This window comes from Arvicanthis niloticus, chromosome 2, assembly GCF_011762505.2.
Source record: "Arvicanthis niloticus isolate mArvNil1 chromosome 2, mArvNil1.pat.X, whole genome shotgun sequence".
Classification (NCBI taxonomy): Eukaryota; Metazoa; Chordata; class Mammalia; order Rodentia; family Muridae; genus Arvicanthis; species Arvicanthis niloticus.
Genome location: NC_047659.1, coordinates 100,486,777 through 100,558,865, shown reverse-complemented (window position 1 = coordinate 100,558,865; position 72,089 = coordinate 100,486,777). Strand labels below are relative to the sequence as shown.

Sequence of the window (72,089 nt, the reverse complement as noted above, 5' to 3'; positions counted from 1 at the left end):
CTCCTCACTCTGCATGGTATCTAATGTATACACTCTAGTTTATAAGACTTTAAATATAAAGAAGTTCTGCACCTCTGACTATCTCCCTAATATCCATTGCAGGGTTATGAGGGACACTGGCATCAAGCAGACTTGGATTCTAGAACAAGCTAACTCTCTGCCTTCAACATGATTTCTTTTCTCAAACTATGGCTAATTTTAAGAAATGTTCCACCCTGGCTATGTAACCTTTTCTAAGGTCACCTGAGTATCTCCTTGGGCTGTATCCTGTATTGACTCCTAGTCACAGATAAAGTAATAGGCCTTCCCCCTGCCTTGTGAAGTTCAATCAAAGGCCCCGACTCCGCCTGAGTAGTGGTGGCATTGTGTGTCTAGAGGCGTATCTTTTTCTTTTTTTTGAACACATCCCTGCATTTTGCCCCCTTTCACTAACCTAGTTATGAGATATTTTATAGCAGGGACAATTTTCTGACCTTCATGTCTGCTGCCATGTTCTCACCCTGTGTCTCCCCTGAGCAATTTTCTATCACTGCTGTACACCAGCGTCACACTGGTCTGTCAAGGACAGAGACAATAAGATGACTGATTGTCACCGAGTAGTTACTGTGTGCGTTTTGTCTCACCTCAGTCTTACTTCCATACCACGAGGTAACTCCATTTTTACCCTCAATTTACAGACAAGGGCACTGAAGCTTTAAAATGGATAGTCACTGGCCTGAGGTTATAAAGCTGCTGATTGGCAGAGCCATGACTGAATGCAAGTAGTCTGACGTCAGAACCAAGCTTCTCTCAGTGGCACCCTGCCCACCTTCTCTGCCATCAGAGAGACGGATAGGACTATATTTGTCCTACTTGCGTCAAAGGATGGTCTGAGCACAATGAAATAAAATAACTGGAGAGGATTTTAGAAATAATAAAAAAGAAGTTAGAGATTCAAAGGGAAAGCATTGTCATTAAACCTTGGGGATTTCCAGACATCGTTTTGTAGTTCCGGTTCTCTGACATTATTATCTGCTGCCATCTGCCCCCTATTAAAGGTTTCCCAAAGGGATGGTGCTGATGAGAACCCAGTGGTACTTAGGAGGAAATTACTCCCCTAAGTGCTTCTGGGTGACCCTTAAACTTCTGCCCTTGCAATCAAAGCAAGTTCTGAGACATTCAGTTTTGGTGTTTTATTCAAAAGGATGACAAAGAAGTGGGGGGAAAATCATTGATTTCCTGGAGAAACTTCTAAAATCTTGTTCTGGATGTTGTCTGTCTCCCTTTTTCTAAGGCTCCCCTGGGGCCAGGATGGTACTCATTTCTGTATTTGTGGCTCACAGTTGATCTGGGGAGGATGCTGTCTAAGGTGATGTTTGAACATTCAGTAACTCCTATGGGAGTTGTGAGTGTCTTACCAGGCAAGGGAACTTGCTGCCAAGCCTGATGACCAGAGTCATGCGATGACACATTTGAGTCCTGCAAGTTGTTCTTTGACTTCCACACATGTGCCTTGGGACATACACAGACACACACAGACACAGACACACACACACACAGACACACACACACACACAGAGACACACACACACACAGAGACACACACATAGACACACACAGACACACACACACACACACACACACACACACACACACACGCATGCACAATATAATAAATAGCTTAAAACCAGAATTAGGAAGAACAGAACAGAAACCTTGTCTTGGTCCAGGAAAGGGGTCACCTATGTGGTGGTGGAGGAGTCTACTGAGTGACAGGAGACTAAGCACAGATGCCACTGGTCACATTCCCTTGTCATAGTCAGGTTCTCATCCTGCTCCAACCAATAGGAGAGAACACAAGCAAGCACTACTCATTTTTGCATCGACCAAAATAATCGCAGAGCCAGGAGCTAGAGTGTTGGCTTGGAGGTTAAGAGCACCTGCTGCTCTTGCAGAGATCCTGGGTTCAGCTCCCAGCATGCACCTCGCAGTGGTGGCCATGTGTAACTCCGGTTCTAGGTGATTTGACACTTTGCTAGCTCACATCCATACATTCATGCAGGCGAAAACACTCATAGCCATAAAATAAAAATAAACAATTCTTTAAAAAGTTACGGAGCTCACTGCTGACAAATCAAGAGAAACTCAAGACAATGTAACTCTGTATCCATTAGAAAGGATGCTGTGGATGACACTGACAGCCCCCATTTACCGTGACAGGAATGAGGACTTCTGCTTCCTAAGCCTCATCTCACTTAACAGCCTCATCAGGTAGGTTCTATTATTATCCCACCTCAACAGAGGAAGACAAGGTGCTTGGGGCGGTTGAGTCACCTGCCCAAGTGTTCAGGTGGATCACACTCTCCTAGCTTCTTACTGTGAAAAATGTCAAATCAATAGAAACCTTGTAAAATAAAAATCTGAAAAGTTACAGCAGCAACCACATGCTTCACTGGTTATGTTTAATCCTGAACCTATACTTTCTATAGTTCTATTTGATTTCAGTTTTCAACATGAACCTGTAGTTGGTGAAACGCTAAAATATAATACAAATTCTGTCTTGCGTTTAGAGACACCACATCTACAAGGAGTTACTATGTAAAGGGTTGAGTCCAAGTGAGAGAAAGCTATCTTGGACTGGTTGAAAGGAGAGATGTCCTGCAACAGTTGCAACCAGAGAGAAGCCTTGGGAATTCCAGATGCCTCTTGGGAGTTATCTTTTTCTCCATCTTTGAGTATCTGCTTTTTATCCTTTCTGTTCGTTTGTTGCTTTTGCTGTGATTTTGTTGTTGCTGCAGGGTTTTTTTTTTTTTTTTTTTTTGTGTGTGTGTGTGTGTTGCTCTCCACCTGCACATTTATAACTGACAAGAGGGTGTGAGGAAGAATGAATGATGGGAAGTGCTAAAAGTTAATGCACTCAGCAAACAGAGAAATCCTAACCAGTAATAAGCATAATTACTCTTCAAAATTCACCCAAAGCCCTCGCCCCCAACAGTAGGCAACAAAAAGGTAGAACATGTTCATATCAGACACCTCCTTAGCTGGGAGGGTGGGAGAGTGTCAGAGGAATGAGTCAGTTGTCAGCTTCGCTGCAGGCTCAACTCTGTCTGAGCCTCAGGTAGCTGGGCTCCGATCCAGACTTGATCTGTGTCTCCTTGTTCTTGGCTGAACACAGGGGTGCTGTAAAGGTCTCAAGGTCATACCTGCCTTAGACTTCACGTTGGCATGGCCATGCTCCCATGAATCTGTAGTTTATGAAACACTAAAATACAGTAAAAATGCTGTGTTGTGTTTAGAGATGCCTTGTCCACAAGGTGTTAACCATGTGTAGCCTTCTGACTTCAAGTAAGAGAAAGCTATCTCCAACTGCTTAAAAAGAGAAATCTCACTAGTTTTGTTTCCTAAGTAGAAGTTAGGGGCATGGTCTATTTGTACAGCAGACACTGGGATGATAGAAGACTGTAGCCTACTAACATATTAAAAGATGCAAGTCAAAGCAGGAGAAGGAAGATGTAAGAAGGAAAATGAGATATAAAAAAAGTAAGTGCTTTTCGTTCTGTTTTGTTTTTTTTGTGCTTCATTTGATTGGCACAGGTCCAGGCTGGTCTCACTCAGCAATCCTCTACTTTAGCTCTCAAAGGCTCAGCTGGCAAGAATGTCCCCACCCAGTGGACAGATACATAGCCCCTGCTCAGATAAATGAATGGGTTTTGTTGCTAGGACAATAATGTTGAGAGTTTCTTGGGTTGTATAGACAAAAGACTTTGGGAAAATTATCTTTTAGGCATCACTTTTCTCATCTACAAATGAAATAGCTTAGTCACTTATGTATTAATAGTAAAAGCCAAAGGGAACATCTTTTTTTCTGTTGTTCGGGAAAAAGAATTTGATGGACTTGTAGAGGATGAGAGAGAGATACCCACTCTTATCCACTCTTCCCAGACACCAGATGTGATTATGTACTACTGCAGGGCCAGAGAAGATGGACCGTGATCCCGAGTGAGAGGGGCTATAAGAAACTGATCATCAGTGTGGAATGAGCTTCTCTTTTCCTTCCTGAAACTTCCTCCCGTGTCTTTATGCAGGTTGACAAACTCATCAGCTGTTCAGTGTGAGCTGAGTTGTCAGGTAGATAAATGAAAATGCTGAGCAGATCCAGGGATGTAACAGGGACAATCCTGATAGGTCTCCTGTCAGTAAGTGACCCTGCCCCAGCCTGTGGCAATCATAAAGGCAGGATCACAAAGCTAGAGTCTGTAGGAACAAAACTCTTGGTCGACAGTGATGTGTTTAATTTTCACTTAGCTACTATTCTCAGATGCCAGAAGCAAAACTGTCTAAGAGAGCTCTTTGTTGTGGACCAGGTGCTTCAGTTTTGAAGAAATAAAGAATCTTAAATTGTGTAGGCAGGAAAATGAATTACTATAACTTTTCTTGACCATTTAACCAAAAATTCATCAAATGCATTAAAAATATGCATATTCTTTGACTCAGTAGGTGGGTGTTTGCAAAGATTTAGCTCAAGACATACTGTAGGCTTAAATTTTTCAAAACCTACTTTATTTAGGGTTCTTAAACTCTTCAACCTCCCTTCTAGCTCACAGACCAGAGGTAGGGGAGAAAGAAGGTTAATGGGAAAAGGGGGTTGTGGACCTGTTTAGAAGTAGTTCCTTGAGGGAAATTCCACTCTTTGCTGTCAAGATACCAGCAGTCCAGTTCAATAGCAAACACCAAACACGAATCTGTAGTGATGGCTCTATCAAGCAGAAATAGCAAGGCTTCACTGAAGCCCCCTGAGTCAGGGGAAGCGACCAGAATCACCTGGCACACTTCGAAAAGTTCTTTGGGGCATTTCTCTCTAGGAAGTGAAGGCCAATGAAGACCAGTGAAGACCACTGAAGCATTGTGTGGCATAGCAATGCAAGAGTGTCCTCTCACTGTTTGTGGGGTTCCATTTATATTCTTTTAAAACATCATTCACCCTCCCAGGTATCTGTTTTCAGCAAAACATCACAGTTCCTCTCACAAGACAGCTTCCAGAAAGACATCACGTGACACAACTGAGTTGTTAAAGAAACCAGAAATTTCCACATCAGTATACTGTGCTGGCCATTATACTGAAAATCAGAGAGCAATAAACAGTTGAGCAACCTAGATTTCATGTGATGAAATAATGACCTAACACCTCACAGGACTGTAAAGTGGGCTGATGACGCTGGCAATGCACTGGTTGTTTTCATAGAGAGCTAACTGAAAAGAGCAAAGAGCAAAACAGTGAGGGCTGTGATCCTGTGAACAAGTCTCTCGTGACATTAGAACACTGGGCTCACACAAGTCAAGCTGAGCCAACAGAGGCCAACCCAGAATGGTGATAGACTTTGCTGGAGACAGACATGAGTACTAAAGACCACACATACTTCAAATCGTCATGTCCTTCTTGTGACCATGTGAAGAGCCTGCTTGTCATGGAGAAAGACTACCAATAGTGAAAGGAGCCTTCTTAGAACAGAACTTTCTCTCTGCTCTATGAGCTCCTCCAAGAGGGGGGTGGGGTAGGACATGTGGTTAACTTCATTTTTTATATCTCAGTGTGGGGCCAGGGTAAGTCAATCTCTTAGCATCTTTGTGACATCCAATATGCAGAATCACTGAATTCTTAGGAACAGCTGTCATATCAGGTTAATTTTTTTCCTTAATTGCAAATGTTGGCAAGTCTTTTAAAAAACAATTTGGCAGCATGTAGTATGTGACATAGGATGCTTATGTTTGAAAGTAAAAACTCAAATGTAAGTGGTTTAAAAAAGAAATGGAATTTATTATTTATCAGGATTTTTAAATATTAATTCTTTAAATCCCAGCCTCACTTGCTGGGAAAAAACCATAACCAGGACATACTACCAAAGGAAACTTGTGTAAAGTTCTTTTGCCTTCCGAGAAACAGAAGACTTGGATAGAGGGTGTATCCCTAAATACCGGGTAAACAGAGAAATTGCAACTTCAATCTTGCTTGAATTAATCTCATCCTGACACTTTAATAACTCTGATGAAAAAGAAAAGTTGTCATGAAACAAAAAGACAGGAGTTAATATACATCTTTTATTAATAACACTGAATATTAATGGTCTCTATTCCCCTAATAGGAAGACAGACTAACATATTGGAGTAGAAAACAGGATCCACCTCTTTGTTGTCTCAGAGGAACACATATCACCAACAAAGACAACTATCTCCTTAGGGTGAATGGGTAGAAAAATGTATTCTAAGCAAATGGAACTAAGAAACAAGCAAGTATAGATATTCAAATATCTGACAAATCAACTGCAAATCAAAACTAGTCAGAAGACACATGATGTAAACACAGAGACCCCCAATTTCATAAAAGAAACGCTGTTGAATCTAAATCACATTGTATCCCAGCAGGGTGGTCGTGAATGATTTTAATATCCATTTCTTACAAATTGGTCATCTGAAGATAAGCTAAAAGAGAAACTATAGGAGTAAATGACATCATAAATCAAATGAGCCTAACAGATATCATTCAACCTACAGAACATTCAACCTGAACAGTAAAGAGCATGCTTTCCTCGGCAACCTATGAAATGCTCTCCAAAGTTGATTAAACAAAGCAATATTCAACAAATATGGAAAAATTAAAATAATAGCCTGAATTTTATCTAACTACAATGAAATAAAGCTGGATATCAACAGTAATAAAAACAACAGAAAATACATGAATTTGTAAAAATTAAAGACACATAAATACTAATTGGGTCAAAAATTAAACCAAGAAGAAAATTCAGAAATTCCTAGAATTGAATGAAGATGAAAATACAACACATTAAAACCTATGGGACATAATGAAGGCAGTTGTAAGAGAGATGTTTATAGAACTAAGTACCTACATTAAAAAATTAGAGAAATCTAAAATTAATAAATTAATGAGAATTCATGATGTAGAAAAAGGAGCAGTTAAAAAGCAAATATAATAGATATACTATTTAATGAAACTATAGCAGAAAACTTCATAAACTTAGAAAAGAAGTAGACAGCTAGACACAAGAGGTATAAAGTATTCCGAACAGATATTACTAGAGAAGAAAGTCTCCATGACATATCCTAGTCAGGATGTCAACAATGCAAAGTAGGAGCTGTGGAGATGACATGATGGCTGTGGAGATGACTTGGTGGCTGCAGAGATGACTTGGTGGCTGTGGAGATGACTTGGTGGCTGTGAAGATGACTTGGTGGCTGTGAAGATGACTTGGTGGCTGTGGAGATGACTTGGTGATTGAGAACACTGGCTGATATTCCAGGTTCTATTCCCAGCTGCTAAATGATGACTCCCAACCATTTGTAATTCCAGTTTCAGGGACCTGATACCCTCTTCTAGCCTCCAAGAGCACCAGAAGTACATGTAGCACACAGACAAACATGTAGGCACTCAGTACATCAATAAGATACATTTTTTAAAAAAATCCCAAAAATTGAGATAATTCCTTAAATGCTATCAAACCACAATGAAATAGGACTAGGAATCAACAATTAAAGAAACTATAGACACCATAAAATACTTGTAGACTAAACAATACATTTTAAATTGATTGCCCAAGAAATTGGGAAGAAAAATTTTAAAAATTCCTAAAGACAAATGATAGTGGGAACACAACCTATCATATCCTTTGGGATGCAGCCAAGGCGGTCCTTAGAGGAACAGTTACAGTGATAAGCACTCACATTAAAGAAATAGGAAAACTATCAAATAAACGACCCAATGATGCAACTCAGTGCTCTCACAGAGCAACAAGCAGCCAATCCAAAATGAAAGTAATAAGAATTAGGAAAGAAATCAATGAAATAGAGACAATCAACAACAACAACAAAACAATACACAAAATCAATTGAAGAGTTAGTTCTTTTTAAAAAGTTAGTAAAATAGACAAATTCTTAACTAATCTGAAAAAAGAAATACAAAGAAGGCATAAATTAACAAAAGTTAGTGGTCAAAAGCATGACATTCCAACTGACTCCATTATAATACAGAATGTTCTGAGTGATTACTGTGAAGATTTATGCTCTAAAGGACTTGAAAACCTAAAAGAAGTAGAAGATTTTCTAAATGTATATCATCTACCAAAATAAAATCCAAAAATATAAATAATTTAATCAGACTCATTATAAGTAATGAGATCAAAGCTGAAATCCAAAGCCTCCTCAAAGAAACAACAACAACAACAACAACAACAACAACAACAACCAAAGCAGGCCCTGGAACCAGACAGGTTCACTGCTGAGTTCTAGCAGACATTAGAGGAGGATCTCATACCAGTTCTTTTTATTTTTCTCCAAAAAATAGAAAGTGAAGGGACACTTCCAAACTTGCTCCATGACACCAGTGTTATTTTGATACAAAAAAAAAAAAAAAAAAAAAAAAAAAAAAAACCCAACCAGTTACCACACAACAATAATACAAAAAACTACAGGTCAATTTTTTGATGAACATAGAAGCAAAAATTCTCAATAAAACAGTGTAAGCTGAATTCAGTAACACACAAAAAAGATTATATATTATGACTGGGTGGGCTTCAATCAAGAAAGGCAAAGTTGGTTCAACATGAATAAACCAACAAATATATTGTATAGCCATAAGGACAGACAGCACATAACCATCTTGATTGATGCTGAAAGGCATTTGACAAACTCCAGTGTGTCTTCATGATTACAAAGTCCGGGAGATATTAACCCTAGATGGAACATACCTCAAAACAATAAAGGCTATATACAGTAAGCCTACAGTTAACACTATACACAGCAAACCTATAGTTGACAGTATATACAGCAAACCTATAGTTGACACTATATCCAACAAATCTATAGTTATCAGTATATCCAACAAACCTTTAGTTAACACTATATCTAGCAAACCTATAGCTAACACTATATAGAGCAAACCTATAATTAATACTATATACAGCAAACCTATAGTTAACTCTATATCTAGCAAACCTATAGTCAACATGATCCAACAAACCTATAGTTAACATTATATCCAATAAATCTATAATTAATGCTATATCTAACAAACCTTTAGTTAACAATATATCTAGCAAACCTATAGTTAACACTATATACAACAAACTGATAGTTAACACTATATACAGCAAAACTGTAGTTAACACTATATACAGCAAACCTATAGGTAACACTATATACAGCAAACCTATAGGTAATACTATATACAGCAAACCTATAGGTAACACTATATACAGCAAACCTATAGGTAACACTATATACAGCAAACTTATAGTTAAGTTTATATTAAACAGAGACAAGCAGAACATTTTCTCTAAAATCAGGAATGAGATGAGAATGCTCACTTTCCCTTTTTTTTTTTTTTTTTTTTTTTTTTTTTTTTTTTTTTTTTTTTTTTTTTTTTTTTTTTTTTTGGTTTTTCAAGACAGGGTTTCTCTGTGTAGCCCTGGTTGTCCTGGAACTCACTCTGTAGACCAGGCTGGCCCCGAACTCAGAATGGGCCACCACGGCCTAGCTATCCTCTATTATTTGATTTCATGCCTGAAGTCTCAGCTATAATAGTTAGACAAGACAAAGATATAAAATGAATAAAAATCAGAGGAGAAGCCCAGCTATCCCCATGTGTTCTCTGCATGCGTGAGTCTTTAGTTAAAATGTCCCATAGGATCCACTAGAAAACTCTTAGATTTAATAAGAGTTAAATTAACTTTACCCAGAAAAGTTTCAGGACACAAAACCAATATGAAAACTAGCAGATTTTGTATATCCCTTTAATGTACTCTTGGAGTAGGAAATTAGGGAAAATATCCCACTCAAAATAACTCCAAGATAATAAGTGTCTTGGACTATATCTAACCGAAAAAGAGAAAGACTCCCTATAAAACAACTTTTAAGACATTGGAAAAAGGTAATGAAGAAGATACTAAATGAACGAAGAGCTTCCACGCTCCTGGGTTAGAAGAATTAATACTGTAAACGTGGCTACATTCCCTAAATGAATGTACAGATTTAATGCAATACCTACCAAGATACCAATGCCATATTCCAGAGATTAAAAAAAAAAAAACAATCTAAGAATTCATATGGAACCCAAAAAGGCCATAAATATCTGATTTTGGGGAGTAAGAACACAGCTGGTGTTATCACAATTTCAAAACTCAAATTATACTACAGAGGTATGTGATAAAGACAGCTTGGTATTGGTGTAAAAATGGACATGTAGGGTAGTGCAATAGAATAGAGTTTCTGGAAATTAACCAACAAACATATGACCACATAATTTCTGACAGAGGATGCAAAAACACACGAAATTATGCTCACCTAAATTTTGATAAAAATGGGCTATTCAACTAATGATGCTGGAAAAACTGGGTCTCCACCATCACACAAACAAAGATTAGATTTGCATCTCTTCCCTTGTATAAAAATCAATTCAAAATGGGTTAAAGATCTTAGTTTAAGGCCCGAAATAATAAACTGCTAGAAGAAGACATGGAAATTACTTTGTAAGACCCTGGGGTACGCACAAACTTTCTGAACAGAACTCTGACAGCATAGGAACCAGTCTCAAGTGTCAACAGATGGGGCTTGGTGAAATTTCAAAGTTTCTACACAGCAAAGGAAACTGTCAGTGGAGCACAGGCAGCCCACAGAGTGGGAGAAAATCTGCCAGCTACACATCAAATGGGCACACAATGTGGAATTTATAAAGAATTGTAGAAATTAAATACCAACAAAATAAAACTGCCAAACAGCAAATGGATTAATGACTGAAAAGACAGTTTTAAAAAAACCCTACATGGCCAATAATGTTTTTTAAAAGTGTTCAACATCTTAAGCTATCACAGAAATTCAAATTAAACTAATTTGAGATACCATCACACCCTATTCAGAGTGGCTGTTATTAAGAGATCTGACAATAAATTCTGGAGAGGATGTGGAGAAAGAGGAGCCCTTGTTCACTGTTGGTGGGGTAAAAATACAGTTATGGAAATCAGTTTGGAGATTCCTCCAAAAACTGAAAATAGAATCATCATAGGAGCCAGCTATTTTGCTCCTGGGTGTACACCCAGAAAATCTTACACCCTACCAGAGAAATATTTGCACCCCTATGTTTACTGATGCTCTATTCACCGTAGCAAAGGAATGAAATCAACCTGCTGCCTATCAACAGTTGAATGGACAATAAGAATCTGGACCATATATTAAAAGGAATTCTATTCAGCTCTAAAGAAAAAAAGTCACAAAATCTATAGGAAAATGGATGGACTTAGAATGTATTATACTGAGGGCACCCATATCAGAAAGAAAAAAGGCACATGTTTCTCCTCATAAGTATACTTTGCACTATAATGCATACAGTGTATATGTAAACACATGTGGTTACAGTCTATCATGTAGAAAGGAGAAAAATCGATAATATTAGGTGATGAGGAAGGACCAAATGTAGGCAAAGGGTACATGAGTTACAAAAAAGAATGAAGGGGCTGGAGAGATGGCTCAGTGGTGAAGAACACTGACTGTTCTTCCAAAGGTCCTGAGTTGAATTCCCAGCAACCACATGGTAGCTCATAACCATCTGCAAAGTGATCTGATGCCCTCTTCTGGTGTGTCTGAAGACAACTACAGTGTACTCATATACAATAAATAAATAAATAAATAAATAAATAATACCAAAAAAACCAAAAAAGAATGAAAGTATTTTAATAGTTTTAACTCTGTAATGAATTATTCTTTTTGTGTATGGTACATAAGTGCATACAAATGTAATTGATAGTGAGGGCACAAAACCCACAAAGAAGCTCCGTGGCTCAGAAGGGTCATTCTAAGTGTCTGGAAGTTCTTGAGATGTGTTGACTTGTTTGAGTTGCGACTGGCTGTGTGAGGCTTTTCATTTGCAAGTTCTAAAACTACAATAATGTGATTTTATTTTAAAAGTATGCATGTGTGTGTGTGCATCTGTTGTATGAATACTTGCACATGTGCAGGCTCTGTGGAGGGCAAAGTTGTCAGATCCCCTGGAGTTTTGGTTATAGGTGGTTGTGAGTGGCCAGACATGGATCCCAGGAACCAAACTCAAGTCTTCTGCAAAAGCAGTACATGATCCTGAATGCTGAGCCTTCTCGCCAGCCCCCATGGCTCTATTTTATAATCTTCAGTTCCTAATTGTTCATTGGTAGTATACAGAGATATGATTAATTTTCATACAGAGATCTTGGGTCCTGTAACTTTGCCAAACTCATCAATAGTTCCAGGAACTTTTTCTTTTGTAGATACCCTGAGATTTCTTATATTATCTGTGACATATAGTCTACAGACATATTATCATCTGTAAATATGAACAGTTTGCTTCATACTTTCCAGTGCAGGCCCTATATTTCTTTGATGTGCCTTATTGCAGTGGCTAGAGCTGATTGTAGAACATTGAAATGACACATGGGTGTGGACCTCATTCCCAGTCTTTTGCAGAATGATGTCAGCATGGCATTCTTACAGACATACTTTTCAGGCTATGGAAACTCTCTTCTAATCCCAGTTTGTTGAAAGGTTTATAAAGACAAAGTATGACAGGATACTGAGTATAACTGAATACTTTTCTGAATTAATTAATATGACCTTTGTGTTTTTTTTTCTTTTATAGTGTTAATGTGGTGACTTGAGTTGCTTTTTATATATTGAGATAATTTTGTGCTTTTAAGATAAATCTCACTAGGTCCAGTCTCTCTCTCTCTCTCTCTCTCTCTCTCTCTCTCTCTCTCTCTCTCTCTCTCTGTATGTGTGTATGAGAGAAAGGAAGAGCAGAAGAGAGGAAGAGAGGGGAAAGAGAAAGGGAAGAGGGGAGAAGAGGAGCATAGAGGAGAGAGAGGAAAGAAAGAATTACATATGTAATAAATATTTGCTAAGATTTTCTTGAAATCATATGCATGGACATGTAGTTATATTTGTTAGAAATGTTCTTAACTACTGATTTTATTTTTGTATTTAAAAATGTTCATACTGGTTATGCATATTCTCCTTGATACTAGTTTGATTTTTTTAGTAGACTTGGAAATATTTAAGTCATTATTATCTGAGTTTTGGTAATTTGTAACTTTCAAGAAATTGACTGTTTTCCAGTCAGTTGTAGATTTAAGCCACAAACTATCAGAACACAGTCCAGAAATGGAGTCTTGTGAGGAGAATTCTGAGTGCCCATGAGGAGATTCCAAGAAAACAAGACAAGAGTCTTGCAATCTCTATTTCTTCAAAACATGGAGTTGTTCTTGGAGTATGTTTTCATGCTCCTCCCTGGGGCAGTGAATAGGAGTGAGTTTGCTTCAGATCACTCATTGTTGCTTGCTGGGTTTATTCAATTAAATGTTTATATGCCTCTATGGTAAAACATGTTTTTGCCACATGAGACCCGTTCTTGTGATTGTCACAGCTTGAACTCATGAGAACTTTACTCACATGGCCTTCATAACCCTCGGAGTATAAATTGTCCGAGGTTCTAAATAAAGCTGTTTATTGTGTGAGACTTTAGTCTGCCTCACTTATTGGTTCTGTTCTCCCAGGTCCCACTGCCTATAAAGCAATGACAGTAAACCTATTCATTGTATTTTCTATTTAAAAATTTTAAAAAGTATTTGTCTATCTTATTTTATTATTGGAGTGTTTTGTGTGTATGTATGCATGTGCACATGTGTGTCTGGTGCTCACAGAGGTCTGAAGAACCCATCGGATTCCCCCCCCAACCCTTCTGGAACTGGAGTTACAGATGGATGTGAGACGCTGTGTCTGTTCTATGTACCAAAGCCAGGTCCTCTGAAAGAGCTGCCCAGGCATTTCTCCAGACACCAGGGCATTTTCTTTCTGGTTTGTCGCTGAAGACTGCAGCATTCTGCTTTTCACCCTGGATATCGGGAATCTGAGTCTCCTATCTTTGTAATTCTAGCTGGAGACTCATCAACTGTATTGGCCTTGTTCCAACAGCAACCTTGGTCTTGATTTTTGCCATTTTTCTATTATAAATTTCATTAATTTCTGGGCTTTATTATTTTCTTATTTCTGATTGCCTTGAATTTTTCCAGTTTCTTAAGATACATCTTAGACTGATCACAATGTTTTTTTCTTCTTTCTCTTTTTGACTTTTTATTTGTTTTGATTTTCAAACATAAGCATTTAATTACATGCACTTTTCTTTTGAACACCCTGTTAATTGTATCCTGCTAAGTTTGATACACGTTTTCAAATTCCTTCAGTTTAAAAGTTCTTGTTTGTGCCCATTCTGAAGTTTCTTTAATGAAACCAAGCACTTCAAACAGGGAACTCCAGTTTAGAAGGTTTCATATGATGGCTGTTGGAACTCTTCTTTCCTGTCTTTGAATATAATTGACATAGAAGATGAACAGATTCATGTACCCCTCAATGACACCAAAACATGTTCATTTCCTGGGCTTTTCAATTGCATGAACCAATACTTTCCACGTGTTTTAAACTAGGTTTAGCCCCTGAGTATCCTAAACTTGGTTTGTAGGTTATAGGTGATGGTTTGAATGAGAAATGCCCCCCGTATGCTCATGTATTTGAACACTTGGTTCCCAGTTGATGGTGCTGTTTAGGAAGGTTATGGAACATTGTTATATGACAAAGTTTTCCCAGAACGATGCAACACAACACACACATCACACACACACACACACACACACACACACACACACACACACACACACACACCTACCTATTCAACGCACAAACGTAATCCATGATAGATCGAAGTAACAATTGCACTAATGTTCAACTTGGTGAATCAAGAAGTTTTTATTGGAGTTGTTAGCAGGAGTATGTGTAGGAGATGACTTACAGGGAACAGGGATAACTCTGAAAACAGCCCAATTAATAAAACTTCTCACCCCAGCACAAGTGAGAACCAAAAACCAAAAAATAAAAATAAATAAAATAAAAAACCTAGAAACCCCCAACAAACAGCAACAAAACCCCCACAAAAATAAAAATAAAAAACAACCAAAAAATGTAAAAAATGTAAAACCAAACAAAAACAGAAAGCTTCATTTCAGAGTCCTCAGCATGGCTCACAGGCAGCTTGACCGTGTGGCAATCCCTTCTCTCTGCAGGTCAGTCAGTCAGTCAGTCAGTCAGTCAGTCAGGACCATCTCCCAAGCAGCTGCTGTCTCCTTTCTACATTGTTGTGGAGGAGTTCTTAAAATCTTTTCAAGTCTCTGTTTTCCTAAACATGTGAAGTTTTGTCTCTCCCCTGAGTATCACGAGTATTCCCCTCCCTCCTGGAGGGGAATTGCCTCCTTCCAATTAGGAGGCAAACACAGACAACAGACCTTTCATATTTGCTGCAGAAAGTTTGCCATCAGGGATGGGATTTGGGGATTTACAGCCCCACCTGGCTTCTAGTTCTCCTTTGCCACTTCCTGGGTGTGGATTAAAATGGGATCAGTCAGCTTCCTGTTCCTCCTGCCTACTGCCAGGACTTCCCTAACCTGATGGACTCTATCCCTCTGAAACCGCTAGCCAAAATAAAACCATTGTTTCCTAAAGTTTCTTTATGTCAGGGTATTTTAGTTGCAGGAAAGAAATTTCTAGTGAAAGGGTTCTAAATGATATCTGAGCATGAAGGGAGTGTGGCACTCACAGTGGTGGATAGAAGTTCAGTATATAAATGTGTCATAGTAAGAAGAGGGACCCCCTCCAAATAAATGACAAGTGGAGAAGGAGCCATGAGACATGAGAGGCATGCTCAGAGACAGGAAGTTGTGTTTGAAGAACCAGAAAATGAATGAGTCAAAAACAAACCAAACAAAACCAAAACAAACCAGATAGTAATGGACAGTGTTATACTTATGAGTGGCCAGTCAAGTTAGGCCCTCTGAATCTATCAACAACAGGAGGCAGGCTCTTGTGTCTGCCGAGCTAGAAGATTCCTCGGCACCCATTGCTCTGCACCCTTTTCTGCAGAGAAAGAAATAGAAGCAGTGAGATACTGAATCCTTTGTTCATTTTATTGTTTTGATTTGATTTGGAGGTGGCAGATACAAGATTACAGCTCATGGAGACCTGAAGACCTTCGACACTAAGTCCCTCTTCCTGCCTCGTACCCGAGTACCCGAGTCTTTTCTTTCTTTTTTAAGTCTGTCTGAAGTCTGCACATGCTCTGTTCTGTCTTTGCTGCTGTTTGTTCTTTGAAATCATCGATTCAGTGACTCACAGTGAATTTGAGCACCATCAGCAAATCTTACCAAACAAAACTCAAACACACATTGGATCCATTTTGACAACTACAGTCCCCAAGGAGCTCCAGAAACCACCTCATTAGCTAGGTATATGAAGGGAAAATCCCATGTTTTAAACACATCTACTGAGAGAACATCCCTCTTCCCTGGCCAATGAGAACATCAGTTTATGAATCAGTTTATAACTTCCTCTTAACTATATTTTGTATATTCCAAACAGCAGAACCAGGCTAGAAACTGTAAACATCTTAAGTCGACCCTTGGGAAAAGTGGATTTGAGAAAGATGTAGAAGACTAAGTCAGAAAAATAATTTTATGGAGTTCCTTGGCCATAGCAGAGCCATCTATTCATGAATACATCTACCTACTTAGAAAAGCCACGTCCTTTTGTAGTAAGCACAAGGGCTGGGATTTGATCCTTGCCTGTCATAAACTGATGGTACACACCAATAATCTCAGTACTTGGCGGGTAGAGCAGAGGTTCACAAGTTCAAGCTTGTCCTTGGCTACTTAACAAGTCTGGTGGTTTTGGTATTTTTGTTAGTTTGATTTTGTTTTTTTGGGGGGGGTTGTTTTGGTTTTTTGTTTGTTTGTTTGTTTTTTGTTTTTCAAGACAGGGTTTCTCTGTGTAGCCCTGGCTGTCCTGGAACTCACTCTGTAGACCAGGCTGGCCTCGAACTCAGAAATCTGCCTGCCTCTGCCTCCCAAGTGCTGGGGTTAAAGGCGCGCGCCACCACTGCCTGGCAAAGGTACACTCTGGTGTTGTTCTTGACAAACAAAACACAGCATAACAATAAAACGTGGCTTATATATTTCCTTACCACACATAGGTAAGATATATGCCCCTTGCTCTTAATCTGGGTGGCCTGTGATGGATCTGACTCACCTCACAAGTGACGTGATGCTGTATGACAGTGAAATCCTAAGAAGTCATATAGTTTCAGCTTGTTTTCCAGAACACTAACTTTTAAGAATCTTGAGCCCTGTGCTAGGGAGGCTACAGGTAAATGCTCCAGTCATTTCCTACTGAGCCCAGCCCTTGAGTCACCCCTACCTGGAACTATGTGAATGAAGCCTCAGGCTATTTTAACTCTTAGTCATTTGGGTTTGTCCAGTTGAGACCTCAGATATGCGTAGCAGAGACAAGCCACACCAATTATGTGATGTTTGCATTTCTGGTCAAGCACTGGAGCATAATGAAATGATTGTTTTGATGTCCTTTGTTGTGCAATAATAGATAAGCTGAGGAGTAGATACTCTTAGCTGTGTCTCATTTTAAGATGAAGGAACTGAGCTGGGTTTCAGAAAGATTAAACAACTTGACCCAGGGCCCACAGCTGGTCAGTAGAGAGCCAGAGCTGAACAAAGGTCTGCGTTATTACGGGTCCTCTCTCCCTGTCATCCTAAGTGTGTCTTACTGGGTTAGGTTTCTGACATATCCCAAGCTGCTCATTACTGTTCTTCAGTCTGGGGACTGTCTGTGGTCTATGCAGAATGCAGTGATTGGGGCTGTGTTAGATAAACAATCTTAGTGACACATTTGGTTTGCATTCTCTCTCGATAATTGAAGGACATTTGCCCCACAATTAGGTCCTTTCTGATTTCCTCTCCACACCTACTGCCTGTGGGAGCCAGACACTTCTGTCAAACCTGACAGATCTACTCCTCTCCCCACACCACCCTCAGCGTACCAATAGCCACCGGTTCCCATTAAATTCTAATCACACTTGTAAGAGGGCTGATTCAGCCTCCCCTCTTATGGCCAGGAAGTGCTAGAGATGAGCAAATCTCTTATTGGAGTAATTCTGGGAGCTGAGGCAAAGCCATGGCAGGAAGCCACCCACTAACTAGAAACCCAGGACATCAATCAGCCAAACGGATTTCTCTGCGTTCACCGCCATTTGAACAGTTATCATTGCTCCAGGCTTTGTTCAAAGTTACTCGACAAGTAGGTTCCTGGATGATAAGTCACCAGAGCCTCACTGCACTGTCTCTGTGTCCTGGGGCTCTCTTTACTCATTTCTCAAAATGGGCTGATGTTCATTTGCTGCGCTCTGAGAAGAACAGAGCCCGTACTTCTTGTGCTCACATCCTGATTGTAGCAGGAAGATGAAAAAGGAACCGGAGGTTGGCTAGGATATCAATATGCTTCTCATTCGATACCCTAGAGAGACAAGGGGATGATGCTTAAATTCGCTGCACTGTGCCCCTACTATCATTCTTTCTCAGTAGCAACAGAGGCATGATCCAGCTCTGGGAAGTGACTCATAGCCAGAGGTAGCAGTGTGTGGCTCACAGTCAGAAAACTGTGAAACCTCATTTCCTCATTTCTAAATAGAGTAAACTGAGGCCAGAAAGAAAAAAAAAAAAAAAAACCCACGATTTAATCGAATGTCAGCTAGTAAGAAATGTTTAAGATGTGAACCAACCTCTTCCAGGCTAGCATTTCTTTCAGGTTTCAGGAGTGCCACAGTAAGCACATAGTGGCCATGATTGGCAGAACCACATGAACCCAAGGGACTGAATTTGCACCAGCATTCTCTCACTTATAACTGTTGTGAGAAGGCATTCCACATAGCCTCTGTTTCTCTTCTGGAAAAAAAAAAACACACACACACACACACAAGACTTAGGAGGATTTGTTTGTGTGTGCATCCATTAAAAATACCATTGAGGATTAACTATGTGCCAGGCATTGTGGGATATCTCACACTACAGTAAGGATTATGCTGCTGCTGCTGGCTTCAGGGTGGTGGTCTAGTTAGTAAAGTGGGTGACTTGCACACACCACAGAAATTCAACAACGTAAGAAAGGAAACCACGTTCCCTGGGTCTTCCTTTTTTTTTTTTTTTTTTTTTTAATTATCAGAGGCATGGGATCCCAATCCAGCTTTGTCAGTCTAAGAATGTTGATGACTTGAAGAGATTAAGTTTTCGAAAGTCAAGGCAACATAAATCTGTGTTCTCTAGCATGCCTGGCCCTACGAGGTACTCAATAAATATTTGTTTGGATACACAAAGCTCCCCTGTCCAGTTACAAATGATTCTGCCTCAGGTTCACCTTACTCCCTTTATTTATTCTGGTTCCATTTTGTGACTCATCCTCTCCTTTGCCCAAAAGCTGGACCCGAGATTTGCACTAGACACGGTCCTTGGGTACATAATATATGCCAACATTTTTGACTGAGTAAATACTTGTATAGTTCCCATTGGTCCCCACTGGTTAGATTTGGGGACATGGAGAGCTCTAGAAAGGTGGAAGATTCTATCTACCTTTGTACCCTGTTGGAATATGACATCGCAGCTAACGCATTACAGGCACTCTAGTCACTTTCTTGTTTGCCCCAGTCACTCCGCTTTGTCTTCCTTGGGAACATCAGCATTCTCTTTGGTACACATGCTCTTAAAGCAGCCTCCTTGCTGTTCCTTAGACATGTCACCTTGTTCCTACTCTGGGGACTAGCTATTGTTGTCGGCAACTGTGTGCCCACCGTATGTGCTTATATCCTTCTCTTGATTCCCCTGCACCTGTTCTCAAATGTCACCTCTCCAGGAGGATCACTTTATCCATGAGAGCGCTCTCTACCATCATATGCCACCCCCACCTGAAGTTATGTGAGAGCTCAGTTGTGTAGCTTGTGGTTTGTTTTGGTTGCAGGAACATAAGCTTCAGGGAGCCAGAGACCTTGATGCTATTGTACCCACTTGTATTTATAAGTCCTATAATATGCCAAGATGTACTAGGCACTCAGTAAATGTTTTAGAGAATCAATGAGTGGATAAAAATAGTATCACATTATATCGTGGTCAAAATAAATCCATAGCCAGTTGCAACACTCATATAGCTGCAACTGATAACCCAAGGCTCTGCCTGTCTCTGTGCTGTCATGCTCAGTTTTGACTGAGAGCTGTTTACATTCTTAGACAACAGATATGGGTGAAATCTCTTGACAAGGCATCAGGGAGTTTTGCATTTTTGTTGTCCAAAAAACAGGCAGAGAGAAGACTCCCTCACTTTTACAGAACACTTTCAAATAATGATTTATACAGATATATGCTAACTGTGGACACCCCCACCCCCCATCATGCATGGTTATTAAGGACACAGATCTTCTCCATGTTTCCAACCAAGAAGAAAAAATGCCAAGTGGAGACATCTGGAGAAAAAGAAATATCAAGTTTAGATTTCAAGTGGTGGTGAAATGAAGTCGTCGCTAATGCCCAGTGGAAAGACGGCTTGTTATTCCCCTCTCCACTCTCTTCCCCTGGGCCCTATTTTCTGCCTCTGCACCTGAGACTCATGGCAAATAGTGAGAATTTACTTTGCAGCACCATGGACAGCGCTGGAAAGCCGCCTAGACGCCAGAGGGAGCCAGACGAGGCATGCACACAGCTAGACAAATATTGACTAACTACATCCTGAGGCTAATCGTGCTAGGGAATACAGAGATTCATATTGTCTTGACCTTCAGATTTTTCTTCAAGTCTTCAGTGTCCTTAGATTGATAAAGCTGCAGCAGGGCCCCATGCCTTCTGATACTTAAAAACAAAACAAAACAGGGAGACCAGGGAAAGTGGATTCCCTTTCCACGTTGTTGAATTTCTGTGGTGTGTGCAAGTCACCCACTTTACTAACTAGACCACCGCCCTCACAGCCACAGGCAACAGCATAATCAGTCACGGCTACATCCCAAGAACCAAATAGATAAAATAGGCTAAATCTTAAGAAACAAGTGAGATAGTGCAAATCTTGTTAAACTTTTTCCACTTGCAAACTCTTTTGGAGCAAGACATTTAAATGCAAGCCCAGGTATGTGGCTATATAAAAGAGGTAGAGAAGCCAATCATTTTCTGATATCGAGCCATAAAGAAATATGCTTTTTGAATTATAAAATTAATATATTTTGTTAAACAGATTTAGAAACTTTTATCAATCTCAAGAGTCAGCATGGCATTGTTTCTTTGTGAAATAAACTAAACTCATTTTTTTTCAAAATATGATTTGTATTTATTCCTTGGGAATTTTACACATAGACACACACACACACACACACACACACACACACACACACTATTTTAATTATATCTACTCACATTCTTGTTCCCCTCACCCCTCCCAGGGACCTGCCACCTCGACCCTCCCATCTTTCTGTTCTCTTTTGTAACCCCTGAGACCAATTCCAATTAGTTCTGTCTATGTGTGCACAGGATAGGGCCATTCGCTGAAGCATGGAAACGCACTAAGGACCACATCCCTGGAGAAATTAGATTATCCCATCCCCAGCAGCCATCAATTGCTGGTGGCTTATCAGCTAGTGGAAGCAATATATTTGTAAATTAATTAATTTGGGATATAGATACAATTTTTTTATTTATTAAAAACAAGAGCAAACTGCATACTTAGATGGATATGTTTGTCTACTCTCTCTCTCTTTCTCTTTCTCTCTCTCTGTCTCTCTCTCTCTGTCTCTCTCTTTCTTCTCTCTCTCTCTCTCTTTGGTTTTTCGAGACAGGGTTTTTCTGTGTAGCCCTGGCTGTCCTGGAGCTCACTCTGTAGACCAGGCTGGCCTCGAACTCAGAAATCCACTTGTCTATTCTCAAGTTAAAAAAAAAAAACTTAGCTGAATATTTGGTACTGAAGAATGTAGAGCATCTTTGGTGTTTATCAAAGTTGATTGATACTTTATTTTATAATCATAATTCTGAGAATGCCACTTTGTGCAAATACATGTATGCAGAAGTATGCTTAGGGCAATTTAATAAATTGTTTAAAATTCTGTCCTAATTTCAGGCCAAATTTTTAAATAATTTTTATGGAAATTAAGTCAGGAACTCAAATGGCAATTTAAAAAAAAACAAACATTTTAATGCAGTGCAATCTCAAGGTACATGAATTTGATACATGCTGAGGAACAATGTTAGTGAAAAAAATTAAAATGCTTTTTACTATAATTAAGCCACAATTTTTCTATAAGAACAGAAAAGGTAGTATGTGTATAAAAACACTTCAATCCACAACACAGAATAGTCTCAAATCTGAGCCACACTGTTTTAGACAGCGCGTGTTGATGTTGTATACCATGTGACTGTACTGCGTGTACAGAACCAAGACTGTGGTGAGGTTGCACAATGTGGTGTGGGAAAATGTTGCTAGAAGCACCTTAGATTTTCACTTAGTTGTTGGTCATTGTGTTTTCAGAGTTTTTTTATGCTTGCCCCCAAATTTCAAAGCGTCACATTCTGTTACACAACACCATACGTGTGTATCATGTGTGTGCATACCACTACACCATACATGCCAACATTAACCCTAGTTAAGACAAGCCATAATTTTCTTTTGGTTATCAAACATTCAAGTCATTACTTTGACTTAGGCAGGGGAAGTGACTGGAGCCAGAGAGAGAGGGGTCAGCAGTCAAAAGCATCCACTGCTCTTGCAGAGACTCTCTGGGTTTGACTCCCAGAATCCACATCGGGTGCTTTACAACCAACTGTAATTCCTGCTTCTGGAAATCTGGCACCCTCTTTTGGCCTCCACGGATACTGCACACATATGGTGCATATACATACATGCAGACACACATGTGCACATAAAAATAAAAGACTAACCTACTTGTGAAAAACCAGCTCTGACACTGGAAGCACCTGTTGTCTCTGTTCTTCATACTTAACTTACTTCACCTCAATGCTGGAAGGGGGCAATGAGGCAAAAAATAACAGCTGGCATTTGTGGATGCTAAAGGGTTGGAAACACCATCCATATATTAATTCCATGTATGCAACAATTCTATAAGTGCCAGTTTTGGTTGTTTCTGATTTACAGAAACAATAACTGAAGCAGAGAAATCCAAAGTAGCTTGCCAGAGATCACACAGCAGCCGAGGGGCAGAAATAGGCAGTCTGTGTGCCTGTGGAGCCCTTTCTCGCTCTCAATTGCTATACTATGTGCTAAATTATATACAATCCCACCAGAAATAGATTTGATTGAACTTCAAATCAAACCCCAACTTACCCACACTGCACCATGTGTCTTTCTTTCTGGCAATGCAGAAAAGAAAAAAAAAAAAAGACGAGAAGTGAGTCTATTATGTGACATCTTCGTAGAGGCACAGAACAATTTTAACTATGCCCATGAGGATTTTATTTAAGTGGTGATTGGTTCCTTGCAGTTGTCTGATGTTCCCTCCCACTTCCTTTTCTCAGATGAGGAAATCACACTGCTCTGCGCACCCTCTCCCAGCACATAAATGCTTTACCAAGGAAGCTGAACCTTTTGTAAAGGATTTAGGTGTTCAGAAAGTTCCTTTTTTAAAATGCCACTATTACAAGAAACTTGTAAAGATGACTCAGAGAGGCAGAAGCTATAATGGGAAATTAATTGTTCTATCAGAGATGGAATCCAGCTGAAGACTCAGCTTTAGACTGACAATAGCCTTACCCTGAGGAGTTCTGAAACTGAGTAACAGCTAAAGGCCAGTCAAGAACAGGAATCCAGCAGCTCCCATCCCTGCAAGAAGATTCCTCAGCGTGTCAGAGGCTGTGAAAGGATGAGGGGAACTCATCATGGGGTGTGTTTGCACGAGCACATTGAGGTTGCTGTGAGCACATGTTCCCATACAGTCACACTTATAGGACTTTGTATGTGACAATCCTAGTAAGGGTCTATACAGTAATCATTTTGTGTGTATCTGCACATATTGGTGCATATATGAATGAGAATGCATTTGTTATGGGTCTTATGTATAGGTTTTGGGTACCTGTGGGTCTCTGAGGTATATTTTAGAATCCCAGTAAGGAGAAATACCTTAAGTGGGTGATGGTAAGTATCTCAGTGGAAAGAATGATTGCGGTATAATCAAGAGGGCATAAGCTTGAATTCCCAACACTCACCTAAAAACCTGGGCATGATGATGCCTGTAACCTCAGTGTCATGGGGCAGAGACAGGAAGATTCATGGGGGTTACTGGCCAGCCTGTCTAGCTGAAACAATGAGTTCTAGGCTCAAAAATTACAATGCAGAGCTAGAGGAAGACAAAGTCAACTTTATGCCTTATGTATGCACACACAGGCAAGTCTACACACACACACACACACACACACACACACACACGCACACGCACACACACAAGTGCACACATATACCACACGCACATCCTCACAAACTTTTAAACAAAACATTAAAACAACCCTTAAGTGTTTTCACACTGAAGCAGATTATCTGCTGCTAACTAACTAGCAGCTTGTAAGTTACAAAAACATTGTAGAACTATCATACTCACGTGCAAGCCCCTAGCCTCCACACTCAGTTTTATCGTCTTGCCAGGATGCCATTTCAACTGGAGTTCAAGGAAGGATAACTGGGCCAAAGTCACATAGACAGGAAGAGTGGGACCCAGAAGATTCAGGCCTATCTCCAGAGCCTGGGCATCTCTACCCTTCCAAGACGCAATGCTTCACCTGCACTGGCCTCCATCTGGAGAAGAGAAGCTCCAGATAGAGATAACTGGGAGAAATCAGGTTCTAGACTCAGCTTGTCTTCAGTTATGCTGCCTTAAGACATCAGAGAGGGGACACAGTATTGCTGTGACAGAAATGAGACACTGGATTTTTAAACCCAATAGGGCCCTCCTGCTCTAGCTCCGTGGGCTACATAGGAAGGAGGTCCTTGTGGGTGGCCTTCCTATCACAGAGGCAGTGATGAGTTTGGAACACTTGATGCTGGGATACCAAAGAGTAAATTCAAGACTTTTCTGCCTGTCCTATACACATGCTATTATATACCTGTTATATATTTGAGATTTGCCCTTTATAAATCTGGTCAAAAGCATTCCACACCACTGTTTACCAAGTCTAGATCTGGCACAATCACTATCTCTTTCCTATTGTCTGACCATCAACAAAAGTTAGGAACATGTTCTAAGATGTGAGGTCATGAATATTAATGAAGCTTTTAAGTCCAGGACCCAGGTAAGTGCTCAGTAAACAGGTTGTTCTTGCTGGCCATGTGCTGACCCTGCATCTTCTCTGATAGCTGGAAAGGGAGAAGGGAATTATGGGTAGATGAGATTTGGACTACAGACCAAGCAGACTATGCCACAAGTGTGGTTCCACACAAGCCAAATGCATAACTTGGGAAGTCATCCCTCCCCAACCCAGAGTTTCATTTTCTTCATCTGCAAAAAGAAACTTCCCATAAAGAACATTGGTCCCTGTTCGTATCACTGTGCCCAATGCACAGTGACTCCCTCTGAGTCACAGTATTCATGCATGGGCCACTTTTGGGTTCTGGTTGTCTCTGTAGTTGGAAGTTGGATAAACCTCGAGTTTCTCAGCTGTGTGACCTCAGGCAAATGACTCCTTTCCAAGTTCAGTTTCTTACTTTTACGGATGAAGGGGAAAATACCACCCACTTTGTTGTGATGGTGAAATGATACAGTACATAGAGATCACTTAGCTCCAATAGAAGGAAAATAACCACAAAGAAGGGCTGAGTGCTGACATGTTGCCAGCTGAGACAAAATCTGACGTCAAGTTTTGCCGGTCGGGAATGGGACCCTTTCCAGTTCCAGTTCCTCCTTTGTGCTCCTGGTATCAGTTGAATTCTTGGGTAGGAGAAGCAAACATTGCTGCCTGAGAGCCTCTGTCTTCTAGGAAATGAAATGTTTATGAACTCAAGCCAGGAGCACATGTGTGCCATGTCTAGCTTGGTGTCTGGGTGATTAGGTCCTCCAGGCTTAGAGTGAATGAGGCACTGCCAGGATTGAGAGCTTCCTGCCAGCTCTCGGCCTGGTGAGAGGATGTCTCTCTCTCTCTCTGAGGACATCCCTGGCTCATCCTGCTTCCTCAGCGATGGCCCTGAGCATCCCAGGGCTGTAGCAAGCTTTGAACGATAAAGACCATGCTTTACCACCTGCTAATTTATAACCAAGTTCTTGTTGCCATCCTGAAGCTCTGTACACAAAGCTCCTCTCTTGTGTAGATGCTGTTGCTCCTGGCCTTCCCAAGCCTATGTCTTAGTCAAGATACCTATTATGGTTGGTTGAATGTCAACTTGTCACAAATTACTATCACCAGAGTAGAGAGTCTCACCAGAAGTATTTAATTGCCTGACTCTTTCAGGAAGACCCACTGAGACTTGGGCTAGCATCTTCTGGTAGCAGCCAAAATTTAAAAAAAAAAAAAAAAAAAAACATGGCAGAAGAGAATCCATCTTGCCTTTTGTATACCTGACCTTCTCTCTTCTCACTGAGTTGATTTGCCCTGTTTCTTTCTGATAATGCCTGTTTCTTTGCCGATGTAAGAACTAGTCTTTCCTGGCTTTCATCAAGGACTAGGTATCAGCACCTTTCCATACACCTTCAGAGTTTGCTTGAGGAAAGCTCCCTCTTTATCCAGAAAAGGCACATCCTATGATCTTTTCAAGTCCATCCTTGTTTCAGAAATTGAAGAAGATACCAGAAGAAGGAAAGATCTCCCATGCTCATGGGTCAGTAGAATAAACATAGTAAGAGTGGCCATTCTACCAAAAGCAATCTACAGATCCAATGCAATTCCCATCAAAATTCCAACATAATTCTTCACAGACCTTGAAAGAACAACTCTCAACTTCATGTGGAAAAAGAAAAACAAACAAACCCAGGATAGCTAAAATGATCCTGAACAATAGAAGAGCTTCTGGAAGTATCACCATCCCTGACTTCAAGCTGGACTATAGAGCAATAGTAATAAAAACTGTATGGTGTTGGTATGGAAAACAAGCAATTGATCAACAGAATCAAATCAAAGACCTAAAAATAAATCCACATACCTAAGAACACTTGATTTTTGACAAGGAACTATGATTTTTGTGCTGGTCTAACTGGATATGTGCATGTAGAAGACTGCAAATAGATCCAAACTTATCACCCTTCACAAAACTCAAGTCCAAATAGATCAAAGACCCCATGTAAAACTGGATACACTAAATCTAACAGAAGAGAGAACGGGGAGTATCCTTGAATGCATTTGTACAGGAGACAATCTCCTGAACAGAACACCAATGGCTCAGGCTCTAAGAGCAACAATTAATAAATGGGACCCCATAAAACTGAAAATTTTCTGTGTGGCAAAGGACACTGTCAATAGGACAAAACAGAAGCCTACAGAATGGAAAAAGATCTTCACCAACCCTACATCTGACAGAGGGATAATATCCAAAATATATAAAGAACTCAAGAAGTCAGACATCAACAAACCAAATAATACAATTAAAAAGTGGGATACAGGCTAAACAGAGGAATAGAGGAATGTCTAGTGGATGAGAAACAAAGAAATGTTCAACGTCCTTAGTCATTGTTGCATCAAATGCAAATCAAAAAGACTCTTAGATTCCACCTTAAACCCATCAGAATGGCTAAGATAAAAAACTCAACTGACAGCTCCTGCTGGCAAGGATGTGGAGCATCGGGAACACCCCTTCACTTTTGGTGGGAGTGCAAACTTGTACAACCACTTTGGAAATCAATTTGGTGGTTTCTCAGAAAATCGAGACTAGTTCTATCTATCCCAAGAAACAGCTATACCACTCCTGGGCATATACCCAAAAGATGCTCCATCATACCACAAGGACACTTGCTCAGATTCCAAGTTACTACATGAATGAGTGTGAACCTGGGAGCATATCGGGTGGGAAGACATGGGGTTGAAGCTATTGTCTTCTCTCCAATAAAGGATAAGGAGCCCTTGGCTCCTTCAAACAAACCACTATCAGGTTCTTGTTTCTTTTTCTTAACTTTGTGATAATGACGTAGCCATCATGCTGTGGAGATTTAGTTTGTGTGTGTGTTGTGTGTGTGTGTGTGTGTGTGTGTGTGTGTATTACCATGAGTTGAATGTTTACCCAATCATGATGTTCTATGGCCATCATCCACATTAGTGACTTTTTCTTCATTCTAGAAACTTAGGCAATAACCTGTATGTACCTGATGAGCTAATTCCACCATACTATTGTCTTCCAAATATGCCTGCCCAGAGTCATAGGGCTGCTGCCGTGTGACATTGCCTTCTGGATTTGTCTCACTGTGTTGCTAAGCCTCATCTGCCCTAGCATACACCAGAACTTTGCTCCTTCTCAGAGCCAAATGGTATGGTATTCTGTATGCAGATAGTTTGTCTGACATAGTCACGGGTTGGAATTATTTTTTTTAAGCCTGGATATGTGTATCCTTTTAAATTCCCAGTTCCAACCTTTTGGGGGTTTTATTCCTAAAAGTAAAATTGCTGGGCCATATGGCAATTGTATGTTTATATTTTGAGGAACTACTGAGATTCTTACCATAGTAATTATGCCATGCATGATTTCTTTACTTTCACAACCTTGGTTCTTTAGGTGTTCTAGGAAACCCATCTTGGTTTCTTTGGCAAGATCCTAGTTCTTCTTCACAGCCCACTGGGCAGAGAATCCTTCCTGAGATGCCTGCAAAGAGATGAGCTCTGCGGTCTCTCCTTCTCCTTTGCAGCTGTTTCATATTCTTATGCTTACACGTTTCTCTCACAGGATTATGAGCTTGATAAGGGTAGGAATCATCTGCATTTGAATTTGAATAACTAGTATCAAAACACTGAGAAATGCTTCTTGTTCAAGGGCTGAGTAAGTTGTTTCTGGATCTCTGGGTTCTTTGTTGACAGGAAGAACCATTTTCAATCTTTGGCAGCTTCCGAAATCTTTTCTGAAAACTGTGTTTCTATCCCGAGACCTGGGATCCTACATGGCCTCTTCTCTCCCTGTGATTCATCTTCCTCTCTGCTCCTGTCACTTAAACCACTTGAGATTCTTTTGGTCATTAGCTCAACAAATGTTTACTAAGCACCTACCAGGTTTTTGGCAAGACAATAAATTTGCCTTTGCCGAGTTTACATTGGGGGTGGGGGAGAGCTGGCAACCGTCATAGAAACTAACAGTCATCATACATTTAAGAGACAAATGTGAAGATGGACATTTGGTTGAGGGACAGTGACTTGCATGAGGTAGTAGGGTTGTTCTGCTAGAGGGAGTAACACTCTATATAAGCAATAAAAGGAATCTGGAGAGAAAGGTAGCCCTGTTGGACTACAGGAGAGTTGAAGCTGTCCAGGGATAGATGGACACTTCATTGAAAGAAGGTCCCAAGTGATCTCTCTGCCTCCAGTCACCTTTCCAGTGTGGCTTGTGTGTAGAGACACACCATGAACTGTATCTTATTTTTTATTTTCATTACGTATATTCATCAGACATGATACTGTGTTGCACAAGGTCCTTTTTATATAAGTCTATATTGACCTTTGGGGACACGCCTTCACACACGTTCCCTTCCCTTGTCACATCCACAGCCTGCATTTGTCCTTTTGCTCTTCCAGAGGATTCAGCTTCCACTTTCATGTCATACATGAATTTATGAATCTGTATCAAAATCCAGGAGCCACACATGAGAGAAAAATTATGATATTTGTTTCTCGGAGACTGGCTTAATGCACATAATATAATCATCCTTGGTTGCATCCCTTTCCTGAAAACATAATTTTATTATTATTTATTATTCATGACTGAAAAATTCAATTGTGCATATACACCATTTTCTTTATCCACTCCTTTGTCCACTGGACATATAGGTTGACTCCACAATTCAGCCTTTGTGAATCGTGCTGTGACAACATCACTGTGCAAGTGTCTCTGTCATTTTGACTTGAGAAGCCTTCGGGTAAGTAGGAGGGGTACAGCTGGGTCACGTGGAAGAACTATTTAGCTCTTTGAAGACTCCCATGTAGACTTCTGTAGCAGCTGTGCTAGTTCACATTCTGATGATCAGTGCATGGGGGTCCCTTTGTTTACATCCTCTCTAGTGTTGTTATTGACCGACTTGTGAGAGAATCTCAATATAGCTTTAACTTGTCTTTCTCTGGCTGCTTGTGAGGTTAAACAATTTTCATGTTTAGTGACTATATGTCATTGGTTGCAGAATCTGTTCATTTCATTAGCCTAATAAATTGAGTTGTTTTCTTGTTTAGCTTTTTGAGTTCTTTGTATATTTTAAATATTAATCTTCTGTCAGAGGTATACCTGTCATTTTTTCCTATACTGTAGGCTATGTCTTCACTTGATTAAACTCTCCTTTGCTATACAGAAGCTTTTTAATCCCGTGAGGTCTCATTGTCTATTATCAGCATTATTTCCTTATTGATCAGATGAAGTCTATTCATATGTCTATATCATAAAGCATTGTTTTTTGTTCTGGTTATTCTTCTTCAACTTGACACAAGTATTTCCATCTAGGAAGAAAGAGCCTCAATCGAGAAAATGCCCTCATCAGATTGACTTGTAGTCAAGTCTGTGGGGAATTTTCTTGATTAACTTGATATAGAAGAGAACAACATACTGTGGGTGGTGCCGTCCCTGGGCATGTGGTCCTGGGAGATAGAAGAAAAGTATGGGAGCAGGCAAGATGGCTAGAGAGATGCCTTGGTTGTTAAAGGCAATTGAATTTGGTTCCTAGAACCCAACAAAGTGGCTCACAACCATCTTTAACTCCAGTCCCAGGGGAACCAGCTTCTTCTGTCACCCAACAGCATCAGGTATGATGGTAGTACACATACATGATGACATGCAGGCAAAACACTCATGCATGTAAAATAAAAGCATGACCCTTTCACTCCTGCATCCCTCACGTCTCTGAAAACACCCTTTGAACCATATTAGTTCTCTTTCCCAAGTGGGAAGCTTAGCAACAAACAAAAGCTGTACGACTACAATCGAAAGTGTCCACCCCAAGTCGGCAGTTAACTTGGTAGTGTCATCCTGTGATGCTGGTTCTATAGGTGTAAAGGATATAAGGATGAGGGGTCTTGGGTTCTTCGTCCATGGCTACAGAGAGATATTGTGTCCAGGCAGTGGCAGGGGAGTCGCTGCATGAAGGCCTCGAGAGGGGAAAAGGTTGTAAGAAGCCATCGTGCAAAACTGTGAATATAAAGCCTGGGTTTTGGTGGAAACCCCAAGATATTGGAGATGCCAGAGCCATGGACACCCTGCCAAGGAGATCAGTGTACAGGGAGTGGAATCACCCCAAGAGAGAGATGTATATTGCAGTCAGTGAACCTGGAGGGCCAGTGCCATCTAAGCACCTTTAAAACTAATGTTTAGACATCAGATGTGGAGCCACAGGGTTTGGTGTTTGCCCTGCTGGGTTTAGGTTTTTCTGTGGGGCAGTGTTCCCTCTCCATGATCCCATTCCTCTGTTCAGAATGTATGGTCCATGCCATTATATGGAGGAAATACATAATTTGCATTTTTACTATTACAATTTAAGAGATTGTTTTGAGTCTCAGAAAAGACTTTGGGCTTTGTTATTTGTAAACAGTGTTGGAGACTGTATAAAAGACTACGGGGACCTTTGAAATTACAGTAAATGCAATTTAATCGCTATGAGCCTATGGGGGCAAATAGGAGAATGATGGTTTGAATGAGAAATCTCCTTCATAAGCTGGAGTATTTAAAAACTTGTTCCTCAGCTTATGGTGTTGTTGGGGGGGGGATAGGAGGTGTGGCCATGCTGGAAGAAGTAAATCACTGGGTGTGGGCCTTTGAATTATATAGTCTTACCTATTTCCAATTTGCTTCTCCCTATACCCTGCTTTCTGCCTACATTCATTGATGTGATCTCTCAACTTCTGGCTTCTGCTGCATCCCTGCTGATTGCTCCTATGTCTCCTTCCTGTGATGGACTCTGAAACCAAAGGCCCAAATAAACTCTATATTCTTTAAGCATCCTTGGTCTTGGTATTTGTGGTGGTTTGAATATGCTTGGCCCAGGGAGGTGTGGCCTTGTTGGAGAAAGTGTGTCACTGTAGGCGTGGCCTTTAAGACCCTCATCCTAGCTGCCTGAAAGTGAATCTTTTCCTGTTTGCCTTTGGAACATGTTGAGCTTTCAGCTCCTCCTGTGACATGCCTGTCTTGGTGCTACCGTGTTCTGGCCTTGATGATAACAGAGTGAACCTCTAAACCTGTAAGCCAGCCCCAATTAAATGTTGTCCTTATAAGAGTTGCAATGGTCATAGCGTCTGCTCATAGCAGTAAAACCCTAACGAAGACAGTATTTTATCACTGTAACCAAAAGGAACTAATACATTTTAACAAAAAGGAACTAATACATTTTAACAAAAAGGAACTAATACATTTTCTTACTTTTTCTGTAAGTTTCAGAATTGCAGGCCTTATGTTTAGGTCTTTGATCCATTCGAAGTTGATTTTTGCACAGGGTAAAAGGTAAGACTCTTTCATTCTCTTGTGTGTGGTTATCCATTTTTTCCATTACCGTTTGTTCAAAGTGTTATCTTTTCTCCAATGTATAAATTTTTTGCATCTTTGTCAAAGATTAGGTAGCTGTAGCTACATGAATTTGTATCTGTGTTGGATTTCACTGGTTTACTTGTTGGCTTTGTGCCAATACCATGTACATATGGAAGTCAGGAATAGTGATTCTGACAAGCAATATTCTTTTCATGTAGGACTGCGTTGACTATCAGTGTCTTTTGTGCTTTTATAAGGATTTTAACATGTTTTGTGTTCTGTGAAGCATTGGGTTCTAATGAGCATTGCGTTTGGTGAGATAGCTATTTCCACATATAATTCATCCAATCCACGGTCACGGGAAGTCTTTTTTATCTTCAAGTGATTTTTTCTATTTTTTCCTTCAGTGTTTTAAAGTTTTCATCATTTTTTCACATCTTTAGATTGCTTTATTCTAACGTGGTTGTGTGCCTTCTCTCAGCCTGTTTCTTAGTCTGCACGCAGAAGGTAAGGGACACAGCTAATCACAGGACTATTGAAAGATGAGGGGACTTTACCACAGTGGAGAGCATAAGAGCTGGCTTTAATTCTCTTTACTATTTCCTTTAAAATATAAATATATATATTATAGCTGTCTTTAGACAGACCAGAAGAGGGCATCAGATCCCATTACAGATGGTTGTGAGCCACCATGTGGTTGCTGGGAGTTGAACTCAGGACCTCTGGAAGAGTAGTCAGTGCTCTTAACCGCTGAGCCATTTCTCCAGCCCCTACTTTCTATTTCCTAACATGATCTTCCTGAAACCTTCCTAACAACAAGATTTGGGGGCTCCAATTGTTTCAAGTATTTCCTTCCCTTTACTCTTTGATTTTTGTCCACTTTAAGTTCTGAAACAAAGGTCATCATTCACCGAGGACAGGCTGGCAAGGAGCATAAGAGAACTCAGGAATTAGTCCTGACAGCTAGACAAAACTGGTCCTATATTCCTGTCTTCTGAGAATGACTTGGACATCTGTGCATCTAAATGAGGTACCTACCCGTCAGTTGTGATGACTACAGTAAGCACACACGGCAGTCTAGTGGGCCCTGCTTCCTATTATCATTTGATGATGCTCAGACACCTGCATTAGGACCCCAAGTGGGAGGGGTGTCCTAGCCTAAGGGAAGGAGAAACTTTGTGTTAGGGTTTTCCAGGGATAAGGAGAGTCTTTTTCTAGCCTTCTCCTGCATGTGTGGGCAGCAATTCTGTTTTTGTGCACAATATTTGTGTGTTTGCATGCATGAGTGTGTGCACGCGTGTGTGTTCATGCATCTGTGTGTGTGTATATCTCTGTGTGTATAGTGCTTAAAGGTATGTGTGTGTTTAGAGGTATGTGTGTGTGGTGTTTAAAAGTGTGTGTGTGTTTAGAGGACATTACAAATAGAGACAAAAAATAAATGCCTGAAGTATTTGCGTTCAAGGCTCCAGTAGACTCAGGTGAAGGCTACTCAACACTGCACATCTCTGCCTCACTGCACTCTCCTTATAATGTGTTTTCACTTCTCTCCCATTGCCTGCTGACTTCCAGCTCTGGGAGTGACTCCACCTCGTCTCTTACAGCATCTGTCTATCCTAAGGTTATTGCCGAGAGCTTATGGAGGTAGAAATTAGGAGGCAGAGACAGGGAAGTAAGGAAATTGGGAGCGAATGGCATGAGGATGAACAGTCCATTTTTGATGCGAGATCCCTGGGTGACAGTGACTAGAGAGATGCTCAGGAGCTCCTCCAGCTTGGCAAGTAGGAAGACAGCCTGAGACCCAGCCACCAGATGCCGTACAAGCGCCTGGAAGCTATTTCTGCTTGTCAGCGTCAGCACGCATTTACCTTGGGCTAGGAATCCTGCAGAAGGAGAGCTTAGGGTAGAGATGAGAAGGCAGGGCCCTGGAGTCAAGGCCAGAGGGACATGGCTAGCTGGGACTGTCCCACTCGCCCTGCATGGCTGGTACTACACCACACTCTGCAGCTTAATCATGCAAAGCTGCAGGCTGACAAACCCACCACAGTGAAACAAGTGGCAATGTCTGTGATGTATCAGGAACTCATTAAATTGCCCCATCTGTCATCCTAGTTGTATGAGAGCATGCAATGACCCAGCAGCAGGAAGAGGATGATGCTCCAGAGAAAGGCAAAGTGTGGCTGGTGCATCAGAACATGATGACTTAATCACCATTACCTCAAGGACAGCTGCAGGCAAGTTCCAGCCATGTGCTGGCTGTGGCAAATGCTCTTGGCATTTCCTCCTTTTGCTAGGCCAAGAGCCCAGTGGGGCTCTCTCCCCCACTCTACAGATTGAGCAAACTGAGGCCAAACCCACTAACTTGGCTTAGGGCTCTGCACTGATGAGTGGCAGAGGCAGAGATCAAGCTGACATATCCAGCGTTATTAGCTATAGCTTTCGTCTACCTTGTTCAGGCAAGCAGACCAAGTCTCAGAAATGGATACTGTAGAGTCAAGTCCTCAGGGTGGGCATTTATCCAGTAGATGGTTAGAACCAGATCCATCTGGGCCTGGATGATGACTTGCTGGGTTCTGTGGCCAGTTTCTCAGCTCTCCAGCCTCGGCTGCTGCACCTGGCCAGGACATGAGGATTAAAGTTGACATCTTTGCTCACTGCCTGGTTGCAACCCAGGTGTTCATGACACGGACTGCCCAGCCAGCCTCTGACACTCTCCCAGCCAAGGTGAAAGGCTCTGCTGCTGACTACAGAGAGAAGCATGCTTTCTTCCAAACTCAGAGACAGGGGCATTCTGGGAGGTGTTTGCAGCCATCCAGAACCTTCAGGCTGCTCACAGCTCGGTGGAGGGTTCACCCAAGGCAGATGTGCTCCCACCCAGAGCCACACAAAGGCATGTCAGAGCCGCTGTTCTGAGGAAAATCTCATGCTCTTTAGTCCATGTTGTTGCCAGAGAAAACCGAAAATTGAATGGCAGCCCCTGGTTGTGAGGAAGGGCAGTGCCTGGAATCAACTCAGACAGGTGCCCAAGTCACGTGCCACTCTCGGGCAAATGCACACTCACACGCATGCCAGCGTGTGTGTGCGTGCGTCCCTGCCAATGTGGAGCTGACTGTTCTTCCATAACCAAAAACTGCTTTGGACTCTCCAGCACATCCTTTGGTCCCTATATTTTGAGACAGCCTTGGTTTCTGTGCCGGCATTGCTCCTCCTCTGACTCCCTGTTCACCTCTATCTGCTGATCTTTGATAGCCTGTGTGTCCATGGTCCCTTCTCTTTTCCTCTTACTTTGTCTACGCTTCTTTGTGCCTCAGACATTGCCTCTCTCTGTTTCTCAACTTTCTTTTTGCCTTTCTATTGGACTCTCTGCGTCTCTCCATCTCTCTCTGTCTCCTCCTATCTCTGCCTTTCCCCCACCTTTGTCTCTGTTTTCCTGTGACACTCTCCTGGAAATGCTGAAAAGTGGCCGAATCTGAAGTGACAAACAGCACTACACAGAGAATCCGCCCCCGGGCTGCGCGAAGCTTCCTCCTCCACATCACCTCACCGGGAGCAGCTATTGTGTCTCACTCAGGCCCAGGGAGCTGAGTGGAAGGACCCGGGGGTCTGAGCTCTGACTGCTCTGCCACTCCCCCATTGGCTCCTGGCAGCCTGTGCTCTGTGAGCGAGCGCTGAGAGGGCTGAGCGACAGGGGGAGACTCTCATCTATAAAAGGGGAGTAAGGCTCCAGAACTGCCAGAAGGGGATTTGGTAGCCCTCACCGCTTCCTCTGTGGCACTTCTCTGAGCTAGAGTTAGGGTGCCTTCTGGATCTTGGATCGGCCACCCTACCACCTGATCAGAAGCCTGCCAGGGACAAAGCAGTAAGCAGGTAAGATCCGCAGGGAGCTCAGATACTCTGGCTTTATGCATGTGCTCCTGATGCTACTATGCAGGGGACCCAGTGCAAGCTTGGGGGTGGGGGGTAGGTTTGGTTCTGGTTACTCAGCACAGGAAATCATAGTTTCAAGGCTAGTTTACAAAAGCCTGCTCAGGGAGTCCAAAGAGATGCCTGTCCTCTGGAACCCATGCCCTGAACAGTCCTGGCTTCCACAGGTGCTAGCGGCGCTTCGGCTCTGCCACGCAGCAGTCCCCACGCTAGTTTTCAGAGTCTGAGGAGAAGGGAGCAGCCTGGGTGGAAGACCAAGAGGTTTCTCTAATTAGCCTGATCTTAAAGGTCAACGTTCTCACTGGACTTAGATTACATGGGTTGGGAACATTAACGAGGTTCAGGACTCCGCATTTGCCAAATACCAATCGACACCATCAATGAATGTACAAATAAGTGCTGTCCTTTTTACCCTTTTTGAATCACATTTAATCACTGACAAGGTGCTGATTTGAGTGGCTTCTTTTGATTTCACTCAGAACGAAGTCCGGGGTTGTTTGGTTGAAGGGGAACTAGGAAGGAATGCAAGAGCTGGATACCCAGTCTGAGGAGGACTTCCCTTGCCAATTTTACTTTGAAAGGACTTGTTGCTTTTCTGTAAATCACAGCCACATTGCTGCTGGAGGCAGCTAAGTTAGGCTGCAGGAAGCTCGCTTGAGGAAAGCCATGGGCTAGGCTCTCTGATAGCAATGCCCGTGCTTAAAGAAAGTATTGTGGAACCGCAGAGTTTGACATCAGCAAAAAGCTGGCGAGCTTCAGAGAAGGCGACTGTAGATGACTCCATGACTGAGCAGTAAATTCTGTGTCTTGTTACTTTTCCCTGGATTTTTTTTTTCTGAGAACCTCTCAAGATTTACAAGTATCCCTTAATAAAGCCTCTGAGCTCTTTAGGTTATTAGATCTGGTTTCAAGTACCCTCCCACAGATAGCAAACCTTCATTATCATCCTCTGCCATGGGTTGGTGAAATACACACTGATATCTTTCTAATCTGACAGGCATTGCTGTCAAGATCTGTTGCAAAACCTTTCCGATTGTCAGTCCTTTTCTGTTCCTTGTCATGGGGGCTTCACTCCTACGCTCTGCTCACCCTCCTCCCCTGCTTCCCTCACTGGTGCTCCCATCCCACCCCACTTTGTCTTTTGTTCTGTTTTTGCAGGTCATTCATCCCTAGGCTTTGAGATCTGCGTGGGGGGAGCTCTTGAAGCAGCCCCAGCAGGGTGAGTTATGTGTGTATTGACACAATCCTGAGCCCACTGCTTTGTCCTCATTGTGCTAAGTGTGATGGGTGGCAGGTGACTCTTCTTGTCTCCAGGAGTAGCTGGCAGCTGCGAGTGTGGTGTCACAGCAGTTCCACAGACGCTGTGTGGTAGAATCCACTGTTTTGACGCAGTAGGCTACTCAAGTGGTTGGGTCTGGGTTGTTTGAGAAAACATATGGAAGGGTATGATAATTCTCAGGACTTCTGGAGCATTACCTCAAGAATTTTCCATGTATTGCCTAACTGTGTGTGACCACACCTGAACCTGTGTTGAGTTCAAACCCAATAGTCATCTTTTATTTGCTGCATGTAACTTTGCAACGATAGCTTTCCCTTTTCGGGTCTTAATCTCCTTCCTCACCAATATAGTGAAGATAATAATAATGTCTTCTCCCCCATGTCATTATGAGGCTCTTATGGCAGGCTGTAGGCACCTGGCATTTTGTAGGCACTCAGTAAATGCTATTATGGCCACCTCTCTGATGACTCAAAATGGCAGGCTTCAAAATGAACCCCTCCCCTCTCTTATAAGACATCGTCAGTCATCTCATCACTTCCTGCTGTGCGCTCTTCTGAGGAACCCTGACTAAAGTCAAATATATCTGGGGCCAGTGTTTCTTACCCCACTCCTACAGATGACGCCATAGCTTTATCTGCTGCTCTCCACCCCCCTCCCCAGCCCCTGAACAATGAAGTCCCTCGCTGACATTCTGCCCCACCTCCAGTCATCCTAGCACAACTTTTCTGTTGATTAGATCTCTCCCTCATTCTCTGAGGAGTTGGCCATTGCTGCTTTGGTTTCAGTGCATTTCTGAGAAGGTGTGGTCAGCAGATGCTCTCTCTCACCAGTGTGCTCCTCTTGGCTGATAAGTGATTGACAGATCTTACTGGGTCTGACAAGATGCTAAAACAACCTAACCGACTCACAGCTGACCACAGCAGGGGGAGATGGTAACATCTACTGCGCTGTGTCCCCAAGTCCTTTGCAGCTCAGCCTGGATCCCAGTCCTTATTCCCACAGGAGCACAGTGGTCATATCTGTGCGGCAGGTGGCGTGCTCAGGAGTTCCCTCACCCCACCCCCAGAAGTCCACTGGCCAGAATGCTTAGCCGCTAGCTGCAGATGTACTCACGGGGAGTAATGTGTCCACAGTGGCTTCAACTGCCTTTGCCCCCAGTTTTATTCTATTTAACTTGATAAAGGCTTACAGAGCAGTTAAGTAGCTCAAGGGGCAGACTGGGAGAGAAGCAGGACACCACATTGGCATTTGCATTTGTCTTCTTTGCCCTTCCCCTCTCTTTCTCATTCACCCACCCACCCCCATCTTCACTGCTCCTGCCCCGCCCCCACCACATCCCTTTCCTCTCTCTGCCTCTCTCTGTCTCTGTCTCTGACTCTGACTCTGTATCTCTCTCTCTCTCTCTCTCTCTCTCTCTCTCTCTCTCTCTCTCTCTCTCCCCCCCCCCCCGTCTCATTTTCCTTTTGTCTTTCTCCTTATAACTGTTCCAAATGACAATAAGGGAGGGGATTTCTTACAAATCTGACAGATGAGAAACATTCCTCTAAAACTGCAGCTAGTGCTATCACTGAGACCCTGAGCATGGCAGCCGGGATGGCAAGACTGTGCTTCTATCTGTCTCTGCACTCAAATATGATGATGACCTTTGGGTAAGACCTGCTCCTATGTCTACGCTTTGATACTTGCTGAACAATAGGTTGGCTCATTTTCTGTTCAGGACCCAGGCCACTCTGCAAACCGATCATCCAGGCTCTATGAGTGATCAGATCTCAAGAAAGAGCACTTCCAAGTTTCAGAGCCTTCCTTTGCCAGCCCCTTGGGAACCCACCAAAATGAACTTGCTGCTTTCCAGTGAGGTGAAAAGTCCTGAAATTGTTTCATTTTCAGGGGTGCATGAAAGTCTTGGGGATAGCCCACAGAACATGCCATGTGCCCTTATACCTCCGAACACTTTGTGTAGTCGGCATATCAATTCTGTGCCTAGTTCCTATCTCTCTGATCCACTGTATTCCCATCTAAGTGGGAACGATAGTGCCCAGATCACTGGTGAAGGTAATTCATATAAAAGATGTAAAGCATTTGGCCCCCAGGTAGGAGATGCTGTGAATTCCAGCCCTGCCACTAGGGGGTGCTGTTTCTCTCTGCCCACAGTTTTCCCCCAGGGCTTAAACCTTTACTGATACCCTGTCTTGAGGAGCCATCTGGAGATATCTTGCCTGGCACAGAGCAGTGGCACAGCCTTTGATAGATTCTAGGGTAGTTGTCACTAGAGAGTCACAGAAACAATGGTGTGTGTCAAGGTGGGTGTGAGAGCTGGAGTCCTGACTCATTGTGTGACCTTAAGCTAGTGACTTCATCCTTACCTTTCTCTATTTCCTCTTCCTCCAAATAGGAATAATCATATGCATACATTGCTCCCAGAGATAATTGTGATGTTAAATCATGCTATTATTATTCAGCCCTGGCTTTTCAAATAAAAATGCTTGCTGCCTCTAGAGCCTTGGCTGACTACAGTAGAAATGTCTCTGAGCAGGGGAGAGGGCAAAATCAAATCAAAACAAAATCAACTCTTTCAAGGAACTCTGGATCAAGAGGGAAAACAGTTACTACTGTGTGCTGGTCCTTTAACAGACATTGTCTGGAGGCGCGTGGAGAGAGGGTTATGGGCTGTCGGAGGAGCCTGTGGCTTGACCTCTCAGGGAGTATTAAAGTTCCAGGTGATGGTGACTTTTCTCTTCCTCAATGCATCCTGCCACCAGCACTAGCTCTGAACTTGTCAGGTGCAGGATATAACCTGCCTTTACTGCAGTGAACTCACCTGGCATCCTGTCGGGAGATTATTATTAGATATTATTAAATAATATGTCTGGAGACCCAGAAAAATTAGCTGAAAACTATCAGTAGGTCAAATGAAGTGGGCTCGGCATACTTCCTTGGAGAAGGGTCAGACAGTAAACACTTTTGGCTTTGTGGGCCACAGAGCCCTTGTTTCAGAAGTTAATGATGCTTTGTGGCACGTAGACACCTGTGGACAGCTGTCAGTGGAGCCAGGATCCTCCAGATAAATGGAACCCATAGAAACCTGTGGAATATATCTGTGAATGGAAAAAAAATATTTGGGCCATGTGATTATGGTGTAAGGTATGTGCAGATTACCCCTTTCTGTTTGTTAGGATGGTCAAACCTCTTCCCTCCACCTGTCTTTCCCCACTGTGCTATCACGTGTGTCCTGAGTGTAGCCAAGGACACATTTTGTGAAGTGCCAAGTGAAGAGGCTTCATCTGGGAGAGCTCCAGCTTACCCCGCCGGGGTCACCTTACCTCATGCTCACCTTCCTACTTCACAAAATCCATTGAAGGCTAAAAAGCTGCTTACTCCTCAGTTTGCTTCAGAGGGAGACAGTACTCTTCCTAGCTCTGTCCCTCACAGACGTTTCCCCAGTGAAAAGGTAGAAATCCCTGCCCCACCCTGACTCAGAAGCCACCAACATCGCTCAGCAATTTGTAAATCCTTTAAAGGTGTCAACGACAACAAACAAACACCAAACAAACAACCAAACAAAAAAAACCTAGAAAACCACAGCTCTCATCTTAAAGAGTATAAGAGAAAGTTTATTCTGGAATACGTTTTAAGTGGGAACACAGATGAAAATTCCAAGTTCTGATGTAGAAGCAGTTTCATGAATTTTTATCATTTTATGGAACAAAGAAAGACACAAATCAAGTCAAGTTTGAAATACATTGGTGGGTACATCTGAGAGGCCGGTACAGGAGGATAGGGGAAGCGTTTCTATAGGCTTTCTGATGACATTCTTAGCTCTTGGGTTGGAAGCCAATGTGTCTGCTAAGACAATAGATTCTGATGGGTCTTTTTAAAATCTATTAGTCACAGAATATTAGCTCTGACACAGAGGTGGGAAAGGGATGGTTGTTCTGGGGGCTGAAGCTAGCTCAAGGTAAGAAAATTAACTTCCATACAGTTAACAGTCCAGTCTCTTCACAGTGCTGAACTTCTAATGGGTTAATCAGTCTGTAAATACAGCTTCTTTTCAGGAGTGTGTGTTCACAAGAAGGAGGAAGTAAGAGGAGAGTGGTCTCAAGGCCAGAGTGTAAAGACACGGTCAGGGGGTCAGGGACCGGTCAGGGGGTCAGGGACCGAGCTGATAAGCTGGGCCATCTGTTCACAAGTCAAGAGAACTCAGACTCCCTTCTCCACAAAGCTCTTACAAACATTATTACCTCTAGGGATTCTGAGCTAATCTGCATAAACTTGGTAGTTGTAGCTCCTGAGAGGCAGAGGCTGTCACAGGATTGATCTGCTTGCTCATGAGGGGCACCAGCTCCCCTTCCACATAGTGGGCTCCCATGCAGGACCCCTTCCACATAGTAGGCCCCCATGAAGTACCCTTTCCACATAGTAGGCCCCCATGAAGGACCCCTTCCACATAGTAGGCCCCCATGCAGGACCCCTTCCACATGGTGGGCCCCCATGCAGGACCCCTTCCACATAGTAGGTCCTCATGCAGGACCCCTTCCACATAGTAGGCCCCCATGAAGGACCCCTTCCACATAGTAGGCCCCCATGCAGGACCCCTTCCACATAGTAGGCCCCCATGCAGGACAAAAAATATACTCAGTCACATGCTGTTTCGGTGTCCTTCTACCTCTTTCCCCTTCCTTTGTAGCCCACATAAGACCAGACTGCTGCCTTTATATTTTCTTATTTAAAGTGCCTAGTGTGTGCCAGGCATAGGCTTAGTGTGCCTAAAGCAACCCTCACACTCTTTGTTACTAGCCCCTCTGTATAGTGGAGAAAAATGATGCATAGCAAAGTCGGTTTTCTCCAAGTGGTGGTGAAGTGGCCATCTGGAACCTGCACTGTCCTCACTAAACAAGCTCAGTGGGACTGCAGCCAGATCATGCAGGATCGGAGCCTCACCTTCCTCAAAATCTTTGAACAATCCTCTCCCCACCACCACCACCTCAAGCTGTTTTTCTAAGTTGTTTGAGTTGGCCATCCAATGGTGTCAGATACAAGTGTCTGTTAGGTGCTCACCAGGAACAGTGGGGTCCCAGTCTCTCTCTCTCTCTCTCTCTCTCTCTCTCTCTCTCTCTCTCTCTCTCTCTCTCTCTCTCTCTTTTTCTCTCTCTCTCTTTCTCTCTCTCTGTGTGTGTGTGTGTGTGTGTGTATGTGTGTGTGTGTGTGTGTCCCTCATGACTAGGGCCAATGAAGGATGCAGGCCCAGTGTCTCAAAGGCCTTTGACATTTTTCCAAACAAGCTGGAAATTAAGCTTTTCTTTTTTTTTAACTTTAAAAAACTCCCAGTTTTAAAATGTCTGTTTATTCACTCACCAAACTTGTATGGGTCTCCTGGTCTCATCTGAATTCTGGATGACATTCTGGGGTTTGATCCATTCATCTGTTCAGCTACTCATCCATCCATCCAACCATCCATCCATCCTTCCATCCACCCATTACTGCATGCATCAATCCATCCATGCATCGATCATACAAATTTGTCTGGTCTCCTCATGACATTTTGAACAAATGAAAACTATAGCTAGGCTCATGAGGCTGGCACGGACTGGCCTCTGCCCCCTTCTTGGCATTATCACTCCAGTTTCTCCTTTACATATTTTTCTCAACTGTGGCTTGCCTCTCATGGTCAAAATACCCCACACACTCATACTGAAGGAGCTTTGTATTTACAAAATCACCTCTCGTGTTAGACTCAGATAGTCAGATATAATCCTGTGCTGGGGCTAGCATGGGTGGCTGCAGGAGATCAAGGAGGGATCATGTCCATACAGATTTCTTGGCTGTGATACCTGAGGCTGAACTCGAAAGAATGAGTGGAGTTAGTCAAGTCAAAACATAATAGGAATGGGTGATAACTTTAAGGCAGAGGGAACTCTGTATGCAAGGGTTGGGGACAGCGTGTGTCCTTGGCTACAGAATTGAAGTGGCTTGGATGAGCCCAGGCCAGGGAGAACTCACATCAGATGCTGGTGTGTTGTGTACTTTCTAGGAAGCTGTGGACATATCTCTTTGCACCTTCGTGTTCTCTCCACTATGGGAATTATATTGGTCTCAGCCTTATGGGGTTATCTTGACTGTCTCACATTAAGCTGTGCACAGGATGGAGCAGACATGCATAGTGTGCACTTCACAAATGCAAGTTTCTTGCACTGGGAAAGATGCTGAGTATGGTCAGAAGAGTCAGACCTTTAGAAGGCATTTCAGAGCCTGAAAGGCTGGCACAGAGCTGGGGGCGGGGGGGGGAGGAGCACCGTCAGAGGGGAGTGTCAGGAGAGTCCTCTGGCTATTGTGGAGATTGTGTTTAAGGGAATAAGCTTGGATCTGCTCCGGAACCAGGCAGAAGCTGAAGGCTGCAGGGTGGGGCAAGGAGATGGAGCAGCCTGGGAAGTCATCAGTGGACAAGAAGGCAAAATCTGCAGTAGACCAAGTGCCAGTCTTCCTTGACCAGGGGGAGTCTTGGGAGGCCTTATCTTCCTCATTGTAAAGCAGGCATGGTAATGGTGCTTATGCCTTAAGTTGTTGTGTATGTGGTTAGCTCAAGGGCTTTTCAGAATGGCAGGTACTTTAGCTACTTCACCACCTATATCATCACACAGAAGCTAAGGGGGAGAGGAAAAGATGCTGGCATCAGTTTTCTATAGAGAGGTTGAAATTGGGTCTATTTTAGAGTTCACTGGTATGGGAAGTCTTCCAAAGGATTGCTCAAATCTTATAACAGACCAGAGCTACTCTGATCAGCATCAGAGGAAAAAAAAAGAGCCATTTATTTTGTCTGCATGTAAATGGTGCATTCACTTGCCTGGACCTTCCTTTGGTTTTTCTCATCTGATAGAACGCAGGAGAAACCCAAGGGACACCGAGATACCCAGGCTACATAAGTACAGTTCTGTTTTCCACTTTGAGCTTCCCTGTGCCAGCAGTTGAGCCCAGTCTCAGAAGAAGCACATGGGTCTGCTTCTGGTCTACAGTTGCATATAACCTCGGATGAGTTACCGAGTTTCTAAGCACCAGTTTTTCTCATCTCTAAAGTGGGCAGGTCATGCTCACCTCTGAGCTGGTGTGGATTGTTACTGGGACTCATAGAAGACTTAGCTGCTGATAATTCGAGCCTGTTCTACAAACTGCAGCTGTTAGGTGGAAAGTTGACCGAGTTGGCCCACACCCCAACTTCATTCACTGCTCAGGGCAGATGTGGGCAGCTCTCTGTGGCAAACTGCAGCTGTTAGGTGGAAAGTTGACAGAGTTGGCCCACACCCCAACTTCATTCACTGCTCAGGGCAGATGTGGGCAGCTCTCTGTGGTACCAGTGCCCCTATAGGGGCTTAGGATGGTAGAATCTCGATAGTGGCAACTGAGGTCATGGTTAGGAAGCCAGCTGTGTACTTTAAGAGAGGATTCTTGTCCTGAGGTATTTCAGGGTTTTGGCTCATGGGTGGAATCTTTGAAGCCCCCAAGCATCAGAAGAAACAGAGCAGTTCTCAGGAACCTGGAGGGAAGGTGGACACGGTTTCTTATCTTGGAGATAGTAGGTCAGGATGTCTTGGTGGGAAAAGAGTGAAACCCCCAGATAGCTGGCTAGGAGTCCGCAGGGCATCACAGTTCCACTTGCAAGAACCACACAGTGATTTGACTTCTAAGGAGTGGTCTGATGAGGTGAGAGTGGTGCTTCAGTTGTTAAGAGTGAACCCACATCTGATTCCCAGTGCCTGTGTCAGTCACCTCACAACTGCCTGTCACTCCAGCTCTGGGGGATTCAGGACACCTTCTGCTGGCCTCCATGGGCACCTAAAATTATAGAATATATCCTACCCCCACACACATAGACATATAATTAGAATTAAAATCTTTTTAAAAATCGACCGTGAAAGTTAACTTTTTGCTTTAATTGCAAACTCGTCACATCATTTTCTGTTTTCCTCCCCTCCACTAAGCCTTTTCATGTCCCTTCCCTCCAGCCCCTCCCATATTCACACTGTCAAAAAGGGACAACTTCTTTTTATAAACTATCAGCTCATCTGTCATAGTAGGCCTATTTACAGAGGGCCTACTATGTGCTGGCTGGAGTTTTAAATGCTAGAGTAAGAGGTTAAGACAGCTAAGGTCTGTGCCTTTGAGAGCTAATGTTCTAGTTGGGGAAATGGTAAAGGTAGATACTTCAGCTGGTGGGAGCCTGTCTGGACCTGTGCCATTTAATTTATTTAATGCAAGAAAGGAAGCCTCATGAAAACCTGAGGTCCGGATACTCCAGACAGAGGAAAAGAATGCACAAGGGTCCTGAGGCAGGAACAAGCTTAGCCTGTTTGAGGCCACAGACAAGTACTACAGAGAGGGCAAGAGATAGTCTGTGTCTAGGGAGCATGTGTGTGCGTGTGTGTGTGTGTGTGTGTGTGTGTGTGTGTGTATACGTGCATATGTGAACACTTTCATGGGCAAAGTGCTCACACAGCTAGTTAGGGAGTGCACTGTTGTGATGGAAGAGGTACAAGTTACTGATAGGTGAAACCTAATCAAGGAACCAAGAGGACAGGACAGGTTCTTCAGGAAGCGGAAACAGCATGTGCAAGGGCAAGGGTGAGGCAGAGCCTGGCATATCCATGAAAGTAGATCTCAGGTCTGATGCTGGGGTTAGGGAGGGGGCCAGACTGGGGGGGGATGCGTAACAATGAGGCAGAGGGGAAGCCTCACTCCACATAATGGGCACCATCTCAGAATTAAGGTACTGGGGAGGACAGTTCATGAGATAGTCAGGGAATCCAAGGATGGAGGCCTGAGCAGTTGTCAGAGTGAGGAGCAGTGCTGAAGTCAAAGAGGAGGGTTCCAAAGACCTTGGGAAGAACAGAGAGAGCAGGGGTGTATGACAGCAGAACAGTGCTTGCTTTTATGTCCAGCGTCCAGCCTGGGGACTCAGCACATAGGGACAGACTGGAGGCTGGTGGCAGTCAATGTGTGACTTGAAGGTGGACAGACCAGATCAAGCCCTGACTTACTGGCTTCCTAGCTTAGTAGAACCATTTTTCTGTGCCTCAGTTTCTCCATCTGTCAGGTGGAGACTACAGCATAGCCTGCCTCACAGAACTATTGCACAGGCTGTCTACAGAGAGAAGATCCCCGGAAGCGGCAATTACTCAGCTCTCAACCCTTCCTGACTCCTCAGCCTTGACTCCTATGTTTCCTCCCCAGCTTCTGTGTCCTTGACTACAGGATGAGAAGAATGCCTGCCTGGTGCTGCTCTTACGCCACACATGAGTAAGAGACGGCCTTGTCCGCTCCAGACACACTTCACCATCTTGTCCTTCCTTCTCTCTCTCTCTCTCTCTCTCTCTCTCTCTCTCTCCAGCAGACGAGTGAGACAGAATGGCGTGGTCCAGGCTGATGCTGGCAGCTTGCCTCCTTGTGATACCCTCTAATGTTGCTGCGGACTGCCTGTCCCTGTGCTCCCTGTGTGCAGTGAGGACTCAGGATGGGCCCAATCCCATCAACCCTCTGGTAGGTCTCAGCAAGACTTCTCCGTGTTATTCTATTTGTGGGTGGAGCCCAGAGAGGGGAGGTTGCATATCTGGGCAGCTATGCCTCTGCCGCAGTGCACATTGTGGACAGCCGGGTACCAAGGTCTGATGTTGTCTAGTTCCCACTGCATTCTAGACTTCATTACCATGGCTCCCTGAGGCCTGCACAGAGACCATGTTTCCAGGCAGTCAAGTGCCTGGCAACAGGATGTAGACCATGGAGTGCTTGCTCTGCTGTCTGAAGCGTTGGGTACACATTCCAAAGCTTTCTTTCCTGGCTGATAGGCATCTCCAAATTCAGTCTCCTGGCAGAAGCTCTTCCCTTGACACTATCAGGATGTGCTTCATGGGCCTGGGGCTCTTCAGGACTTGAGACTTTTCTCCTGGCTTGTTGACAATATTTTGAGTCATGCTTTCTCACATGCTGCACCTTGCAGGGTGTTCGTTGGCTGAGCTGTGGTGGACAACACTCAGGCTTGCCTTCGGTCCTGTCTTGCTCCCTTACTCTGGAACTCTTTCCTGGGTCTCATTTTCCTCATCTATAAAATGAGGGTTGACTCCCTGAGATCATGATGATTAGTGTTTAATATCTGTCTGGTCTGTATTCCTTGAGCTACACACAGTGTGTCCACCACACAGTGTGTCCGTGCTCACTCTCAGGAAAACTATGTGGCTAAGCATGGGGACTCCAGCCTCAGACCTTCAGAATTCAAGTTGCAGTGTTGTCCGTCACTGTCAACATCATTATAGTCATGGAGGTGACTGAATGCTCCCTACAGCACAATGAAGTAGATCCTGTACCCCCAACACACGCCCCCCTCAGGTGTGCTGAGCCCATTCTCCACGCACATTCTTTCTGCTCTTCAGAACCTCTCTGTCTCAAAGTGTTAGCAGCCTCCTCCTCACCCGATAGAGGTCGGGAGAGCAACCGTACCCTTTGAAGATCGCAAGCACATGTGTGGGGCAATTGGAAGATCTTGCTTCTACTTTTGGCCTTGCCACCTGTGTCCCTGTGCTTTTGGGATGACTGCCTAGCCTCTGTAAGTCTAATTTCTCATCTCTCACATGATAAAGTTCTTGTATCCTTTCAGATTTGCTCCCTGGAGTGCCAGGACCTGGTGCCACCCTCAGAGGAGTGGGAGACATGCCGGGGCTTCTTGTCTTTTCTCACCCTGTCTGCCTCTGGGCTCCGCAGTAAGGATGACTTGGAGAATGAGGTTGCTCTGGAAGAAGGCTACACTGCACTGATCAAGCTCGTGGAGCCCCTCCTGAAGGAGCTGGAGAGAAGCCGACTTCTTACCAGCATCCCAGAGGAAAAGTTCAGGGCTCTCTCTGGCAGGTTTGGCAACGGAAAAGAATCTGAGCTGATGGGTGCTGACCTGATGAATGATGAAACCGCACAGGCTGGCACGCTCCATTTCAATGAGGAGGACTTGGGAAAACAAGCCAAACGCTATGGAGGCTTTTTGCGCAAATACCCCAAGAGGAGCTCTGAGATGGCCGGGGGCGAGGACGGGGGCCAGGATGGGGATCAAGTAGGGCATGAGGACCTATACAAACGCTACGGGGGCTTCCTGAGGCGCATTCGCCCCAAGCTGAAGTGGGACAACCAGAAGCGCTATGGTGGTTTCCTGCGGCGTCAGTTCAAGGTGGTGACTCGGTCCCAGGAGAACCCCAATACCTATTCTGAAGATTTAGATGTTTGATGCATAACACTTCCCCTCCATGGGGTTGGGTCTGCTCCCCTACCCTTCCCATACTAGAGCTTCATCCTCTTGTGCTTGTCCCAAAGCTTGATCCATTCAGCACTCCTATGAAAACATCTAAGCCCAGCCACCCCGCTCCTGTTCTGCCTAGGAGTGCAGTGCTTGTTTGCAGGCAGAGTCAGGGAAGAGTGGTGATCCCCTGCCAATAGGCCCAGTGTCCGGCTCAAACCCCTAGACCTCTAAACTACCACTACTAGTGGTAGCTTTTCGGTATCAGCCCAACCACTCTGTCCCTGTGACCCCTCCCCACCCCAGAATCCAGAGAAACTTGTTTTTTTTTTGTACCTATAGGTCTGTGGTATCTAAACGTCACTGATCGAGTGCTCCTTTTGGAAGAAAAATGAGCACTCTGTGCTAGCATTGCATGTGAACCGCGAAGACACACAGTGCAGAAACACAAAACCAGATAGATAAACGCAGATGAAGATCTTAACTGTGTTCTCAGCCACAGAGGCTCTTGTGCAACCTACTCTGGAGGCCACAGGCTAAATGAAAAGGCTTTTCACGGACAGGGATTCTAACCCCAGGGAGACCAGGCCTCTAGCATGCTAATTGTCTGTGCATCCAGAGTCCTCGTGGTTTCAAATGTGTCCTGGAAAAGCCCAGCTCCTAGACTCTGGTTAGGGCCATGCCTTTCCCAAGAGTGAAATCCCCTTGCTCATAATGAAAACCCGTCCTTCTGAAGGCTGAAGGGATAAGGGGGAAACAAAACAAACTAATTTGTTCTGTACAACAAATTCAGAATTTGGGCCAGTTCCCACAACCCTCATTAAAAGTGATCAGTATCACACTTCTAGCCCATGAGGAACCGACTCGGGGTGGGGCTGATGCTGCTGGGCACAGCTGTGTTCTTCAGTAGTGGAGCTGGCTGCTGCGGGAGCCAGAGCCATTTGGCTGAGCCATTTGGCCCAGCATATGCACTGGTACTGGGAAGGGGGATCCAGAAGCAGTAGCTGAAGGAGAGCCTGTCCCACTTCAACACTACAGTGCGCCTCATTCTCTACGCCTCCAAATAAAAGCAGAGAAAGAAGAAAACAACTGGGCGTTCAGGGTCAAGTGGACTTGCTGGATCCAAATAACCCAGAATCAGAGGCAAGGTCCTCCTTGGTCTCCTCTCCCTATCTCCAGCCAGACACTTAGATTGACAGGTTAAGGAGCTGGGGCTGGACAGGAGAGGAAGCAGACTGGATTTGCATATTTGCATAAGATATCTTGAGTGTCCCTCTCCACACACCGGCCATAGCCTGTAGAGCTTTTTGTGTATTCTGAAATGTGTAGATTGTTTTACAGTGACTTGTGTGCTGCTAACAAACAAACAAACAAACAAAAACAAAAAACCCCACCACATTTATCTAACTTACTTGGAACATGTGAGTCCTTAATAGGTCTGTGTAGTTTCCTGCTTCTCTGGTACAATAAATAAAGTTAAGCGATGGCTTGCTGTGTTTGCATGAGTATATTCGAGTCGTCTCCAGAGAAAGTGTCTGCATATATGATACGTATATACTTACATAAGCAGACACACATGTGTAGGAGGATTGAACCTGGTGCCTCCTGAGTGGCAGGCAAACACTCTACCACCAAGCTACAGCTCCAGTCCCTATAGTCATATTAGAACACAGTGTGGAATAACAGAAAGCAAGACAGCGAGTGTTCCACAGATTCACATCTGTAAATTGAGTCTGTGACTTTGGGCAAGTCATTGACCTCTCTGGACCTTACTTCTTATCTCTATAAAATAAATATGAATAGGGCAGTGTGTAGCGTGCCTGTGAGGGTCAGATGAAATCAAACATGTAAAGTTCCCAGCACTTAGGTTAAGTAAGTGAGAGTTTCCTTTCCCATGTGGTCTTAAGGAACAATGGCAAAGTTGGGCATTTTGGTAACAAAACAGGGAGGACACGGAGAGAGGTACTGCAGCCTCACGGCCACTCTCTGTGTAGGGAAACTGGGACAAGTCACAGACGTTCCTAACAAGAATGAATGTGTTAGTGGCAGACATATACTGTCCTCTGCTAAACAGACATCTGTCATTGAGTGGTACACATAAGGTGTCTTTACATAGGATGTGTCAAAGCGTCTGAATGGCTGTAGATGTGGCTTCCAGCAGGACCCTTGCTTAGAGTGACTTTCCAGAAAGCACAGGGCCAGGGGTGTGACCTTCATTCTCTATTCCTTTCATGAGGTGCTAATTGAAAGCCTACTGTGTCTGGAGGACCTGTTGCTGGGTGCTGGAAGTGCAGGGAGACAGCATGGACATGCTATGCTCTCTGTCCTTACAATGTCAGAAATCCAGCTTTGAAGCCGAGTGTCTGGCTTTACTCATCACTTTGCTAGCAGGCAAAGTATCACACTGCTTTGTTTAAAAGTCTGTAGTTTCTTACCGTTTTTATAATGTGAGCAACTATGTTGACCTCTCTGAGCACCTCAGGGTACTCTTTGGGTCCTGTGACCACCAATAGGAAGTGTCTGTTGTAATTCAAGCATGTCTGCAGGCATAGGAATCGCTGGGAATCATCAGGACATTATTGCTTTAGGAAACAGGGTTTTGATGTCTAACCAGACAGCTGAGTCAACTATTTCTTAAGGTAGATTTGTAGGCGTTTGCTTTTCCCAAGGCAAGAGGAAAGAGATTCGACCAAAGCTGGCCAGAGCATAAATTTCAGGACTCAGTAAAACTTGACTCATTCTGTCTCTGCTTAGCTTATGGCTCTCAGACTAAAACTCAAGCTGCTAGCAGTGCCTGGCAGCAATGAGATTATCTTAGGTGCTTATTAATTACTGAATGTTTAGGATATATGAGATATATATATATATATCTCCTTCAACAAGTTAGAGGATCAACAAGTAAGGAAAAATAATGGCACTTGCTATAAAGAAAATAACTGTGCTGCAGAATTGAAGGACAGTAAAACTGTTCAGGAAATCCTTCTCTTAGGGATATTCTTTCTTGGTGGTCACAGGAAAGGAAAGTCTGAAGGGGCCTGAGCTTTGAACTCAATTTATCCAGCCATACCCAGGTCCAAAGCAGACACTTAAATCTGCCTGAACATGTTTGTAGATGGACACTTCTCAGCATCGTCCTCCACTTTGGTGGGCTAGAGTGTCATCTCTACCAATTTCACCCACTGGGTCCTGACCCTGCTATCTGCCAGCCCGGAATGTTCTCTAAGAAGACTTTTCTGTCACTTCCAAACAAATGTATTATGACTATGACAGGCAGTTTGTTGGTTTATGTCATGCAAACACTGGCATGGTTTTGCTTCAGGTAGAACTGGATCAAGGTGCTCTCTCTCTCTGAGGACTTGAGGACCTGTCCATCAGGAGGCTCCTTCTCTTCAGTGGTGAAGCCTCCTTATATTTTTTAGGCTGCTTCCAAAAGTTTGAGGGCTCGCCAATGCAGTTTTCTATCCTACGCAGTGTTTTCACAGTAGTCCTAGCCAATGCTTTACTGCATCTATCCAGTATCATTTGGGTCTTATGATCAATAATGAACTAATTCCAGTCATCACAGATAGGTTTGTGTGGCGCTCTGGTTGGTCAGAGCATGAACAGCATCCATGAACAGGATGGAGAAGGGGCTGGTTCAAGGGCGTGGGGGTGGGGGACAGGAGCATGATTCCCAGCAGGTAGGGAATGTGCCAGACCGCACAGCATCGAATCCCTCTCCAGCGAGACGAGGGACTGGTGGGGACAGGGAAAGCTGGCAAGCAGATGCTGTGGGAAATGTACAAGAGACTTCAGACATCTGGCTCTGCGTGATGGCTCTCAGTTGGAGCTAAGTAATTATAAGAGAGTATTACAATATGCACAGCTGTGTGCTTGACACCAGACATCCCTCTCGCACCACTTTATGATTCTATTTGTCAATTTTTGAAGAATAAGAACTAGCCCTTAAAATTCCCCCTATATGGGACTCCACAGGACGACCACCCACAGAGTCAACTAACCTGGACCCTTGGGGCTCCCAGAGACTGAACAACCAGCCAAAGAGCAAGCACAGGCTGGACCTAAGTCCCCCATCCATATTACGTAGCAGATGTGCAGCTTGATCTTCATGCAGGTCCCCCAACAATTGGAGCAGGCTTACCCTGACTCTGTTGCTTGACTGTGAATCCCATTCCCCTAACTGGGCAGCCTCGTCTGGTCTCAGTGGGAGAGGATGTGCCTAGTTCTGCAGTGACTTGATGTGCCAGAATGGCTTGGTAACCGGGGTGGGGGGGACCCCTTCTCAGAGGAGAAGAGGAAGTAGGAAGAGGAGATGTGTGAGAAGGAACAGGAAGGAAGGGGGCTGTGATTGGATGTAAAGTGAATAAATAAATACATAAATAAATACATAAATACATAAATAAATACATAAATAAATGAAAAATATTAGTCATTATGGATTTCACAATACTATTGTTTCGACTTCCATTTTCTAGGTTACTTTCATGGTTGCCAAGAGACATGCCTATGAGGAGTAGACTATATGGTTCTAAGGGCACAGAGTATTTTGGGCTCAGATTTTCAGTCTCTTGAGTGGAGAGAATACTGACTTTACTGTTCAGAGACAAAAATTCAGTAATATCAAGTAAGTCTACAATATACCTGACTTGCCTTAAGTCATGTGTGCTACATACTGCTATGTTCTGAGGGTCCAGACCCATGGTCTAGCTCTGTGCACCAGCCCTGGAAGGAGACTGGACTTCCTCAGAACTTGGTTTTCTAGTGGTGACTCTGATCACGGTGTGTCTGATACCACTGGAGTGAGGCACATGTCTGTTGAATGAACAACATTCTACTGTTTCTGTAAAAGAAGTGGCATTAAATAATATTTTTTTTCCTGGAGTTGTAACCTATGTGCTCTGAAATCCCCTCAAGTGTGGATACTTAGAACATTTCCATACCCTACAGGACTCAACAAGATGTGTTTTAATGAGCTATTTGTGGGGACAGAGAATATCACAGCCCTTCCAGATTCCTGAACTTCTGTCTCTGCCCAAGGCCACTGTGCAGTGGTCACAGTGCAGACAAGCACCAGCTACCAACATACCAACACCTTGGTAACCTTTAAAAAGCCCATTACTAATATGTAAGCAGTATCCAGACAACATGGAATACAGTCTCTAGACAGGAAGCTTGTTCATAATGATCACGACAGTCATTACCATCCTCTGCTTTGGGTCACCCCTCTCCCACCCACCTTCTCTCCAAGCCTCTCATAGGAACCAGCCTAGCAATGGGGCTTATCTATTAATTAAAGTCTCCAAAGTGAGACAACAAAAATCCCCACATCGGCCTTGGGAACAACTCATCCCTAATGAATGTCAGTTTGACATCTATAACGCTACACAGGAGTGTGCAGATTTATAACAAAGATTTATAATTACTCCTCCGGCGTGTAAATGCGCGCCCATGTTGCTCTCACGCACAATTTGTCGTGTTGTGTCTAATTTCAGTTGAGTCTGTTATTTGTTCTTCGGAGCTTTTATTACCGCTGACCGGAAGTGTGTTTTCTGAAAGCAAGGATCTGTCTTGTTCTCCAATGCTTCCAGACCCCTGCCAGGCCCCTGAGGAGCTGCCCTGAGAAGCCAGGGGAGCTTTCTGATTATTGACAAGATGTGTGAAATATTGAGATTTAGGGAAGGAGCACTGGAGAGAGAGTTCAAGCCCATGGGCCTGAGTATTGTTCTAGCTCTACACAGCAGCCGAGGCAGGGGACTGGATCTCTTCAGTTTTCCATTAAATGCTGCTGATAACGTTTCAAGCTTTCAGGAGCCCGTACATGATGATTTGCTGCAGTAAATCCAGACCAAAGCCACTGAGTTTCAGTTGCCTCCTATACAAATAAAGTCGATGGTTTCTACCCTATGAGTTGAGAAAGTTCTCAGACACACACACACACACACACACACACACACACACACACACAGGGATAGCATCTGGCTAAAAGTTGTTGCGTAACTAGGGCAGTGTCTTCCCTACCTGAATTCATCTCATTTCTGAGGAACACTATTGAGCATCTACTATATACACAACACCAGGAAAGGAGCAAGGTGCTTAAACAAAGTAGTCTTCCTAAGGGTTCAATTTTCAAAGGGGGATAAAGTATCTATATAAAAAAAAATAAATGGATCTGACAAGGGTGGGGTTGGATGGTTGTGAGTTCTAGGAAAGAAAAGAAAGGGAGGAGGGAGTGAGTAATGGGGGAAGGGTAGCCACTTAGAGAGGTCACAATGGCCTCTCTGAAGGGGTGGCATAAGACCAGAGATGTATAAGGTTGACATTAAGTTGTAGTTGTCTAGTAGTGTGTGTGTGTGTGTGTGTGTGTGTGTGTGTGTGTGTGTGTTCCAGGCACAGAGAACAGCAAGTCCAAATGCTAACAGGAGAGTGTGTGGTTATTTGTGTAGAGGAGCAAGCAGGAGGGGATGAGGGAGGGAAGGGGGTGGGAATGGAGCAGAAGCAGATGGGTGCAGATGGCACTGGGCGTCCACCCTGTTCTGCCTTATACTGTCACCCATGTGAGCTTCCAAGGGTCCTGCTCAGGACAGTTTATAACATGTCGCTCAACTGATAGACCCTGGAAAAGACCCTAGACTTTTAACCCATGGGGGTGGGAGCTTCTGGAAGGATGTGATCTGGGCCAGGTCAATTGGCATCACCAAAAGAAGATGATGGAAGATTCTGGAAGTAACCCAGGAACTTCCCTTTCCTGTTATCAAGGACCCAGTCATAATAATTTCTCCAAAACAGGCAGCAAGGGGAATTGGGGGGTATGTCTGGGAATGCTGCAGGTGGAGTTTGCAAAAAATCAGTAGCACTTGAGAAATTAGCTTGCAGGAGACACACAGAGCTCCCACGTCCCCACCCTTCTTAGCCTGAAGAATGCAGCCTCATGCTTTGAGCTTTTATGAAGAACATTGGTCTCTGAGTTGCTTTATATAAAAAAGATTCATCATTGTCAAGTATATACGTATCTTTTTTTTTTTTTTTTTTTTTTTGCAAATCAAATTGGATTTCAGTGCATGGGAGACTATTGCTTTCAGTTTCTTTTTTGATTTTGAGGGTTATACTACTTCTTACCCATTTGTAAAGATCTTAAAACCATCAGGAATGTTCATGTGAAATTAATCAACAGTCAGGGTTGAGGCAAGGAGTTTTCACTAACCCCTTCTCTGGAGGTAATGTTTGATCCCTGAACTCAGGACTATGTGGTCCCGCTGGGGAGATTCCTTAAAGCAATAGTTCTCAATCTGTGGGTCACAAACACTTCAGCAAACCTCTAGCTCCAAAAATACCTACACTAGAATCCACAACAGTGGTGAAATTAGGTATGAAGTAGCAACAAATGTAACTTTATGGTTGGGGGTCACCACAACATGAGGAATTGTGCTTAAGAGTCACAGCACTAGGAAGGCTGAGAACCACTGGCTTAGAGCAAACGCCAGTAGCAAATGCATGAAGAGTTATTCTGACAGGGCAGAGGAGCTTTGGTCATAGAGAGAGAGGCCCCGCCTGGTGGAAGCACCATGAGAAAGTGATTTCCAAACGAAGGCTTGAAGCCGGGCAGGTAGCTGACGTGCTACAGAACATTTTAGAGACAGGCAGAGCTTGAGCATGCAAGCCCTGTAGATAGCCACTGCGCCTCATCTCAGAAATGAAGAAAGCAAGTAAAAGATCTAATCAAAGAAGCAGCATGACCAGAGTACTGAATTGGAGCAGCATCCTGCACCAGAGCAATGTTTGACCAAGGCTTTAAAACCTTGTATTGCTGGGGACACTCTTCTCCTGGCCATGTTGTGGATGCCGCTGGATGCAACACTGTGTGCTGTCAGCGGATGCTTCTGTCATTCATTCTGCCCCAGAGCTCACATCTGACAGGGCTAGAGAGATGACTCGGGGGTTAAGAGTGCTTGCTGCACAGACATGAAGACCTGAGTTCTGATCCCAGCACCTGCGTAAAGAGCAGTGCACGGCTGTGCACACACTTGTAACCCCGATGCTGGGAAGCAGAGACAGGAGTGCCAGTGAGGCTTGCTGGCTGCTACAGCAGCTCCAAGTTCAATGAGAGACCTTGTCTCAAAGGCATAATGGAGAATTGGTAGAGCAGGATGTTCCTTTATGTCTTCCATTTACACACTGGCACACACATGCATATACCCACCCCACCCCCTAACACACACAGAAGAGGAAGGTGAGCCTGAGCTTGGTGGCACACACCTGTAATCCCATCACTTGGGAGGCAGAAGCAGGTGGATCTCTGAGTTTGAGGCCAGTCTGGTCTGTATAGTGAATTCTGGCTAGCCAGGGCTACATAGTCTGTCCCTATCTCAAAAACAAAAGCAAGCAAGTGAAGGAGACAAAGGCAGAATGGTAGGCACCTACCTGACAGGAGCAGACAGAATGCTGGTCACTCTTCCTCCCCATTCTTGTTTTTGTTTTTCGAGACAGGGTTTCTCTGTGTAGTCCTGGCTGTCCTGGAACTCTTTGTAGACCAGGCTGGCCTCAAACTCAGAAATCCATCTGCCTCTGTCTCCCAAGTGCTGGGATTAAAGGCGTGCGCCACCACCGCCCAGCTCCTCCCCATTCTTCACACTGACTGATCCTTTTACAGTCTCTATAGCTGTGTCTGTTCTAGACTAGCATATGATTGAAATGGTGCAGCACCAGCCTCTGCAGAGGCCTCTTTGACTGAGTTTCCTTTATGTTTTTCCCCAGCATCCTAGCTCATGTCTTTTGGTCAATGGGTAATCTGTTAAGTAGACGGATTAGTTAGGGCTCTCTAGAGGAACAGAGCTGGGAAAAAAAAATACTAAGAGGTTTGTTGTTGTTGATTGGCTTCTACGGTATAATCTGAACAGTCCCACAGTGTCTGCCTTCACACTGGGGAGGCCAAGAACCTGGCAGCTGTTCAGCCCATGAAGCCAGTCGCCTCAGCACCTCCAGTCTAACACTGATGGCCTGGGAATTCCTGAACAGCCACTGGTCTTCTGTCCACATTGGAAGGTGGAAGAAATGATTCTAATGCCGGCAAATGCTAACAGCAGCAGCAGCAGCAGCAGCAGCAGCAGCAGCAGCAGCAGCAGCAGCAGCAGCAGCAGCAGCGTAGATGAACCTGCCGCAAGACTCAGATGGGGTGCATGAATTTACAAGCATAGCAGAAAGGCAGCAGGAAGACGAGGAGCAAGACTCCACATTTACCGTGGGTTTCTTCACTTAACATAACTGCATCAGGAAAATCGCTTACAGGTGTGCCCAGCAGCTCTGGACTCTAGACTCCGTGAAGTTGATCAACCCTCATGTGGATGGATATTCTCTAGTTACTCCATGCATACACTGAAGGGCATCTTGGTTTTTTTGGGGGGGGTTGGGGACATACATTTATAATTAAGAGCTTTAATTATTACTAAAGCTGTCACTATATTATGTCATTACTTTTTTTTTTTTAATTTACAAATGTGCATGAGCCTGTGTGAGTTTATGTGCACCACCTCATGTAACCCCGGAGGCCAGAGGAGGTGTGGAGTTACAGGTAGGTATGACCTGCCATGTAGGTGTTGTGACTCCAACCAAGGTCCTCTATAAGAGCAGTAAGTACTTATCTCCTGAGCCATCTCTCCGATCCCTGACAATCCTTTTGAATGAGGCAGAATGAGCAAGGTCTACATGTGGTCAGGGGAGCACTCTCAAGGAACAACATTTAGCATAAGACCAACGGGAAGGAGCGAAAGGAGCCAGCCATGACGGAGCTAAGGGAGAAGAGTAAGGGTGGGCCTTAGTGAGGAGTGCCTGAGATGGCATGGAGATGTGAGTGGGGGGTACCCAGAGCAGCATGCACTCATGGTCATGAAGACTTGGAGAATCTCATTGGCTCACTAACTATGGGACATTATGGCCCAGGCTCCAGAAAGCTCCCTGTGTCTCTAACATCACAGTGTTTATGTAGAAAATCCGAGTCATGTCCCAACAACCCCACTATGTCAGAATCTAGGTTCTATCTGCAAGCTAAAAAACAAACAAAAAAACAAACAACAAAGGGAGGCTAGGAGCAGGAGGAAGCTCGCATTCCCAGTCTGGTTTTGGGACTAATAGAACATAGAGAGGAGAGATATGGAGTTCAAGATGTCTGCCATATCTATCAGAGTCCTATCCTGGGCAGACAGCAAGGGCAGAAAGAGCTTCAGAATTCAATTAGGCAATAAGGAAATTAGTGAAGAAAGCCAGCAGTGACTTCCTGCGTGGGTGGAGGAAGGGCAAGGCAGTGGCTGGGGCTGGGTACTGTAGTCTCAGATTACACAGAGTTAATGAGATGGCCAGAACCCAACCATCCACAAGGTCCACTTCTTTCGAGAAAATGGAGTCCTTTGTTGACATGGCAACCAATTGAAAAAGGCTCTGCATGTCTGTCAGCAGCAAAAGAGAACATCCCGCACATAAAGGCAGCTCAGCTCAGTCTACCAGTGTATCAGGATACAATGTATCCAAGACCCCAAACAAAAATGGCTTAAAGCTCTCAGAAAAGTGAGACCCGCAGCTTATGGCCGTGTTCTGTTTAGCTTTTGCTGCATAAGCCACCATAAAACTCAATGGCTGAAAACAATTATGTGCACTGGGGAGTAACTCTCTGAGGTTATTTTACCTGGAGAGAAATGGGGGGCTGCAGAGCTGGGAGACACAGGCGTTCACTCCATCTCCTGACAGCCTATGGGTCCCTCGTCTTCCAGCAGGTTAGACCAGCTTCCAATGGAGCTGACATCTCAGGTCAGCACTACAGGCAAGCAAATGCGAATGCGGCCTTAGACAACACCCAGTGCTGGTTTTGCCACATGTAATTGATGAAAGCAAGTCACAGAACAAGTCCACAGAGCGGGAGGAGGAGAGAAGAAGGCAAGACCACGTTCTCAGGAGGCTTAGATGGGTGGGGCCTTACTAAGTAATCTCAGACTCCTCTATGAAGCCAGGATCCTGCTTCCTCACATTTCACATGGTCTTCTAGGACTAAGATGGTGTTGGACTAAGAAGTCCAATGTAATGTCTATGGTCCCAGGGCAAGATGGACGAATGGCTAAAACAGAGTGGGGAGGACCCATATAGCAGTTATATATGTTCAAAAGGTGTTCCAGAAGTGGTCATACAATGTTTCTGTTTAAATGTCACTGGCTAGATATTGGCCACATAGTCACTTTGTTACAAGAAATGCTGGGAAATACCATTTTGGTTTCATGTAACCAAATGGTCAGGCAGGGGACCATGGGAATTGGCTTTGTTGCACATGGAACTTTTGCCTCAGATGGCATAATTAATGTCCTAGAAGGGATGGTAACTCCCACGGGATGGAGAACTTTTCCCTTACTTGGACAAATGCCTTTTCACCTTCCACACTTAGGCATTTGATATGTGAAGTAGTCACAACAGTGGATTGTTTCAGCACAGAGAATGAACAAATTAGCCTGGGACTCTAATTTGAGATTTGTCATTGATTTTAGACTTGTCGTTTTTCTGTTGAGGACCTGTGAACACTGGTGTGATGTACAAGAGGTCTCAAGATTCACTACACTTTAAGTTCTTAAATTAGATATTCTAACATGCTTTAAACTCTGCAAAGTTTTGCTTGTTGGGACAAGTAAGAAAAGTGTTGTAAGAATGAAATTGAGTACATTAAATTAGTAAGTCCTGTGTTAAATATTGAAGATAATTTAATTAACGACACTTGCAAAGGGGATAGATAGTTTTAATGGAGTTGACTATTAATCAAAAGTCCCTTGAAAGTGACTGCAAAGAAACAGACCAAGTTTTGTAAATTGAACTTAAAGGCTTAAGGACAACTGGGATGTTTTTCTCAAAAAGCAATTGCAACTCACTGACTCTTAATTAAGTAACAAGTACTTTGTTTGAAATTAAATAACAAGACTCTTTGCCTCATGACATATCTGATCCCACACAGGACTAAGCTGGGGTTGGAGATAACAAAGTCCCTGCTTGTCCCTTAGACACACACCCTGCCAGCCTGGGTGGGGACCTTTAAGGACCTGGAATTGACTAGCAACAACAGAATGGGAAGGGAATGCAGGGAACAGGCACAGGAAGCAGGTACAGGGGGCAGATATAGGTTCATACAGACAGGCACAGGGAGCAGGCATAGGCAGACAGGGGCATAAGCAGAAGCCAGGCTCAGGAGGCAGCCCAGGCCCATCTTGCCATGTCTACCTCCCAAACATGCACATTGCTCTTCCCGGGAGACTTTGTTTTGGAGGAAAGGGTCTGAAGATACACCTATAGAAGAATGAGAGTTGTGGCATTCACTAAAGTCCTGAGGAGATCCTTGAACAGAGGACAGTTCCCAGAACACCCCCCTAGGCTCTCTGTCTGGGAGGGGACAATTTCTGCCCTAATAAAAATCAGAAGCAATCCTCACCGTTGTAGTGTCAGTTCCTGAAAGGGACACTGCTGCTTCCTATGTTGACACCAGGTTCTCATCCTGTTGCTGTTGTCTCCAGAAACCTCAACCTCACTCCGGGGGCCACAGCCCTGTATAGAATCTGGCTTGGAGCCCGGCAACAGCTGAGACTACTTTCTTGTTTTCACTCTGTGAAAGCAGGGTTGGCTGCCAAGGGAACTGGACTGGTGGCCACGCTGCCACTCAACACTTAGGCGCCTTCCTTTTCTAGACAGCTCCCTTCCCCATAAGTCCTGTGCCTACATGAGAGTTGAGATACATGAAGTCCAGGCATACAGTAGGTTCTGGATTTACTTTCAGCGTCCTCTCCAGAAATCCAGTGTGTTTTATGAAGCTCTTGATGAGTCTCAAAACCAACCCTGCTCCTTTGCTGCAGTCTCCACAGGTGCTTCGGGACTTGGGGCATCATCTTGGGGCACAATATCTAAGCTCTGGAGCAACAATGCATCCGCCGTAGGGGGCAGCAACAAGCCAGGTGGCTGCAGCCAGCAGAATCTGATCTGGGCGCGCCCCCTTGTGGCCACCTGGATTAATACACTCGGGGGAGTTTTGCCACCATCTGGGTAGGCTTAAGAATCTAAATTCCAACACTAAAAACTCTGGGCTTAAGGAGAGAACTCAATAGTGCACTGACTATAAATGGGCAGTTATTAGCGTTAAGATGAAAAGTCCTTGGGCTTTTGTTGTTGTTGGAATACCTTGTTCTTCAATACTGTCTTGTTTTTGGCTAGAAATGATTAAGCAACTTCCTGGTTTCAAAGAAAAGGAAACCAGGCTTGGAAATCTTGAGGACACCTGTGGACCTTGAACTTGGATGACTGCCTTTGGATTTCAGTTTCACTCAAGTACAAAACAATGCTCCTCTCCATCCATTCAAGTTTTCTCCACTTAAAAAAAAAGGATGAAGATAAAGACAGGATCACAATAGGGCCTTAGAGATGGCTCTGGGGTTAGAGAGCAGTTGTTACTTTTGCCGAGGACCCAGTTCAGTTCCTAGTACTCACGTTGTAGTTCAAAACCATCTATAACTCCAGTTCTAGGGGATCCAACACTGTCTGACCTCCCTGGGTCAGGCATGGGTGTGGTGCACGCAAATACATCCAGGCAAAATAGTCATACATATAACATAAAACGGCCTATGATATTTGGTTATCTACTCCTCCCAAAGCTCTAGGGGAAGTTTAGAGCAATAACCACTATGAAAACAAAGGTGATAAACCATAAATGCCAAGGTGCTCAGCTAAAGTGGCCCCAAGTGGTGTCAAAAGATGACAAGGCAGATTTTATTCAGGGACACCCATGGCGGAAGGTATATGGACCACATCAGTAGAGGAGATGTGGTAGTCATTATAGCCAGAGACTGGACTGCATTCAAGTCCAGCTCTGAGGAGATGAATGAGGAATACATACATACATACATACATACATACACTATATACATTATTTCATGTTCCTGCCCCCTGTGCCTGCCTATACCAGCTTGGCTTTATTGTGGATACAGTTGTGTGAGCAGGGGTCATAATCAAGGGGTGGAATGGCGCTTACTCAGCACAAAATTACCAAGAGGAACATTAAGGACAAGGAGTTTCTTGGTCCCCTGCATTGATAGGATTAGCAGTACCAGCAGGCCAGCACAGTACCAGACACCAGACACCAGATACCAGGGATGTGGGCTCCTACAAAGTGACAGCATGCTTGCTTGAACCGGAGTCTGGGAGGACAGAGAAATCTATCGAGCAGAGAACCTAGCTCCATCCATCTCTTCTCTTAATCACTTATCTTCTCATTTGTTTATTCAATTACTTAATTGACCATTCGTTTATATCTCTATTTACCCCCTCTCCGTTTACTCATCCTCTTTATCAGGAACTCCTCCCCCAGTCCACATACTCACCTATCTGTGACTGTACCTCCATCCGACCCTCTGTCCTTCCATCACTCCTCCATAAATGTATCTATCCATAGTCATCCTTCCTTGACCTTCCCTCCCTCTCTCCTTCCCTTCCTCTTCCTTCCCTGTCTGCCCCCGTCCAAATTTTCTCCGTCTCTTCCTGCTTTCCAGCCTCTCCTGTCCCCTTCGCCTTCCTTCCCACATTCTACCACTGAGCCTGCTTCTTTCCATCAGTTGATCCCTTCTTTGAGTCCTCATGTTTACTCTAGAAGTTTAGAAATGGTTTAAACTCCAGTTCAGCATCTAAAGCCAGTCATATCTAGTAGCAGTGAGTGAAAAGATTGGGTGCTACATCACTGCGGTCAGACTGCAGGGCCTGGGGAGGTTACAGAGATCCTGAGTCTTTGGGAGTGGTTGGAGAAGGATGTGGGCAAAGGACATATTACAATGCTCCCGTGGGATTGGGGACCTCTGGCTGGAGTTTGGAAGCACAAAGACTGTCAGGAGACAGTGGAGGGCAGGTCCAGCTGCCTGGCTTCACTCTGTTTCTCTCCCAGGTATTTCATCCTAAGACTTTTTGGGCTCTTCACACTGTGTGGCCAAGATTTGTGCTCTGTCTTCCCCACGCCACTCTGGCTTCCCCTGGAGAACAGCCATATAATATTGCAAGACAGCCAGGTTGTCTCTAACGTCCTCCTTTCCAGTCATTGCTGCAATCATTGTCTGGGCTTCCCCTTGCTCTGTGCTTATACACCAGGCTTCAGGGATGCCTTTATAGAATAACCCCTAAAGTGGCTCCAGCAGCCCTCTCTTCTACTTCCTCCTCATGCTGATAGGTTTCAGGCCTTTCAATTTCCACTTGTCAATCGGTCTCTCTCCATGTCAGTCAGCCTGACGTGTACTTAATTCAAAGCTCAGTCGATCCATGCCTTCTCTGTCTCTCAGGGATCACCCTGACCTCACACAGACATCCTCTGCCTCCTGAGTTTCCTCACTGAAGCTCTAGTGTGCTTATAATCTACTTGAAAAAAATACCTTTCAAGGAAACCCCTTTCCCAGCCAGGGAGTAAGTTCAGCCCCCTTGGGCTGACATTCACAGCTCCTTATCATCTGGTACTCTGTTTCTCCCAGGTTCTATCTTAGACGTTCTCTTCCATGCTTCCCAAAGTTCCACATCACCCCAAGTGCATCTGCTCTTACTTACCTCTCCAGAAGACTGGTGCTCATCTTTCAAAATATGACTGGCGCTATGTCAACACTCACCATGTTCTAGCGAGTCTGTCCATCTCCATGCACCAGGCTGAGAGCCTGTGGTGGTTGATCTTCATTGTCAACTTGGCTAGCACCTAGGGGAATGCACTTCCAAGTATGGCTGTGAGAGAGTTTCCAGAGTTTTAACTGAGGAGGGGCAACACACCCTGAATATAGACAATACCATGCCAAGGGGGTCAGGTCCTGAACCAAATCAGAAGGATAGGCGGCTGCCCCTGGGCACCGGCATCCAACTTTGTCTGCTTGCTGACTGAAGATGCAGATGGGGTGTGAGGCAAGCTACCTCTCTCTCCTGAGGCATCAGCTTGAAGTGGGCTAACCACCATCCCTCTCCTGCCAAATGTGATAATATGATTTTCCTTCTTAAAGCCGCCTGAAGAATTTTATCATAGTAACTGGAAGAGCAGCTGTTACAAAGGCTATGGGAGACTGAATGTGGTGGTTTGGATAGGAATGGCCTCTATAGACTTGTGCGTTTCAATGTTTGGCCCATAGGTAGTGGCACTATTAGGAGGAGTGACCTTGTTGAAGGAAGTGTGTCACTGTTGGGACAGTCTTTAAGGGCTCACATGCTCAAGTTAGGCCTATTGTGGCATTTACTTCTGCTGCCTGTGGATAAAGATATAGAACTCTCAGCTCCTTCTCCAGCATCATGTCTGCCGTGCTTCCTGACATGTCTGCTGGCTTCCTGAAACTGTAAGCCAGCCCCAATTAAATGTTTTTCTTCGTAAGAGTTGTCATGGTCATGGTGTCTCTTCACAGCAATGAAACCCTAACAAAGACACTGAGACTTCTCAGAGTTTTTACTCCATCTCAGTCTCCAGAATGGCATCTGGCAAACAGTAGGTGCTCTGTGAACACAGGCAAGTAGATCAACACAGTATCTCTATGGATGCCTGTCACAGTATTCCTCCCCTTTCTCTGGCTTTTATATTCTTTTGGATCCATCTTCCTAAATGTTTCCTGAGCCTAGGAGGAGGTGATATAATGTCCTGTTTAGCATTCAATAGTCATTCATTTACTCTCAACACTTTTACAAGTTCTGAGCCTTTGTATTAACTATTGCATAGAGGAGTTTGGCCAGTGCGAAGAGCAGTACTAGTGTATGGATATAAACATACACTAGTATATTATAAAATATTTATAAGCCATTTTGTAAACATGTCCACTTAGCAAAACAAGAGTAGTAGGCAACCCTCTAGGGCCTGTGGCCTCCCCAGCCATGGACTTCTAATGAGGCACACATTCCCTTCTGTGGAGTGGGGTACAAATATAATCATGAAGTTGTTGGTTACCCCCATACCCGCTATACCACTATTGCCCCACATCTCACCTGACAGGGTTTGTATCTGCAGAAGACACAGCCTGCAAAACACCCTCCAGTTCTGTGAAAGCTTGTTAACAGGGACGAGGTTTTCAAGTCAGTTTCCTTTTGATTTCTGGAAGCAGTATTATCTACCCATGCAGGGTACCTTCATTCAACCATTAAAAAAATGTATGTGTGCATACATATTTTAACATGTGAAATGGTGTGTGCACATGCCCATAAATTCATGCATGGAGGCCAGAGGAGGACTTTGGGTGTTCTCTTGACACAAGGTCTCTAACTGAAAATGAAGCCAAGCTTTGAGGCAGGAAGCTTCAGGAATGTTTTCACCACCACCCCTGTAATGCTTCATCACAGTGTTTCCAGCCACACGTCATGTTGTGATCTGAATGACAAACGCCCCCTATTAGGTTATACGCTTAACATTAGTCCACAGTTGGTGGAACTGTTTGGGGAGTTTGTGGAACCCTTTGGAGGGCTAGCCTCCCTGGAGGAAGTACATTACTGAGACTGGGCATTCTGCTTCCTGCTCACCACCTTCACTTCCTGTGTAAGGTTGAGACATGATCAGCTAGCTCCTCACCCCACCTGCCCACCTGACACTACGGACTCTAATCCTGTAGAACTATGAGCCAAAATAAACCCTTTCTTCTGTAAGATCATGGTCACGGTACTTTGTCACGGAAACAGAAAAGTAACCAAGCCTGGTTTTTATGTGGGCACCAAGAATTAAAACTCAGGTCCTATTTTAGTTAGGGTTACTTACTACTGCTATGATGAAACACCACGATCCAAAGCAGGTTGGGAGGAAATACTTTATTTGGCTTACACTTCTGCATTGGAATCCATCATTGAAGGAAGTCAGGGCAGGAACCTGGAAGCAGGAGCAGGCCACAGAGGGGTGCTGCTTACTGGCTTGCTCATCATGGCTTGCTCAGTCTGCTCTTGTAGAATATGGGACCACCAGCCCAGGGATAGCACCACTCACAATGAGCTGGGCCCTCCGCCATCAACCACAAATTAAGAAAATGCCCTAAAGCTGGAGGCATTTTCTTGGTTGTGGTTCTCTCCTCTCAGATGACTCTAGCTTGTGTCAAGTTGGCATAAAACTAGCCAGCTATGTCCTCATGTTTGTGCAGCAAGCCACTGAGCCATCCTTCCAGCCCTAAGTTACCTTTTTAATGGCTTACAAAGTAGTAGGTTTCCACATGACTCTGACACACCACTTAGTTTGGGCTAAGCCCCTCTTGCCCTCTCCAATCCCTCTCCCATCCCTAAACCTTCCTATCCTTAGTACTCTCCCCATCTACTTTCCTATTACACGTGCTATGCTATCCACTGCATTCTTAGAGCCTCTGCCCACTCCCTTCTCATGAACCCTTTCTGGCTTTCCAGCCTCTGTAAGCAAACCAAGCTAAACATATAAACCTGCATTTGAAGCTAGGATGTATGTATGAGAGAGTATGTGTCGTATTCCTCTTCCTGAGCCTGACTCACCTTGCTCAGCAGAACATGTGAAAAATTATTCATCTAAGCTATCCTATTTTCTCTTATTAAATACTTTCAGTAATCCTGGATTATATACCAGCTTGGCCTTTGGGCTGGTACTTTACGATTTATACTTTGCCTGCGCCTAGATTTTTTTAAACTTATTATTTAACTACTTTAAACTAAAAAAAAAAAGAATAGTCTAAGAATAATTAATTCACTTTGTTGCACAAAGATAGTAGTTGCAAGAGACAGTATTAAAACCCAGCATGTCTATGTCTTCAAATTTAGTGCCATGTCTTTCATAAAATTCCAGGCCACTATTGTCACCTGCACAGGCCCATTTCCTGCAGTTTGGGGTGTAAGTGAATGCCTCACACTTTGGACTTTGAGACTATCCTGTCATGGTGGCCTCTGTGTTTACAGAGGCCCCAGTCCTGAGGTACGCAATACTGAGAGAATTTTCACTGAGCAATTTTCATCGACTTCTCTGTTTACAAGGTTCCCTGCCTCTTTTAACTTGCACCCATCTATTAAGTGGGAGGTGTGCACCCAGCAGCAGACCTGAGGCTTACTCAGCAGCTGGTACCTGTGGGGCACACCTCTGCTTCCACAGGATAAGAAATGAGGAGCCTAGCTAAGGCAGAGTCAGCTTTCCAAAAATGAGAGGCTGGCTAACTAACTAAGCACAATGTTAACTGAGAAATTTTTAAATTTTAAAGACTTCAGATGTTGGAAGGGGACATCCACTTTAGTTGTCACTAGAATTCAAAATTTTGTTAATTTTCCATAATTTCAAAAAAATATTCTCTTGGGTTTTTAAAAATACTTTTTTTTTTTAAAAAAAAAGAAACTTCATTTCAAGTTTCCTTGATATAGTACATTTAATTCATGAGGACATTTCTTTCAAACACATCTTCATGGTATCTGAAGGACGGAGTCATAGACAGTTGTGAGCTACCACATGGGTGCTGGGGGCATTGTTCATCAGCTGCATGTCACTGGAAGACAATCAAAAAAATCATCAAAAGCTCTAAATATGCAGAGGCTGTAGGGTGCTGCTCACTGGTTTGCTTACCTTGGCTTGCCCGGCCTGCTTTCTTACAGAACCAAGGCCCACTAGCCCAGTAAAATATGACTTCCCTCGACAATTTGAATTCAACACCTTCCTTCCTTCCTTGGGAACTCACAGACGGGTGCACGGAGCTGTATCTGAGGGAATTGTCATCAACAGAACTCATGTGAAGAGCGGCCATGTGGCCTTTCCAAAGAAACACCCAGAACAAGGTCAGGAACAACATTTATAAATCATTAATAAATCCCAATTATGAAACTGCAGGTATAAGTAATGTAACTGATACTTCCTTGGTGTTTTACTAATTCAATGTGGTCATACAGTCCTTGTGATAGTATTTTTTCATTGAAAAAAAAAAACCTTTCATACATTATATTCTGATTACAGTTTCCTCTCCCTAGCCCTCTCCTGAATCTTTCCCACCCCTCCATCCACCCAACATCATGGCTTTTTTGCTCTCTTCTTCTTTAGAGAGAAAATAGGTAAGTCTCTCTCTCTCTCTCTCTCTCTCTCTCTCTCTCTCTCTCTCTCTCTCTCTCTCTCTCACACACACACACACACACACACACACACACACACACACCAAGTAGTATGAGACAAAAAGTCTACAAAAATTACTACTGAGTTTGTTTTGTGTTGCTGGGCATGGCGACTGTCTTTAAGCATGCTTTCTATAACCACTGAGACTCCATTGGAGAAAACTAATTTTTTCTTTGAAAGCAGGCATCAGTTGAAGACATCTTATTGTGTAGAGGTAGGAACCTGTGTCCACTTACCTTCTCAGTGCTGGGACCCTGTCTGGTTTGAACCTGTGCAGGCCCTGTGCTTGCTGCCAGGGTCTCTGCGAGTTCAAGTGTGCATCAGTTCTGTTGTGTCTGGAAGACATCACCCTTGGTTCATCCATTCCCCTCTGGCTCTTAAAATGTTTCTGTCTCCTCTTCTGCATAGCTCCCTGAGCCCTAACTGCAGAGATTATTCATTGGTGCTGTTCAGCTTTGAGTCTCTATGGTAGTTTCCCCTTACTGCAAGAAGAAGCTTCTCGAATGATGGCTGGGACACTATGTGTCTCTGAGTGAGAGATCTATAGGAAAAGCAAAAAGTCATTAGCCATTTTATTACTGTGCTTCTTTAGCAGAACAGTATTTGCTTTTCCCCCAGACTCATGGCCCATGTGCTAATCTTAGGAGGTGAATACCTCCCTGTGGACACAGAATATGAATCTGGAGTCTCTCAGAGTGACCTTCCTGTAGATAAGCAGCAGGTGGCAGAGCTGGATTCCAAACCCTGATGTTCTGTCCCTGAGGCCAGCAATCCCTTGAAGCAGCAGATTCACACCACCTAGAACTTGCTAAAAAGCAAAGCAAAGCAAAGCAAAGCAAAACAAAACAAACAAAACAAACAAAAAATGCTAGTCCCATGGCTGGCTCTCCTTCTTGGAAGCTCTGGGGTGAGGCCTGGTAGCCTGTGTTTGAGCAAGCCTTTGGCTGGTGAGATGGCTCCTGGGTAAAGGTGCTTGCTGCCCACGCCTGATGCCCTGAGTTGTCCTTTGACTTCCATATACTCTACCCACTGTTATATACATATATACATAATACATGTGTATAATGTTCTAAATGTGTATATACATATATGTCACACACATATGTAATATTCTAAACATATCTTGTAAGTGAGTCATTAAAATATTAACAATGCCACTTCTGGATAATGGAGTTTTGAATGATTTTGTTTCTCCCCTCTCTGCTTCCCTCTCCTACCTCTCCGTGGCATGTTTGTAATTTCCAAAAAGTAGCAAGGTAAAATAAGATACATGTTCCTGCACAAAAAGGAGGAGGTAGAGGAAAAAGATAGAGCTTGGTGAGTGACGTGCACTTGCAGGAAGGGACCAGCAGCTTTTCTGGAAGTTTGTGCTGTGCTTGTGACATCATGGGGATTTTCAAAGGTCTTGCTACAGTGGTACTGGGTTTCTCAGCAGGTCCAGGTGGCTGACATTTTGTATTTCTACCCAGCTCCCAGCCCCTGCTGCTGGTCTAGGGGACCACACTTTGAAAAACTAGGGACCAGAGAAACTTAAGCTTCTAACCTAATGCAAGCTCCAGGAGGGGAAGGACGTATTTCTTTGATGTTCCCAGCACTGAAAACTAGAAGTACCCTTCTAATGTGAACAAAAGGGAGAAGCTATAAACTGAGGGTCCCCCTGGGGATCCAGAAACTGGGTTCTAATCACAGCCTTACTCCCTCAAAGCCTGCATTCATGACACACTTTCCCCAACAAGGTCAACCACTTCAATCTCCCCAAGGCTGCAGGCATCACCTTCAGCTTAGCTGTAGCCACTCAGGGATAGCGCCTGTTACTGGAATCCTTGGTATTCCTTTTCCATAATTCAATGTGTAACACACATTGGGCCCAGGCTAGGATTGCCAAAATTTGAGTTTGGCTTGAAACAAAAGAGTCAAGAATTTGGCAACACCAGCCAGGCTGGTTCTGGGAAGCTCAAGGAAAGATGTCAGAAATATCTAGGTTGAGGTTACTGTAGAAATATTAATCATCTACATAGGCTGCTTGCTGCCTTTGGATTACAGGTTAGGCTTGTAAGTCTGAAGTAAATTATACACTCTTCATATTATTCAGCCCCGTACTGTATAATGATAAATTATACAGTTATAGGCCTCAGCCCAAGTTATAACAAATTATACCACAGTGTATAATTATCCAGCACTGCACCGTGTAATAATAAATTAGACAGCTACCAACCTAAGTTGAGATTCCTGGAAGAAACAGCAGAACAAGCAGGAGCCATTGACCTAGTCTTCTGATGGAGTCCTTGTCAGACAAATCAAAGGAGAGAGGAGGTGACTGGTTCATTTCTTCTCTCCGTTATATGGATGCTCCCCCCATCCCCGGGCTGTGGGCACACATTTGGTCTTGGGGTTCTGGATTAACTGAGAATCCAGCTCTCAAGGACCCTTGGCTAAAAGAACTACATGTAAATCGAGAACAATCCACACTGTAACATTGCTCATGCTGTTCCGTTGCCCACACTGTTACATTGCCCACATTGTTACATTGCCCTCACTGGCCTGTTTTGCCTGCTACACAGTGTGTCAGTCACTGAAATTGAGTATTGTTGTAAAAGATAAAGGTTTATAAATGACACAACCGCATGTTGGGTGGACCCAAGCCCATTTGGCATGTTTATGAGTTACAGTGTTTTGAATGAGAAATGTTCCTCATAGTCTTGGGTATTTAAATGCTTGGTTCCTACTTGGTGGCTCTGTTAGGAGGAAGTTTAGGTGGTGTGGACTTGCTGGAGGAAGTGCATCACTGAGAGCAGGATTTGAGAGCATACGGCATCACCCTACTTCCAGTTCAGTCTCTTGGCTCTGGGCTTATGGCAAAGGATTTGAGTAGTCAGCTTCCCGCCCCAGCCAGCCGCCATGCCTGCTGCTTGGTGCCATGCCTCACCACTGCTGGTATAGTCCAATCCCTCTGGAACTGCAAGCCCAATAAACTCTTCCTTCTAATTCTGATGCTTCTC

The 72,089-nt window shown here is 43.7% G+C and overlaps 1 protein-coding gene across 4 annotated transcripts; it reads left to right on the top strand.

Annotated features, from left to right (window-relative positions):
• The first annotated feature begins 35,894 nt into the window (after nucleotides 1–35,894).
• On the top strand, nucleotides 35,895–50,499 carry Pdyn (prodynorphin). 4 transcript variants are annotated; one of them, XM_076929740.1, is made up of 5 exons: nucleotides 35,895–36,411; nucleotides 37,627–37,687; nucleotides 47,124–47,272; nucleotides 48,384–48,941; nucleotides 49,350–50,499. In XM_076929740.1, exons 3-5 carry the CDS (start codon nucleotides 47,141–47,143, stop codon nucleotides 49,362–49,364), a joined length of 705 nt encoding a protein of 234 aa, XP_076785855.1. In that variant the 5' UTR covers nucleotides 35,895–36,411; nucleotides 37,627–37,687; nucleotides 47,124–47,140; the 3' UTR covers nucleotides 49,365–50,499. The 4 variants fall into 4 exon arrangements, with proteins under 4 accessions (XP_076785855.1, XP_034349416.1, XP_034349413.1 ...); XM_034493522.2 differs by having other exon boundaries at nucleotides 35,909–36,411; nucleotides 48,384–50,499; XM_034493517.2 differs by having other exon boundaries at nucleotides 35,910–36,411; nucleotides 47,127–47,272; nucleotides 48,384–50,499.
• The last annotated feature ends 21,590 nt before the right edge of the window (nucleotides 50,500–72,089 follow it).

Excerpts from the sequence above, each read along its gene's own strand:
- Pdyn (XM_034493525.2), top strand. The coding sequence starts at position 47,141 with ATGGCGTGGTCCAGGCTGATGCTGGCAGCTTGCCTCCTTGTGATACCC. Across the intron at positions 47,273-48,383 it reads CCAATCCCATCAACCCTCTG|ATTTGCTCCCTGGAGTGCCA; the intron begins GTAGGTCTCAGC and ends GTATCCTTTCAG.